This window comes from Oryza sativa, chromosome 1 (genome assembly GCF_034140825.1).
Source record: "Oryza sativa Japonica Group chromosome 1, ASM3414082v1".
Lineage (NCBI taxonomy): Eukaryota > Viridiplantae > Streptophyta > Magnoliopsida > Poales > Poaceae > Oryza > Oryza sativa.
In genome coordinates, this window is record NC_089035.1 from 9,777,538 (window position 1) to 9,848,885 (window position 71,348).

The window sequence follows — 71,348 nt, forward strand, 5'->3', positions numbered from 1 at the left end:
TTAGCGGCTAGACTAGGTCAATGGGCCATGTCAGTGAAAAACCACCCCAAAAACCACCGAGATAGTTATTTTGCACCGTTTAAATAGTTAAGAGTTCAACATATCTCAATGTCATGTTGAACTTAGTTATTTTGCACCGTTTAACTATTTGCCACTTTTAGATTTAGTATTTAACTATTTGCCACCACTATATCAATGACACGTGGGTCTACATGTGTCTATGACATGTGGGTCCAGTGGCAAATAGTTGTCTAAAAGTGGCAAATAGTTAAATATCTCCTCGACATGTGCGAGATCAGATTTGACTTATTTTTTGAGGGAGTGAAAGTGCACTTATTCCATTTTCTAAACTGACTGCCTAACTGGGCCGGGCTTAGAGGGCCCGAGGAAACGCGCGGCGGGAAGAAAGGCCACGCCACGCCACGCAACCGTCGTCGCGCTCCATCGCCTCCTCCTTCCCCTTCTCCCTCGCCGAGAAATTTCGTGATCCACCGGCCGGCGAGATCCTCTCCAAGCTGCCGCGGTCGTCGCCGCCGGTGGCGATGGGCGGCGACCACTACCAGACGCTGGGGCTGCGGCAGGACGCCACCAAGGCCGAGGTGAAGGCCGCCTTCCGCCGCCGCGCGCTCCGCGACCACCCGGACCGCCACGCCCACTCCCCCGACGCGGCCGCGCGCGCCGACGCCGCGCGCCGCTTCCGCCTCGCCTCCGACGCCTACAGGGTCCTCTCCGACGACCGACTCCGCGCCGAGTACGACCTCCGCATCCGCTCGTCCTCCTTCTACAGCCGCGCCTCCTCCTCCGCCTCCGCCTCCGCCTCGGCCTCGGCCTCCTCCTCGTCGGCCTCGTATGACTACGGCTACGGCTACGGCCACAGACGCGGAGGTGGTACCTGGCGCCGGCCGCCTCCGGGCGGAGGGGGCGCCGCCTCGGCCGGATTCGATTGGGACTTGCTGCTGAAGTCGGTCACGCGGCGAGGGTTCCTCATCAATCTGGGTTTCGCCAGGTGAAGCTGCTCATATGCGCTGATGCTTTTCTTGCTTTGGCTGATTTGATATGCCGCCATTGCGTGATTGTTGTGCTGATCCGTTACATTGCTGGCTTTTCTCGAGGGAATCATTGTGGAAAAAGCAATTGCCAAGTTCATAAATAATAGGACAGCATAGGATGTTCATGTATGTCTGACCGAGATCAAAATAGAACCAAACCTGCAAATGTTGCCGAGTACAGATAAAATGAATACCGTTGAAATTGCATGCCCATTTATGACCTACGAAAGAAGAGGATTTAGTCTTTATGACCATTTCTGTTGTGTCAAACATGAATTCACTTGGTGTGGATTCAACGGTTCCATAAAAAAGTATTATCGTTGCTGTTCCATAAGAAAAAGGATCAAATCTTTATGACCATTGATGTTCCAATGGTTCTTCGTAAAAAGGAAGCTCATCAATTCAGTTTGTATTTTAACGACTGCTGAGACAGTTAAACCAGCAAGATAGCAACTACCAAAATAAATTAGAGTAGCTATTGTTGGTACCAGCCAGATCTGGTACTATACATAGATTTTGAGCAAGGTGACGGGAAGAACAAAATGCCATGTATTGGGTCAAAATCTGTCAAATAACGCACCCTGATGTTGGAGACTCATGTCATTCCACACACTACTTTTTTGCAGCAGTTCTGTGTATTCTACTGCTGGAAGTATTTTAGTATTTGAAATGTAACAGCATTTTAGAGTTTGAGATGTTAGCTCATGTTGACAACTCTGTACTGCAGTGTACTGCTGACTGGAGCAGCTTTTCTTGATGGAAGTATTTTAGAAATCTGGAAGATGAATAATTCTGGGGTAAGTATACACCTTGTTAGCTTATCATTTTATTTGGAGCACCCTGCATAACGTTTCTTCAATACTTCTTTTTTTCCTTGCATCTATGTGAATTATTTCGCAGCTCATTCAATTGACCCTCTACACTTTTGAACTTAGTGATGTATTGATCAAACACCCACTGGCTATTGAATTGAGTGGCTACTTTGCACATTGTTGTCCATAAGGATGTGATAGGCTGATAGCAGATTTTTAGGCATGCAATTAGTTTGTTCATTTCATCGGTAATTATGAAATTTGAGCTGAATAAAAGCAAGTAAGGAGGGAGTTAATTGGAAACTTTCACTAGTGTACTCTGAAAGGTCTAGAAAAAAATGGAGATAAATGTGTTTACCAAGTAAAAGCGGCATCACTTCGATGACTTGTTCATATATAAAATTTCAAACAGCAGAAACAGCTTTGCTTTTTCCCCTATTGGTTGTTTACTATTGAACCTTGCAACTTGCAAGGAGCCAAGGACTGAATGATTAGGACACTTAATTAAAATCTATGGCATTTAGATTTGATTTCTAAAACCTTTCATTGTAATTGTGTACCATCGAACACTATGGAAGAGTTTAGGGTGTCAGCATGTGATTTTCATTTGTTTTATAGAAAGAGCAAAAGTTTTCTTTCAGGAAATTAAACCATCCATGTATTTAACTTAACAATGCTGGAGAGAAGATAGTATATGTTTCTTTATTGTCATTGTTTTTGTTTTGTATGTTGAAAAGTATCTAATCTGCATATATAATGTTTGATTTCACATGGATTACAAACTGTATTGTTTTTCTCATATAGCGCCTACTATGAGAGTCAGAGAGTGTGTGTACTTTCTTGTATTGTGTGTTAGTAGAAAGTAAAGGGTGACCCTTGTATAGTAGATTCAGGTTATTCTCACATCCTATGCTCTAGTATATATGCCATTTTTCATACGAAACCATGGCATTGCATTTTTAATATGTCCATGCCTTACTTTTTTAAATTACTACAATGTGCATTTAGTCTAGTTGCACCAATGACTGGAATTCTAGAAGAGTAAAGTGCACAGACAGTTCTTAAACTTGTAATGGTGTGTCATCTAGGTCCTTAAACTATCAAAATGCATATCCAAGTCCCAGAACTTATCATAGTGTGTCATCTAAGTCCCAAATCGCCACAACCCCTTTTGGGATCCTACGTGGCGCTAATGTGGCATGCCACACGGACATGACGAGACAAATGGAACCCATTTAAAATTTTTTTCCTTTTCCTTTTTCCTTCTTTTCTTCTCTTTTTCTTCTCCTTTTTTTTCCTTTCTTCTCCTTTCTCTGTAACCCGAGCAGAAGAAAGGAAAGGAAAAAAGAAGAATTAGAAGAAAACAAAAAGGAAAAAGAAAAAGAAAAGAAGAAAAAAAAGAGAGAGAATGATACGCCACGTCCATGTGGCGTGTCACATCAGCGCCACGTAGGATCCTAGAGGGGCTATGTCGATTTGGGACCTAAATGATACACTTTAACAAGTTCTAGGACCTGAATCTGCATTTTGAGACTTTGGGGACCTAGATGACACAACCCTACAAGTTTAAGGACCGCCTATGCACTTTACTCATTCTAGAATGTCTGAAATGTTCGGTGCAAACATGGGATGCTATATCCTGTCATAGATAACCTGTTTCTATTAAGCATCCCAGGGATGTTTGAGTACCGTTAGCATCCTAGGGATGTTTGAGTACTGTTGGGTTGGGGTGAGCTGTCTGCTTGATATGTTGTTGAACACTTGATTGATTAGAAGCATGGCAGGAGGAGATTACACACGACGTGTGAGAAATCAGTCCAAGCCATTTGAACCATATTCTTCCTGCCAAATGTTTGCTTAATTGTTTTTTACTGATGTAATGTAATGAGCTGTTTGATAAATAATGTGCAGAAATCATTTGAGGATGCGATGGAATCAATTGAGAAGGTCAAAATACAGAAGGGAAATAGGTAGAAGTTATATCGACTTTCCGTATATATATACATATATGTAGAAAACCAATGTGCATATACTGTTGTTCAGGTGGTGATATGTTGTAATGCGTGTGTTCTGAATAATTTATTTCTCGCGAAGTCATGATTGATCCTTGTAATCTCATTGATCAGTATTCTCTGCTAGAGAAAAATGAGTATCTCATGTTGGAGTACTCATTTAAGTTGTAGCCCCGTATATGCTTATGTTCTTCAAATGCAAAAGAGTGCCGGTTACAGGACTTGGCGACTTGCAGTGTGTACGTCAAAGAGGCTCAAACCATGGGTGACTGAAATATGTTGCGGACTTCATAAGTTTTCAAGTCTTTTACTTTTATCTTGTCTTAGTGCCTGTTTAGTTCCCAAACAAAATTTTTCACGTTGTCACATCGAATGTTTGGACATATGCATGGAGTATTAAATGTAGACAAAAAAAAATCAATTACACAGTTCGCTAGGAAATTGCCAAACAAATCTTTTAAGTCTAATTGCGCCATGATTTGATAGTGTGGTGCTACATTAAATATTTGCTAATGATGGATTAATTTGGCTTGATAAATTCGTCTGGTGGAATCTGTAATTTGTTTTGTTATTAGACTACGTTTAATATTTCAAATGTGTGTTCGTATACATGTATTTAGATTATAGCCAAAATAAACCTTATCAAATTTTGGTAATTCCAAAATTTTGGTAAATTGACAATATTGCTAAAATTTTGACAGAATTTCTTATATACTTACCAAAGTTTAGCAAAAAACTAAATATATACACATTTTTGTTAATTTTACCAAAAAATGATATGGTTTGAAATGGCATAACAACCCCTTAACTATGGGTGTGTTTAGTTCACGCTAAAATTGAAAGTTTGGTTGAAATTGGAACGATGTGATGGAAAAGTTGAAAATTTATGTGTAGGAAAGTTTTGATGTAATGGAAAAGTTGGAAATTTGAAGAAAAAGTTTGGAACTAAACTCGGCCTATCACTATCACAAACAACCTTTAATAGCAGTATCTCAAAATGATTATTTGCTAATATTCTCTCCATATATAACCTAGCATCGAATGAGGCACATTATAATACATTAGTACTACGAATCTATCCAACATTAGTACTATGGTGTGTCTAGATTTGTAATACTATCATATGTCTATTCAGTCCATTATGTATCACATTCAACCATAATTTCTTATATTTGGGATAGTAGCACACTATTCATTGTCACGGATTGATTATATGGTAAATTAAATACTTTAAGAAATACATTTAGTTGGAATAAAATGAAGTGGATAAAAGTTCGTTAAAGAATAGTAAGCGTGGATCAAATAATTCTGAACAATAAGTAAGGTGAAAAAGATGGAGCAAATATTCCCACGAGATCATGGCTGATCAAGGTCGTCGGGTCGCAGGTCCAGTGGTGGGGTCAAAGCTGTCCGTACCACGGTACAATAAAGACAAGCACGGCCAAAGCCGGGTTTCACATTACCCTTTGCAGGCTTTTCACATTAACCCTTTCCAGCTAATTTGATTTCATCACGTAGGAGGATAACACTGTCCACGTCACCCCCTGCCTGCGCTTTTATTTGTGGCCACGCACGAGTCGAGCCACTAGCGACGTGAACGAAAGCCATACCACATTAAAGGCGTTCACACTACATCATTACGTGGTGCCATCATCACCACGGTGGGGTTATTACGGCAGCTCAAATTAGCGGATGAATCAAGACACAGTGGTTTAGAACTAATTAAGCATATCATTAAACTCGTTAACTAAATGAAGGCAATGATGAGCAACAAACAGAAAGGAGTAATAATTACACCATGAGAAAAAGAGAGCGAGAGAGAGAGGCTGATTTGGTTTCTAGTGCTACGCTACTTGGCTACGACATCATCATCAGCTTGGCTAAGGGGAGGACAACCCGCAGCCGTCCGATCCTCGCATCGGACGGACCAAAAAAAACCCTGAAATTTTATGGGAGAAAAAAAAAGAGAGGAGAAATCGAGGTCAGAATCAGATCATCCCCCAGCTCTCCAATGTCGGGAAGGCCGACGCGCCGATCAACTCCTCCAGCTCTTGCAGCAGCAGCGACGACGCCGCCGCCTCGTCCGCCGCCGCCGGCGGCTGCGGCGGCGTGGAGGCCATTGTGGTGGTGGGCGTCTTGTCGTTCTTCCGCCCCGGCTGTGGCTGCGGCGGCGGCGGCGGAGGTGAAGCGCGGTCGAGCAGGAACGCGGACGTGTCCAGAGTCGGGAGCACGCACGCGAGCGCTGCGGCGGCGTGCGGGGCCGCCGGGGCCGACGACGCGGAGGCGGAGGGGTAGGCGGTGTGGGCGCCGGGGACGGGGAAGCCGGTGATCTCCTGCACCATGCGGCGGAAGTCGGCAGGGTCGGCGGTGATGTAGGTGGTGTGCGCGCGCCGCGACGGGCGCGGCTTCCGCTTCGACACGCGCCCGCTCGGCCGCGTCGCCGCCGCCGCCGCCCGCGCTCCGCCGCCCGCGAGGATCTCTGCCGACGCGGCGGAGGAGGAGGTGGTGGTGGTGGAGGTCGACGGCGTCGGCGAGGCGGCGGAGCCACAGTACGAGGACGCGGAGGACGGCGCCATGGAGGCCCAGAGCGCGGCGGTGATCGCGTCGTCGGCGGCGGGGGAGAGCCAGGTGTGGTGCGGCGGCGGCGGAGGCGGCGCGGGGAGGTGGGCCCAGGTGGCGTCGAGGCTGACGCAGCGGTTCGCCATGGTGATGGTGTGGTTGCTTGGTGGATGGATTGGGCGGGTGGGTGGGTGTGGTTGGGAAAGGGGGAGGGAGGGCGGTGGGATTTATAGTCGAGGGGAAGGCATTCGAGGCAAAAATGGGTGGGTGTACCCAGCGGAATGTACCCAGAGTTGTCGCTAGATTATAGTTTTTTAAGATAATGGAAGCTTTATTTAGACTCAATTAATTACATTAAGATGATACCTGAGTCAGCCCCCGCCGCCAGATTATGGTAACACGTTCAAAACTAGATACTTGAATTTTCATTATATTTCGATAAGATTTCAGTGGATTTTTAAGACTAAGCCTTTTACCTCAAACCCAATGTGTCCCATTTGTGTGGTGTCTTCGCTACTAGTAAGTAATTTTAGAGTAGTATATTTTAGTTTCAAAAAAGTCGGGGGAAATTTTCTGATAGAAAATATTAGTAGAGGGAATTTAAGGCAAAAAAATGTGCCTGCATTTTAAAAAACTTGTACTTTTCAAAGGCCTAATTTGAGAAACTAATACTTTTCCAAGACCAATTTTGAGAAACTCAATACCACTCCGTACTAGTACTTCTAGTGGTACTAGAACCGTGGGCGCGGCACAGGTAGAGAAAAGCGTGGCCGGCGCGGGGGGGGCGGGGGGGGGGGGGGGGGGGGGGGGTGTGCGTGTGCGCGTGGCGCGGGTTGTCATGCGCGGCGTGTGGAGTGTGAAGGAGAGCTGGAGAGAAACCGCGTGGAGTGCCGCGCGGTGCCACGCACGCATATGCCTCTGGGCGGCTGCTGGCTGCTGGCTGCTGGTGAAGCCGGCCGTTACTACCGTGGGACCCAGCTATCCTCCCTCTTGGCTGCCACATCGCCGCATCCGCATGTGCCCTGTGCTCCTCCTCCTCCTCTCCTTGCACAGGAAGCCACGCCGTTTTATTTATTTTTACCTGAGCACACAACACAAGGTGGGAGTACAACTGTGGCATGTGTCGGTCAACTGGGCAGTCAACTCTTCTTGCGGCCCAAGCCATGCCACGCTGGTTACATTGTTAATCATGTACTACTAGTAGTAATATTCAACAAATAATATATGTTCCATTAGAACTATATAACCGCAAAAAAAAACTCCTCTAAATTTGGTTTAAGTTAATAGAGAAATATTAGTAACATCTATAATAGGAGATTAGTTTTATTAAATGTGACATTGGTTATAGTTTGATAAACATGTTTGTTTTGTGTTAGGGATATTATTATATTTTATTTATAAATTTGATCAAACTTTAAAAGATTGACTTTGAAAAAAAAAGTTAAATTGGATTATAATATAAAACAAAGGGAATAGTAGCCAATATTATATTATATAAGTCCACAACTACTACATGTTTTATTTTAGGACAACTACGTTGTGTTCGTTACGGTAGGTTGGGAACAAATCTCCTCCGCACGGAAAACAGAGCGATACATTAGCACGTGATTAATTAAATATTTACTATTTTTTAAAAAAAGATCAATATGATTTTTTTAAACAACTTTCGTATAGAAATTTTTTGTAAAAAAATACACCGTTTAGCAGTTTGAAACATACGAAAAACAAGAAGGGGGAGTTGGGAACACAGAGTTCCGAACACAGCTTAAGTACATGTTCCTTTTTAATTCTCTCCCTCCGTACTTGTTAGTCAAGGAACATAGTACTAAAGCTCTTTCAATAACACCATAATTTGCATTTTCTCCAAAATAGACCATTATGTTATGCCACAATCCTTTCATTCCATAGAAAAACAACGTAGGGAGTGTGATGTTTCTTATTTCCCTTCTCTTGTTTCCAATTTTTTTGCTCACATGATGCAGAGGGCAGAAGAGAAGAGAAAGGTGGGGAAAAAGAAAAAAAAAGAAAATAGTCAATGCCCGTGTGTCATGTCACGTAGGATTCTGGTGGTGTCACGGCGATTATCAGAGTCATTACCGTAGGATCCTAGTCAGGTATATTATCCTTGGAATGTTAAAAGTTTATTTTAGAAAGAACAATATGTTAGCTAGCAGACCTCATTCTTTTTATCCTATAAAAAAATACATATAAAAGCAACCATGAGAAGAAGGAAAAAAAAAGCAACGTGCACCGCCAGATCATCAAAAGGACTGTACTCTCTCTATGTCCCATAATATAAGAGATTTTGAGTTTTTATTTGTATTGTTTGAACATACATCTTATTGAAAAAATTTGTGTAAATATAAAAAACGAGAAGTTGTGCTTAAATACTTTGAATAATAAAATAAATAAAAAATAATAATTCTAACTTTTTTAATTAAACGAGTGGTCAACCCGTACAAGAAAAACTCAAAATGGGAGTAGTAACGATGGGGGACGCGTCAGGCAGGCAAGTGTGAACACAAATTGATTGTGCAATGGGCGTCGACCCAGACCGAAACGGTTTGATCACCTGGTTGTTGTTGCTTCAAGGGGAAGGGAAGAAAGTCGCGGGCTCGCGGCGGCGGTGGTGGTCGTGGGGTGGGTCAAGCAGCTGTCGCCTGTCAGTCTGTCAGTCAGAGAGGCAGGCGACAAACCGAGAAGCCGCGTTGTCAGAGGCTCGACCCGCTGCGGGCCCCACCGGCCCACCGAGAAATCCCGTGATCGATTGATTGCGATTTTGCGATTGCGACAGTTTGGCTGCGCCTTCGTGCGGATGGCAAGGGGGGCTGGAGGCTGCCAGGTGGGACCCACGCGCCCCAGCCGCGGATTAGCCTGCTGCTGGCCTCCACCTCGCCGCCCGGACACCTCTTCGCCTCCTCGCAACCGTCGGATCTTACGGATGGACGGACTAGATCGACCCGGCCACCGCTCTACCTCGACGGATAGCAATTGACTAGTAGCAGCGGATGACGCTGACGCGGCTGCGGCTGAGCTTCATACTTTTGTTTCTTCAGTTGTAGTACTATAGCAGAAAAGAAAGGGCCAAAGGGGTGCGTGGCGAACTAGACAAACGTGTTTGCGCTTCTATCTGATTCTATCATAATACAGTCTAGTTAGCTTTAGCTGTGTTTAGTTTCTTTCAAAGTTGGAAGTTTGGGTTAAAATTGGTACGATGAGACTGAAAAGTTACGTGTGTATGACAGGTTGATGTGATGAAAAAAGTTGAAAGTTTGGATCTAAACACAGCCTTTCTCCCCCTATTTGAACTTGGATTAAGAATACATCTCCTAATCAATTTCCTCCTAAATCTCAAATTTCAATCGGAACCTCTCAAAAGTTCTTCTATTTGTGGTATAAAATTTTCAACCCAATCGATAAAATCTACAATTCATAACATTTTCAACTCGACGTCGAAAACTTTCAATTCATACTTTAGAAATTTTCAACTATATACTGAAACTTTATATCCGAATTTTTGAAAAGTTTCAAATCATAACCTCAAAAGTTTTAACTTACATAACAAACTTCCAAATTTAGAAAACTCAAATTTTCAACCGAGGGGAGCTCACTTATATCCCATTCCCGTAGCTTTCCCCACAACACTGATATCTCGCTGGGAGGAGAAAGGAGAATCGAGTCTCCCCAAAGAAGAAGAGACATAAGGTCTATGAGAGCGGCGGCTCACATGTTGCGTCGTGTGGAAGTTGGTAGCGAGGTGCCGAGGTCCGTTCGACGCCATCAATGTCTCGCCAAGGATGAGCAGGAAGGGGAACTTAGAATCGCTCAAGAGGAAGAAAAGGGGGGCAGGGTGTGCAAGGTGCTGGGGGAGGAGGAAGAAATGAACCTCGCTTGGTAGTGTCGAGGGGAGCTAGGAGCGGCATCTCATCTATGGTGGAACGAAACATCAAGGTTGGGGGGCGAAACCAAGGGAATCAGATGGAGGGGTAACCGATCGAGTGAACGGATAAGTGGATAAAGTGTTCGCCAGTTCGGTTGCTAGCACATTTGCGCCAAAGTAGGAATTCTAGAAAATAAATTCATTTTACTCCTAACTATTTCGCTGAGCTTTTAACCCGTAAATATTTTTTTGGTTCATTTCACACCCTCAACTATAAAAAGCACTCCATCTTACTTCATATAAAAACGATCAATCTTACTCCCTAACAATATTTTGTCTGTGTCTATATATATGTCATATTATGCTCCGAAATTTGATGGGTTAGTAGATGCATTATAACATATACCTCTTAACATTTTTGAGAATTTCTATTATTGTCGTTTGCATATGTTGAAAGTACATAGGCTGATCTAAATATCAAGGTTTTAAATTTAAAGTAAATAGCAATAGAAATATTTGGGAACTTTGATAGGGTGTCATTTATGTCTTAAAAATTTTAGCTTAAAATAGGACTGATACAAAGAGAAACAAAAGGTGATAAATAATATTCAGTACTAAAGTGAACTATTTTTAGTAGTTTAGGGTAAAATTAGGAAAAAAAATATTGTAGCGGTTAATTCAAATGAAATAGTTTAGGGGATAATTAAATGGACTTTTTTTGTACGTATATATACATGTTTGTACATAATTGAGTACAAATTGGACCATTATTAATACCATCTCTGTCCTCAAATAAATTCATCTTTAGCCATTGGAACACAAATTAATGTGGAGTAAAAAGACCAAAGTATCCTCGATTAATAGAAAATTATAGTATTGATGGGTAGCTAAGGGGTATTGAACGAGTAAAATTGATTTGCGGACTGCACACACGTATAGATAAAGGAATGTACTTATTTTAGGATAAATAGTAGAGGTTAAAGATAAACTAGTTTGGGGACAGAGGGATTTATATACCTTAGCTTTGCTTTTCTCTCTACACATCAGGTGAGTAGACAACATATCCTATATGCACAAGTTCACAGTACACACTCCGTATACACCAACTAACAAATTTCACTAAAAATTCAAAACAAACAACTATGCGTTACTTCTAATAGTATTATACCTACATGCATATCATCTTAAAATTCATTATATTTTATATTTTAAAAATACAAAATCCTTACACATATATACTCTTAAAACTGTAGGTTTTTTGTTGTTTTATAGCTAAAATATAATAAATTTGAAGTTGATACTTTATATATGCACAACTATTATATTTACTTTTTTTTAAAAAAAAATTAGTGACATTTGTTAGCTGGTGTGAATGGAGTGTGTACCATAAGCTTGTATATACGTAGGATTCCAAGATATGTCCCGGTCATTTATATGTAACACAAAATAAATAATTGATGCCTATTTGGCACATGCATGCTTAACACGTGACAACGACCATAGTACCTAACAGTAATATAACAAATGACCACAAACCATATTCACCTTAAAATAAACGTTATCAAACTATAAATATCCATGTGTTCTAGGCATGCAAACCCATCGTCAATTAATATTGCTTTGGTACGAGATAGATACCACCAACGCTCGTGCTACTTATAAATGATCTAAATATAGTTTTCAAGTCATTAATATATGCGTAATTCAAGTATATAATACACTAAATATATAAAAGGACAAATATTAAAGAGTAAAGTATGTTCAACCTCGAGAAAACGTACTAGCTTCAACATCGTTCACGTCATGCATCAAGATCGATTTACTCAAAAAATCGGGACATATGTACAAAGTGATCATTTTTCACAACAGAACACAGCTTAGCGTTCTCTCAGAGTCATCGTCCTCGAGGCCATGCGTACGTGTGGAGCACCATAGCCTCCTCGTCGTCTTCCTCATCCGCGCGGCCGTGGCGCACAAGCACCTCATCTCCAACAAAACTTGGATAAAATTTTGAATACTTGTGGCACAATTTTTAAACTGCTAAATGGTACATTTCGTGCGAAAACTTTCTATATGAAAATTGCTCTAAAATATCAAATTAATCTATTTTTCAAGTTTGTAATAATTAAAACTCAATCAATCATACGTTAATATCACATCGTTTTGCGTAAAACACTTAATATTTATCTTTATCTTCATCTTCAGGAGAAAAACACCACCATAGTCGTTGAGTCCCCATCGACCTCGTTGTCGCTGTTCTCGAGCACACGCCCCATCCTTGCTGAGCACGAGCGTGAGAAGCGGGTAGCTAGATCGGCGTACCCACCGGGTTATCCATTTATTTATACCACAAGTAAATTCGCGGATCTGTTCGCTTGCATTTCTATCTAAGCTTGACAATTAATGAAGAGAAAAAAAAGAAAAAGAAGGGAACATAAGGAAGGAAGGAGGAAAGAAAAGAATACGATGACGATGGAATAGTTTTAATTTTATAAAATTTCAGAAGCATTAGACCTATATCGTAAATAGTAATGATGAACTTTTGAAATAGAAAATGTGAGGGTATGTACAATGTATTTATTAGCGATCTCTCTTTATTGTCATGCAAGCATATTCGGTGACGTGGAAGAGAGAGGAAGAAGGAAAGAGAAAGATGGTTGCTACGCATGACAACGGCGTAGAGTCAACTCTTAGCATTTATTAATGGAAAATTTGTTGCATGAGAGTGGAGAAAAGGAAAGAAGTATAATTAAAAAAATATTTAGTGCATTAATGGTTTAGAAATCTCATTGTCTCTACTATTGTAGGAGGATAGTCTCTAGTGACATAATTAGTATAGAGAGCTCATATTAGACTCACATTTGTACATGCTCTAATAAAAGAAAAATGGCTAGTAAGAAAATATTTTGGTACATTAATGGTTAGAGACTGTACTGTCTTAACTATTGTAACGTGATAGTCTCTAATTAACGTAGTACCTTTGTACTTGCCCTAATGATATAGATTAAATTTATCCTAGTAATTAACCGTATGTGGGACCATGCAGGCATGTGGATGTGTCATCGATCGACCGACGGTCGGCGACACGCTAACGTTGACCGATCGGATATTCGGATTACGAGTAGCCCTATGAAGTCTGAACTTATTATTATATAAACTTCGTTAATTTAATAACTTATTAGTTGCTTAAATGTATTAATAAATTAATCGACGATATATAGGGCCGTACACATATGCATGCAGCACGCGGAGTATGTACAGTGTTCCGTGTGTACCTGACCTACAGTAACAGTGAAGAATATAATAAAAATTCTGGGAGTACTCGTGGCAAGCTGCTACGATATTATATTTTGAAAACATGTAGGAGTAGGGTGTGTTTAGTTCACGTTAAAATTGGAAGTTTGGTTGAAATTGGAATGATGTGACGGAAAAGTTAAAAGTTTGTGTGTGTAGGAAAGTTTTGATGTGATAAAAAAATTGAAAGTTTGAAGAAAATGTTTGGAACTAAACTCGGCCTAGTATAACTAGAACAGCAAAAATTAGGGGGTGTTCATCAGGGGTGTAAAGTTTTAGCGTGTCACATCGGATATTATATAGGGTATCGTATGAGGTGCCCGGGCACTAATATAAAAAACTAATTAAAGAGTCCGTTCTGTCATTATATAGGGTGTAGCACCACATTGTTAAATCATAGAGAAATTAGGTATAAAAGATTAGTATCACAAATTAGTTGCGATCTGTGCAATTAGTTTTTTTAGCCTATATTTAATACTTCATGCATGTATTCAAACGTTCGATGTGAAAGGATGTAAAATTTTTGGTGGGATCTAAACATGCCCTATGGCCGAGTTTAGTTCCAAACTTTTTCTTCAAATTTCTAATTTTTCATCACATCAAAACTTTCCTACACACAAACTTCCAACTTTTCCGTCACATCGTTCCAATTTCAACCAAACTTTTAATTTTAGCGTGAACTAAATACATCCTATGTTAATATGTTGATTTTTTTAGGACGGAGGGAATACACCAATCAAAGTCACCTTTTAACAGTCTGCGAGTAGGAAGTCAAATAGAGGAGCAGCATAGTACCGAACAGTCAACATGTCGTTGGTTGTGTCGATCTGCATGCATGTGCATGGCAATGGCCGGCCGTTGATCGACAGAACGTGATGGGGACGGCTTCGTTGGGTGGCTGATCGGTCCAGGCCGTACGTAGTACTCTCTCTATTTTTTAATAAATGACACAGTTAATTTTTTCTTATATATTTAACCATTCGTCTTATTTAAAAATTTTATACAAATGTATAAGATATAAATCACACTTAAAGTACTATGAGTGATAAAACAACTCATAACAAAATAAGTTATAATTACATAAATTTTTTAAATAAGACGAATGATTAAACACGTGAGAAAAAGTTAACGGCGTCATCTGTTACTCCAGAAAACAGGATGTAGTAACTACTCCGTACGTACCCTTACCGAGGCGACTGATTGATTGACTGTCCACGGCCGACGTCATGCTTGCGTCAGCGTCACGTCACGGGCAACCCCAACGGAACGGAACGGCGGCACTCCCAATTGATGCCGACCGAACACACCGATCCACGTACGGTACGTACGGACGCTATATATGGCCTTTTGGTGTGTGTGGTACGTAACACCTGATCAACTCCAATGTTCGTTCATCAACATCATCTATGGTCGGATTCACCATTTATAAAAGGAGGGAGGAAATGGAGAAGAGGGAGAGGAGGAAGAGTAGGGGAATGTGAGTTTTCTCTCCAATCTTATCCTAGATTCATCCCTGGATACAACATCTCATGTATAAATAATTTATCAGTGAGCATGGAAAGTCTGAACCAAGCTGGATTATTACTTTCGCTATCCCAAAAATATAATATAAGATTGAACATTTTCTCATATCTCATAATACAATGCGTTCACATATGCATATATTAATTAGTGTATCTTCCTCCTCTAAATTTGGTTTATTTAAAATCCTCTACCATCAAGCCCTCTAATCACATTGCGTGCATATATCGAGGTGATACAATCTAGTTAATTAAATTATTTCTTCATTTTTGAGTTTGTGGTGGTTATGCCTTATATTTTAGGATGGAGGATGCCATTGTTCTAGACCGGCAATAAGAAAAGGGTGTAGTGTACAAGGTCTAAAAGTGAATGAGTAAAGAGGTCAATGGTTTAGACAGGTTCATGCCCTCTACTTCTATTTGGGGATTGAATTCGTCGGGTGTTGTATTGATCTAATGATCAATTTGTGGTTATGTCCTTGTAGGGCTTCATGCCCATCTAATATTAGTTGGGAGGCAGAGTTACAAAGAGAAAAACTTAGCCAGACACGCACTACTACAATAACGATTTTTCCGTGCAGTGGAAACTCATTTTCGCGTGCGGTGGTTTCACCCGTCTGGAACCCAACGTCTGCGAAAATCACAATTTTTTCGTGCAGGTGAGGCACCCGCACGGGAAAATAAAAAATTGAAACAAAAAAAAAGAAAAAAAACCAAAACCCTAACCGTAATCCAGCCGCCGCCGTCGCCCCCGCGGTCGCTGGCAACGGATCCAGACGCTGGGAGACCGCTGCCACCACTGCCGTCGTCGTCGCCTGCTCCTGACGCCGGATCCGCCGCCCGCTCCCGTCACCGGCTGAAGACGCCCCTCCCCTCCACCGGATCTGCAAGGCAAGGGAAGGGAGGGGAGGGAGGGGCCGCGCACTGTCGTTGTCGCACGATCCGGGGGGGGGGGGGTGAACATGCATAGATGTAACCTAGAGGAGGGGTTGAATAGGCTTGCCAGAAAACTCAAAAACAAATCGCAGCGGTAAAATTCTACAGGCCCAGAACCTCCAGGTGTAGAACACCAGAACTTCCTATCTGCTCAAAAAGTTCGGAACTTCCGGTGTTCTTATACCGGAACTTCCGGGCAACAGACAAATTCAGGAATCACTAACAGGAACTTAGCCAAAATTCACGAGATGAATCACAGGTAAACAGAGAGGTAGCAATATCACAGACACATGCACAGATTCATCACAGAAGGGACAAAGAGGATTTTTTTTCCCGAAGTTCGGATCTCACGATCCTACTCTTCGTTGAGGTGCTCCAAAGAGCCGGGTCTCGATTAACCCCTTGCCTCATTTGTGCAAAAATCTCAGAGGAAATCCACAGCCTTCAACCCCAACACCTTTAGGTCATTTTCTAGAATTTGAGTGACCACTAAGATCCAACCCAACCTTCTTCTAGAAAACACCACACTAGGAAAACCTCTAGGACTTCAGCACAAGATTCTTTACTCACTTACCTCGTTTCCTTGCGGAGGTGAGGAATACCTTCACAAACTTTCCCGGGACATGCACAATTGAAAGGAAGCTCGCGAACAACACCTAACCGTCTAGGAGATTATCTCCAAGAGTAATAAGCACCGAGATGTCAGCCCACAAGATACCCCAAGTGCTCACACCAATCCTAACCTTCAAACCTTCTCCAAATCTTCTCCTTCACCCTCAAAATCTCACTCTCTCTCAAGAATGGCTCAAGATCAGGTGGAGGAAGCAAATAAACTCTTGGGAGAGGCTAGCAACGGCTATGGAATGGAAAAGCAAAAGTGAAATGGCCAAAGAGTGAACTGGGGACGGCTAGGTGATGCCATCCAGCTGTTACTCACATTTTTGAACTGGAAACAGGTTCGGAACTTCCTGTCCTCCAGAAGTTCCGGACAACACTTAGGAAATTTTCACCCTTCAATGGTCCGGAACTTCCGGGTCCATAGGACCGGAACTTTCGGCCGTCCTGATCTGTCCTGGATAGGGCTATTCTCAAAAATAGCTCTAAAAAATTTTTGACACTTGGATCTCACTAAGAGCACTTGATGTATCCCAGAACCACACCTGGAACCCCTCTTAATAGTACGGTTTTTCCTAAAACTCGATTACAAGAAATAAACTATCATATGCACACCTCGAGTTCCAATTCTGCTCGAATATATGTTGTGGGGGTCTCCCAAGCATCTCTTGACCACACAATGCCATCTTGGGACTAAAACACCTAAGTATTACTCAATAAAACTCATTAGTCCCTTAACCCTATTATTATTAATCACCAAAACCCGCTAGGGGGATAAATGCAACTTCATGGGGCAGCTGCCAGATCCGGGCTAGGGGCGGTCGCCCGCCGCCGCGCGCACATCAAGCAGCGAGCACATCCCCTCCTCGTCAAGGGGGCAGCAAGCAGACAGATCAAGCAGCAACACATCCAAATCCAAACAAGCAAGAAAGATCGAGCAGCAAGAAACACGAGCACTCAACTCATCAAGAAAGTGCGCCATCGCATTGATCCGGTCTTCCCCTTGCGCACCGTCACCAATGGATGCTTAAGCCTCGCTGCCCCTGGATCCACGCCCCGCAAGCCGCCGGATCTGGGCGGGGGGGGGGGGGGGAGGGTGTCGCCCGCCACCGCCACCACGAGCTCACCACCGTGTGCACGCCGCTCACGGTTGCCGAGCCCGCCGCTCCCCCCCACCAGATCCGGGCGGCTTGGGAGGAGGGGGAGGAGATGGGAGATGGAGATGGAGATGGGCGAGGGAGATGGGAGAGGGAGGAGTGGGCGTGCGGCCGGATTAAATGGTGGGCACCTATTTTCGCGTGCGGGCCACTTAACATGTCCGCACGCGAAAATAAGGCTATTTTCGCGTGCGGACGTGTTAAGTGGCCTGCACACGAAAATTGATTTTTGTGTGCAGGTAACTGCTCGGCGCCGGTCCCCTGATTATCATGTGTGGTTTCTCTTACGGGGCCCGCCTGAAAACAAAAGTGTCCCATGTCCAGGAAAATGTTTTGTGTAGTAGTGACGGCATCAATTTTCTAATCTATTATATGTTAGTATTCAGCCGAAGCTCTATACCCTACTTTAGGATACAAGGCAATACGGCAACGAAGTCTTACTCTATTACATAATACATGGATTCGGTCCACCTCCTACCGCTAGTCGGATAGGCAGGCCAAGTGGGTATGCGGTACCCATGATGTCCACAAAGGGAGTAGCAATAACTAAGGATGTAAGTAACTAATCCGTGAATCCACTTATATCAAAATAAACGGATTATTCTGATCTATAAGGGAATTTGCAGGTTAGCCAGTAATAACACTGGTAATGTCAAACCAAGACAACCCAATGTTAATTGTTTTCCTTTTGACACTGAACAGAGTTAATTGTTGACTGGACATGTGAGAGCGAGAAAAAAAGTGCCGAGAGCCCAAGGCTCACTACAAAACCCCCTGTTTGATTCAAATTACCAAATAATCTATACTCGTTTCACTAAAATATCAATAAAACTCATTAGTCAAGTGTTAGATTTAATTAGGTAATTGATCCATTTAAATCAATTAAATTCTAAGTTTTATTATGCTAGGAGATATGTGTATTCATCTTCTCATGAGTTATCAATGGTTAAGATGAAGAATTTTTTGAGAATTAATCCAATGATTAATTAATCGAATGGTTGTTTCATGGTGGTGTAGTGAAGGATGATTGATGGCTTGGTGATGACAATCAGTTTCTATCTTTCTCTTTACATTACATGAGTCCTTTCCCCTTCATCTTCCTTTTTCTCCTATAAAAGAAGATGGATTTGATCTCCCGCGTGTGAGAATACACACATTTTCATCCATTTGCACTTCTGTTGCTGCTACAATGATCACATCCCGACGAGTGTGTGCACACGCGCTGGGAGAGCAGGCCTCCGGAACCCCCACCTTCCAGATCTTGCACCGAGAAGAGGAAGCGAATCAAGTTTTTGGGAGAGCATTGTGCAACTGCTCGCTTGTGCTTGAGTACGACTACGTCGACTACTTCTTCTTCATCATGGCTGATGACAAGAACAGGAACAACGACGGGAACAACAACAGTTCTCTTTCCGCTACCGTTGCAACCACTGCTCCATCACCATGTGTTATTATCCTCTTCTTTCCTTTTTCTTTATTCTGTTTATTACGCAAATGAATTAGACATGCTTGTTTATATGATTTACACCTATAGCATATCTATTTTGCATATTCCTATGGTTGAGAATAATATTTCTATGGTTTTTGCTTACATTGTCATGATTTGCAATCTTTATTTTTGGATTAAATATTATGGTGAATTGCTTATATTTCCAACATCAAGTACATGTAGATAGAGAGATAACTAGATGATACCCCTGGCGTAATTTATAGTAGTCAACTTAAATAAACTGGAAGTGGTTAACTGTTTTTAAGTAGGAAAAAAAAGCAGAGAAATGCTAAAAGCACACAGCATAATCCAAATGGAATTAGTTGAATGAATCTAAGTAATAGTCAAACTGTACATTCTACTTTAAATAAAAAGTAAAGCACTAACTTTAATCGGTTTCTGATGTGGACGTTATTGCAAATGAGCTTCATGGAGCCAAATAGCAAATGCACTCACTAGTTGCAGCACACTGAAAATCAAGTAAACAAAAACTAATTTTTATCAAATCTGATTCTTGTTTATCAGATAGGGCATGTTTGATGAAACCTCCATCACAATCACAAAAGAATATCAACGTTTGAAGCTTGATGCTTTAGTAAGAAAAAGCACAGCAAACAGAACATATGGGTTAGATGAAAGCAAATATCCAAATTCACACTATACAATATATGTAGGTATAATGCACCTTAATGATATAATAAACCTATTTGATCATGAAAGGAATATTATTTCAAAATTCATTCGACCTCATATTTCCACTTATTCTTATACTTCTAAGATTAAGTTCGAATTTTAAAACTTTTGATTTTTGCGGTTTCTTTCCACCAAGGTTTATTTTATAGTTTTGCATTTGAATCGCTAAGGCCACATATATAAAAGTATGTCAAAAAATATTTTTTTAATTACAAATAAGCATATACATAGGCGAGATGAAACAAATTCTAGTACACTTTGAAAAGTTTGACCGGAATTTGATCAAAGCATGATATATGAAAGCATAGTGCGGAATCTATACAAACCGCCGTCATAATAGATATAAATCGCTATACATCCTAATCCAATAAGGGACTGGGCCTCGTATATATTTGCATTCGCATACACGATTTTAGAATGATTAGTTAAATGCCCACTCTTTGCTATATATAAAAACTATTACAATATGCCATAAATAAAATATGTTTTTCATTAAATATGTTATCAGTTGTTTAAACCAAATATTAGAATGCTCTTAACATCAAAGGTCAATTCGGAAAAAAAAATGTTGTAAAGGCATATAATCTGTAAATAACCAACTTGGTGACAGATTCAGTGCCATCCACTGTAACCTTTCTAAAATACTAGTATATAATAGATTGCATTCATGGCAGTGGCAATCCAAACAAACACTGCTTGGGCTAAGCATGATGTAACACATAAGTCTAAAGCATACTAAATACTCCCTCCGTTTCAGGTTATAAGATGTTTTGACTTTGATCAAAGTCAAACTGCTTCAAGTTTAACTAAGTTTCTAGACAAATATTGTAATATTTACATTACCAAATTAGTTTTATTAAATTAATAATTAAATATTTTTTAAAAATAAATTTATCTTAGGTCGAAAATATTACTATTTTTTTTCTATAAACTTGGTCAAACTTGGAGCAGTTTGACTTTGACCAAAATCAAAACATCTTATAATCTGAAACAGAGGGAGCATGAAATTATTGAACAAGTACTTATGCGATAAAAAATATGTCATTAGGGTTCTTCAGCGAGTGGGTGACAACCCAGATAAACCGATAATCACACACAACAATTAAACAAAATAAATATGACAGTATATATCTAAATCTAGACATCGAAAAGAACTTTCATTTGATGGATTTATGTCACCTAGATAGAAAATACATATGCAAAAAAAGAAAGAAAATAAGATAAAAAAGTATATCAAGTTTGATATAAAAAGAAATGAAAATTAGGCCAGACAATACGAACGAGATAATCGTGCATTATATTTCCTTAACTAACATCATTTTTATATATGGGCATCCTATACCTCATCCTATACCTCTACCCATTCATCCACACACTATGTGTATGCTTTTAACATCACAACACTATGTGTATGCTTCTAAAAACACAACGAGAGAGCTTAGATAAATAATGTCTATGCTTTTAACATCACAACACTATGTGTATGCTTCTAAAAACACAACGAGAGAGCTTAGATAAATAATGTCTTTCTCAATTCACAAGTTAAGAAAATATAGAATTCCTCTACCCATGCATCCACACACTATGTGTATGCTTTACCCATTCATCCACACACTATGTGTATGCTTTTAACATCACAACACTATGTGTATGCTTCTAAAAACACAACGAGAGAGCTTAGATAAATAATGTCTTTCTCAATTCACAAGTTAAGAAAATATAGAATTCCTAACATTTCTCATATATATACATGATTATGTAAATATAATCAAAACAAATGTCAATGTCTAAGCTGATTCTTTATAGAATATGTATGAAAAAAATATTTCTAACAAAAAATACGTGTCAAACACTATACATAACACAAACCTAAATTCAGGACTCAACATCTAAGACAACAATGGTCATCTTCAGCATATTTTAATTTATGCTTAACGAACAGGAAAAGCAGCGATTTAAATCAATAACCGTCGTAGTCATTGTTTGTTTTTTTAAACACTTTTACAAAAAAAGAAAATAAAAAAATTAAACACCTAATAATCAGTGTACTTACATAAATAAAATTATTTTAAAATGTATAACATAAAGAGTAAAGTTGGCATCTCTAAATTATATCATATAGTAAAGTTGGCATCTTCAAATTCAGAAGTTTCCTAAAAATATAATTATATCCTTGTTATATATTTTTTTACCATGGCCAAAAGAATACTCATGATAGAAATGGACACCTTTATAATATTATTATATCCTCTGTACATGTATGTTTTTACCATATATCCTCGTGAACATATATGTTTGATATGTATGTTTTACCATGACTAAAAGATTACTTATGGTAGAAACATGGCTAAAAGAGTACTTATAAAATATAATTATATCCTTATGAGCATATATATTTTTATCATAATCACAATATATACAGAATAGTTTTTATATATATATATATATATATATATATATATATATATATATATATAGAAAAACTATTCTGTACCCCCTAACCGCGCCATCCCCTCAATCCCACCACCTGGCGCCAGCCCCACCACCCGGCGCCCAAAACCGAAAAGAAAACCGATGAAAAGAAAAGAAAAACGCTCTCCCACCCGGATCCAGAACCCTCGCCTCTCCCTCACGCGCCGCTCTCCCTCTTCCTCACGCGCTGCTCTCCGCCGCCTCCCCCTCACGCGCTGCTCTCCCTCAGCGGCGACGGAGCCTCCCCGTCTGGACTACCTCTCCCCTCTCCTCTCCGCGCCCCCACCCCCCTCCCCGGGCTCCCTCCCTTCCTTCCTCCCCTAGCGCGGCCGCAGATAGGCGGCAGCGGTGGCTGGGGCCGACCCTCCCTTCCCCAGCCACCTTCCTCCCCCTCTCCACTAGGCGCGACGGCAGTGGGAGCGGAGCCTCTTCTCTTAATATGCAGCCTATATTGTGCATGACTCTGATTTTAATTTCCATGGACATTTCTAGTAACAAATATCTTAATTTGCAGTGACAACCTTCTTGCTCTGTAGTAACACATCTTTTTTTCTACCTTTTCCATGCAGATAAGAAGAGTGGCAAGATTTTGACAATAACAAAGGTTGTGGTTAGAGACGGTGATGAAAATCTGGAGATTTCCCTTAATCGTACTCAAACCCAAGTAACTGAACCAAATCTTCTGTTGTTTTTTTATGGAGGAGGATGGAACACACTTTCGGCAGGAATTCCTCTACCATCGGTTGAACAACAACAAACCGTTATTGCCTGCGATTCTTGAGAAATTTAGGCCGTAGATTGACACCAAGTAGTATTGTAGTTTTCTTTTTGCCTTCCCACTTTGTATGGAAAATACATGTACTCAGTGGCTCTTAGACAGTAACAAACATTTATTTTGGCAGTAACATATGATCAAGTGTTGGCAGTAACACTAGTAGTACTTGTACTTGGCTCTCAGATTATATTTTTGCTAGATCGGTAGTAACATGCTGTTCTTTTTTTTCCTTTTTTTTGGTTTCTCTGATGCAACAGATATGTGTTTTTTAGCGGTAACAGCTATGTAATTTCGGTAGTAACAAGTATGTACTTTCGTAGTAACATAGTACTGTTGGCAGAAACAGCCGTTCTAGCAAGCTTATCTAGCAGTTCTGGTTTTCTGAATGCAAAACAAATGTTATCAGAATATATGTGTCACATTTTTCTCAGTCATATCGGCAGATTTTTTCTCAGTCATATCGGTAGTAATATTGTTCTTTTGTTCTTTTTTTCGATTTCTCCGATGCAAAAGATACGTGTTTTTTTTTTTGCAGTAACAGCTATGTATTTTTCGGCTGTAACAAGTGTGTATTTAGCTGTAACAGCTACGTAATTTCGGCAGCAACAAGTATGTATTTTTGATAGCCCACAAAAGTAGCTTTCCGTAGAGTCCAACGTGGGCTGAAAGAATCTAGCAGTAATGCTGCTAATTATTTGTAGTAACTTCTATGTATGTCTGACAGTAACATACCTGATTTTGTATTTATTTTGGTACCACAAATGTAACAGTACGCCCGTGTTTATAATTACCAAGGTTGACGAGAGGACATAATGACATTGCAGCAATCGGCATTACGTCGTGTATCTATTGTTCACAACAGCAATACAATTTTATATTGTTCTTACTTTCCTGCAGTAACAGATTAGTATTTTTGCAGTAACATATATGTATCATGGCAGTAAACATACTGGTAACATGTCATTTCAACTGGAATCATGATAAAACATTACAATATAGCAGTACTAGAAGCATGTTATATAGCAGTGATGTGCTGCCCTAACTGGGCATCGTGATGAAGGAAAACATTTTAGCAACCAATATGCTTAAAGACAGTCACAGTTATATACTATGGCAGTAACATATTACAAATGTCCTACAAGTCAGAAGCAATGTATCTATCACTTGTACACTTATTCTTCTTCCTCTTTTTCTTCGTCATAATCATCTATTGCTTGGCGGTTGATTGTTTTTTTGTCTTTTGCTTCTACTAGGACATGTTCTAGCATTGTGTCCTTGAATTTTGTGACAGACGCTGCACCTTTTGCTATGGTCTTTCGGCTGCTTGCTCTCAGCTTGTTTCGACACCGGTTGTTCTTTGTCTTTCTTCCTCCCCTTTGTTATTGTAACCGCTCCCCTTTGTTATTGAAACCGCTAATTATTTGTAGTAACTCATATGCAATATCTTAGACAGCCGACAGTTATTTCATACGCGATACATACACCAATGAGCAGTAAAAAAATACTTGCAGTAACCAGTCAGCAGTAACATGGAGATTCCTAGGGAAAAAGCTCTCTTGAACAAGTTCACATGTAATAAATCAGACAGTAAAATAGTACAGGAAATGTAGTAACAAAACAGTTAAAATGTAGTAACAAAATGGTGATTCCTAAGGCAAATGCTCTCTTGAACTAGCTCACATGTTGTAAATCGGACAGTAAAATAGTACAGGAAAGGCAGTAACAAAACAATTGAAATGCAGTAACAAGAGCTAGCAGTAACATGGTGATTGCTAGGGCAAATGCTCTCTCGAACAAGCTCACATGCAGTAAATCAGACGGTAAAATAATACAGGAAATGCAGTAACGGAACAGTTGAAATGCAGTAACAAAATCTTTCTCTTAAGACAAAGCTCACATGCAGTAAACCAGACAGTAACAGGGAGGTATATAGACAGTAACGACACAGTAACCACAGATTTCTCCTGACAAAGCTAGCATGCAGTAAACCAGACAGTAATATAGTGATCTATAGACAGTAACAACGAGATTTTTTTTAGGGAAAAACTCATATGTAGTAAACCAGACAGTAACAAGTAGATCTATAAACAGTAACAACGCAGTAACCAAAAATTTCTCTTGACAAAACTTGCATGCAGTAAACCGGACAGTAACATGGTGATCTATAGACAGTAACAACAAGATTTTTTAGGGCAAAACTCACCTCAAGAAAAAAAGAAGGGAGTCATGAGCGGCGCCGAAAGGACGAGCTGAGAGGGGTGCGTCGTTAGGGTTCCCCATGACGGCACGACGCTGTGGAAGGTATGAGAGTTGTTGCGAGAGATGGAGGAAAGGAGGGAGGAGAAAGACGGAGGAAAGGAGAGGGAGGGGGACGGAGGGAGGAGAGGGATGGGGAAGGAGGCCGGCCGGAGGGAGCCTCCGTGCGGCGGCGCCCGAGGTTGGCGTAGCTGAGGGCAGCGCGCGACTCCCTCCTCTCGGCGGCGGATGCGGGAGTTTTTTTTCTCTCTTTTTTCGCGTTCCTTTTTTTTCTCTTTTCGCTATTTTGGGGTGGGCCGGTGGGGTGCGGGGGCGGATCACGGGATGGTGGGGGCGGCCAGTCGGGATGGCGCCTTGGCCGGGTGTAGAATATATATATATATATACATATACATACATATATATATATATATATATATATACACACACATATATATATATATATATATATACATACATATATATAGAGGAGCTGGATAATATGAACCTAGGTGCATATGCACCAGCAATCTGGACCATCCATATGCTTGTGTGGATCTCAAAGCATGCAAAGCATGCACATTTAGATATTGTTGAATTGTACCTACCCTGCTCAATTGCTTGTGTGGATCTCACAGCATGCACATTTAGATATTGTTGAATTGTACCTACCCTGCTCAATCCCTTTACAGTGAGAGTAAGAGATGGTACACTATCTAATTCTCATGACCGAAATACCCTTCAAGTAGTACTCTATTTCAATCAATAATTATAAATGGATTATAGTCAAATACTTAAAAATATGATAGTTTTTTTATCTTTATTAGAAGTTGAAAAGATATTGCGATTAAATCATATATTAAATAATTGAAGGAAAATAACCAAATATTTTTTTCCCGATACATCGTACGGGAACTCAACTAATAAATTAAATAAAATATAATTACTCACATATTGTATTTAGATATAAGCTATATAAGATAACATAAAAATATATATATTTATATTAATTATTTTAAAAGCACAGTCTCTTCACATTTCCAAAAAAAAATTATCTTTTTACTCTTAACAATTTCTTTCATCCTCCTTCCCCTAAAAAAACTTTAAAAAAATTATAATGCTCTTTCGTCCTCCTACCTAAAAAGTTGATTCCTCACCGTTATAAAAACTATCCTCTAAAAATATATCTAAATAAATGTTAAAAATCCACAACACATCATAAAAAATATATAGAAATGAACCAAATTATATTTTTATCTATAGATCTAATTATAATGCATGGGCATGTAACTAGTAAATAGCGAAAGTCACGACTCACTAAATAATATATATAGTGCAGTGTAATCGTTGGATTCATAACAAGTGTTAGTTCTAGTCCGGATTTGTACTATGATCATTGGATTCGTACATATGAAACTTATGTTGGCTACCTATCCAGATTTATAGTATTATGATGGTTCACAAATGAAGGGCTTAGATTGGTTGACACCGGCATGTAAATCAATGCGTTCGAACCAACACAAAGTGAAGATATCAATGTGTTTGAGTACCTCGGCTTGCCCACGCAGAGGACTTGGAATGAGGCAGATTTTGGAAGCCGAATAAGGGCATGGCATGTTCTGATTCCTGCTTAATAGATTAATTAAGTTGTAGTGGAAATGGAGGTACACTGACCATAGGGATGCGATCCTTATTGCTTTAGTTGTCAAAATTTCATCCAAACTGACAAAGGGAATGTAACATGTAACATGGGACTTCAACATTAAGAAAAATCAACTTAATTGGGGGACTGCATAGAGTTTGTTAGCAAATGATCTTGCAGTTTGTTCAACATACGCTCCTAAAGAAGTATTCATTTCCAAACTGAGTTTTGTTCTGTACTTTTGTTAATCATACAAAAGTTTAGCAAAAGTATATCGACTTGTTTGGGATGAACACAAGCATTATTCCTCTCGCACTTGTTTGTTTGCGTTTGCTTAATACATTTTGATGTGACAATATATTTAATGTATGCATATTTTTGTTCGCATTGCTAATAATTCAATATGATAAGTCATGTCTTTCTCAATTATGTTATAAAGATTGAATGAAAATATTGAGGTCGTGCTCTTTTTTGTTTTGTTTTTGGAACTCTATTTTATATGCGCAACTAATGAAGAAGGACTCGCAAGAGGTCTTTTGCTGGGATATTGGATAGGCTGGAAAAATGCTACAGCGACAACGAGCAAGCGGGTTGGCAAATCTGAGCCCTTGTTTAGTTTCCAACTTTTTCTTCAAACTTCAAACTTTTCCATCACATCAAAACTTTCCTACACACACAAACTTCCAAATTTTCCATTACATCGTTCTAATTTCAACCAAACTTTCAATTTTGGTATGAATTAAATACACCCTGAGGCGATGTTGGCAGTCGGTTTTCTTGTCGGACTTACTGTTGGATCCACTTTAACTCTATGAAGGAGATGTGAAGCAGCATCCTTCCATATCCAAAGTAACCTACCTATTATCGGTCAGGATCGATATGTTGTCCTCGTTGTCAGATGAGCATCTGCTTGTTAAATGTTCAAGTGCATTGTTGTTTGTCGTTGCATCCTGACTAGTGACCAATGGTAGCTACTCTCAAGCACTAATGGGGACATTCCGCATTTTGTCTATTTTTGCCATGTTTTTTCTGCCTCCTAAGGTCAGATTGTGCAGTTTGCCACATTTTGGCGTGTTTGGTTGCCTCCATCAGGCTTGGCAGATCGTGTTTTGTGCCACTTCTATCCTTCGACCTCTGCATCGGGTTTAACTGTTGCAGATGCAGTTTCTTCTCTCTTTTTTTTTTGTTACTGTCTGCTTATATTCTCTTTCCCATTAGAATTTAGATGTAACACGACAACAATGTACATGTATATATCTTGTGTTATATGTTATCCCCTTTATTTAAGGCCCGGTTTACTTCCCCAAAATTTTTTTTTCTCAAAAACGTCACATCAAATCTTTGGACACATGTAATGGAGCATTAAATATAAATAAAAATAAAAACTAATTGTACAGTTGGGGGGAAATCGCGAGACGAATCTTCTGAGCCTAATTAGTCCATGATTAGCCACATAAGTGCTACAGTAATCCACATGTGCTAATGACAGATTTTAGGCTCAAAAGATTTATCTCGCGGTTTCCAGGCAAGTTATGAAATTAGTTTTTTCTTTCGTGTCCGAAAACCCCTTTCGATATTCGGTCAAACGTCCGATGTGATACCCAAAAATTTTAATTTCGCGAACTATACAAAGCCAAATTTTCCGTGTCACAGGGCTTGAATGCCCCAAGGATGGAGGACTCAGCGCCGGCACTGTAGGCCCATTGCACAACTACCGTATGCTGAAGTCTACGAGGGTGTTTAGATCAGGGGTGTAAAGTTTTGGCACGTCATATCGGGTATTATATAATATATCGTATGGGGTGTTCGGGAACTAATAAAAATAATTACATAATCCGTTGGTAAACCACGAGATGAATTTATTAAGCCTAATTAATTTATCATTAGCAAATGTCATTAGCAAATGTTTACTGTAGCACCACATTGTCAAATCATGGAGCAATTAGGCTTAAAAGTTTCATCTCGCAAATTAGTCGCAATCTATGCAAATTAGTTATTTTTTAGCCTATATTTAATACTTTATACGGGTATTCAAACGTTCGATGTGGTTCGATGTGACAGAGTATAAAATTTTTGTGTGGGAACTAAATAGGGCCTGTAGTGAGAGCGTAAACTGGGGAGTGATGTGCCAATACAGTGACACTCACAAAGACGTTAAAATCCCCAATTTATCCATTGTTCAGATGTTTACTTGTTTTAGATTTTTACTGGTTCTTCCTGTACAAGTGCAGTATTGAGAAGGTATTTTCTTAAATGGAATTATATGTAAAGAGTGAGCTAAGCAATAGTGCTGGAAAAATTCTGTGCTTTTATTTTAATTAATTATTAAGACGTACTTTATATGAATAGTTTGTACTTTCATACTTGTTGTAAGGTACCGAATTTTACAGGAAATATGGGAAGTTTGAAACCAATCAAGAATAGTAACCTGAATAGTGTCAAACCAAGGAAACCAGAACAGAAACCCAACTAGCTATATTAACCTATAATACATCTTAAGAGCAAGTGGAAAATCAGACAATCTAAACAATCTGAACTCTGAAGAAGACTAAAGAACAAGATTAATCAACAAATACCGTGGGCAAGACTGAAGAACTGCCTTCCATAGGTCCATAGGCAAAAGGCGCCGTCGAGCTCCAAAACTCTGGACAGCACCTCCAAAAGAAAAATGCTGTACACAACATTAGTCCGGGGCTATAATGAACCGAAATATGGAGAGCCGCAAAAAAAGACGTTAGCTGAATAAAAACCTGTATTGAAGCTCAAGGAGCAAATTTACCGTCTCCTCACTTCCAATTTGAGCATTGACAGCAACAGGAAGCACAACCATTTACAACTTTTTTTCTATTCTTCTAACCTGTTAACAAATGAATTATATTTTGAGCGATGGCTGCTTTCGCCCTAACAACTTAGGGAAACAGCGATCACAGGCTTTCACATGAATATTGCTGTACAAGCAAAAAGAGATGGAATTAACACTAAGGTATAAAAAGAGAAGAAGAAGAAGAAGAAGAAGAAGAAGAAGAAGAAGAAGAAGAAGAAGAAGAAGAAGAAGAAGAAGAAGAAGAAGAAGAAGAAGAAGAAGAATCTCCTGCACTCGCCAGTCTAGTACACGACAAGGTAAGAGATCAACAACTGCATTTTGCCACCACGTGCAGCAGGAGAACCCTTCATCTTTCAGCCAATCCAAACCAAACTGAGTTAAACCATAACTTTCCCCCCACGGGAATGGTGGTTCCTAAAACGAAGCTAAGCTAAAGTATTTACAGCACATGAGTGCACCACCTTAAAGCTGGTAGCTGGTCCTGAACAGCTGTCATGCCTGAATGTTCTTCACACGGAAATCATGCCTGAATGTTGTAAGATTTTTAGTGAATTTATCTCTGTTCTTTGGTTCCAAGTTCCTAGCAACATCAGACATCAGCTTCTCGAAGCATTGCGAAAGGCGTTGTTGCTGGTCTACAGGCTGCAAACAAGACGTACATTAGTTCTTCAATAATGATTACTAATGCTGTTATTGGCAGACATATGTTAACAAAACTTAGGTACATCACAAGCTGGACATACAGTTCTAATCAAAAGATGTACTAGTAGAATTTAATATTTTTACTGAAAAGAAACTTGTCTCCTAACACCTGCACGCTGATGACTGGAAACATTGTTGATAACTTGACACTAGAAAGCTTCAAGCAGAGGAAAAAAAAGGGTTAATTGGATCCATGCCACTGCAAATATGCCAATTCGAAAAAATGCCACTACTATTGAGCATATCGGCTACGTGCCACTAGAATTTGGGGAAATTGGAACCATGCCACTTCCATCCAGTTTTCTGTCAACCTCCGTCATCTCTCTCCCTCTTCCTTTCTTCACTTCTCCACCATGGACACCGGCGAGCACTCCACCTCGAACTCGCTGGTCCTTGCCACTGCAGCTAGCCAGTGATCCCCCCCCCCCTCCATCTCTCGCTGCTCCACCAGCAGCCGCCGCGACCCGTCCGTTCCTCGTCGTCCTTGCCGGCGGACGCAGCACCCTCACCGCCGTCGTCGAGGGAATTAGCAGCCGGGGAGCTTCTCCGCCATGGACGCCGGCGAGCCCAGGAGGGCGACGGCTGAGGGGAATCGGCAGCCGGGGAGCCGATGGTGAAGTGCGGAGGGACGAGCGGCACGGGGGAAGGAGATGAAAGCGAGCGCTCCGGGAGGAGGTCGGTGGCGGTGGCAGCGAGGGTTGGCCACAGCGATGCGGCGGTGGGCGGGGTGACGACCGGCACGGGGGCGGTGGCCGGGGACCTTGCCGGGGGAGCAGACGACGACGATGCAGGCGCAGTCTGGCTCGCCGGCTCCGAGACGAGGCGCTCGACAACGACGACGACGACGCAGGCGCATCCCAGCAGGCCGGCTCCGAGACAAGGTGCTTGACGAATGGTGCCATGACGGTCTCCTCGTCGAGCCCCTTGGCTTGGTGCTGCGGATCGCCTTGGGCGGGCGCAACGGGCTCGTCGGCCTCGCCGCCCGCGCCGCCGCAGCTGGTGCGGCCACATCACCCATCGTCGCGAGATCGGTGAGGGTGAATCGCAAATCTTCCGGCTCCGAGACGATGGCGACAACACCTACCGCATCTACGGTGGTGGAGAGAGAAGGGGAAAGAGAAGAGAGGGGAGGGAGATGGGGCCCACGTGCAGTTGGGGGCTAACAGGGATTTTTGACGGAAAATGTGAACGGTTCCAGTTTCTCCAATTTTCAGTGGCACATAGCCGAATGCTGAATAGTAGTGACATTTTTTCAAATTGGCATATTTGCAGTGGCATGGATCCAATTAACCCAAAAATAAAACTAGAAAGACAGGACTGCATAGTGGAATATCAGACCAGAGAGTTCACTGACCTGTGATGCTAATATCTGTGCTCTCAAATTACTAAACATCTGCACAAAGAAAAACAACTGATTAGAAAAGATCTAAAGACCCTCGCAAAAAAAAAAAGAAAAAAAACAAAGACAATACAAACTGGAAAAAAGAGTGCAAAAGAAATGCTAAGGAACATGATTTAAAAGTTTTAAAAAGACAAGCACCTGTTCACTGATCATTATCAGACTCAGTATTGGCCTACTAAGACTCCATTGATTACCCGCATCCTCAAAGATGATGATCTCAAAAAGCGTCTTCAGTATCTGTCACAGAAAAAAAACAAAATGTAATTACATCCAGACCTTTCTGCATATGGTAGAGAAGATTATTAACACAAACCTGAGGAAATAAAGTGGGGAACTCTCCAATATGCCGAGCAAGATTTAGTGCAGCTGGTGAAGGAGGGCCATCAGCAGCTGTGATATTGTTGAAATAAAAGGCCGCCAAGCTATCAATGGCAGAGGCACACTGCCAAAAGGAAGCAACAATTTACAGATTAGTCCAAACAGAAAGCACTAAAGAACAATGATGGATTCCAATGTGATGAACATAGTTAAGGGCCCTTAGGCTTAATGAACCAAGCAGTGCTGAGGTAGCTGCATAAGGGAAGGAGATAAAAAAGAGACTAAAAGCTTGTGTGTATTGCTTCCTTAATAAACCTCTACAACCCAAACCTTTACGATATACCCCGTATCGAAGAACATGGAAATGATTAAACAGTAACCATAGGCAGATGTTGTTCCCATTACTATTCATGTGCACAGTACTGCAGGCCTAGAGAGGTTGACTGCTGCTTCTATGTGGGCCCTAACCAGGTTGCACATGACATCCAGATCCAAGAGAAGAAACTAAAAGGGAAACCACATAAAAGAGAATAGAGTATTATGATGGCATCAATTATTATCTACCAGCAACCACAGATTGGAAGTATGTCTTCCCCGATAGGACACAGTTTAAGCAGTGATTCACCGATGCTGTTGTAACAAGAAGCGGGGAACATTTTACAAGCAGTAAAAAGCATCATGTCGTATACCTGTGTTGATATCCCTGTATCTAGACCTTTTAAGCCAGATTCAAGAGTGCTGACAATATGCACGAAGGTGTTTGTATCCAAATTGAGAACAAAAGTGATATGGCTGCTGAACAGAACTTCAATATATCCATAGAATGCTTTTGACAGCTGAAATAAAGAAAGAGCCTAGTATGAATGCTTCCACGGATGAAACAAGAATATCTCAATCATCTGGTTAACCATAAATCAATGTGGGACAATGCAAGACCTGGAATGGTGTCTAGGCTGTTTATTTGTCTATGATCAAGCCAGTAAAAGCACAATTGTTGGAAAACATAGCACTAAACCTGTACGCATGTTACCAGTGGGCAAAAATTGCCAGGAGATCACCTAAATAAATAAACTAAGCTCGCATGCAGGGTACCTGCTGGTAAAATGCCAAGGAGACTACAAACAAAATGTTGAAAAAAAATATGCAAAGTTCAAACACAACTGGAGTACAGTTCTAGGGGTTGGAGAATGCTCTTAAAAAAATGTTTGAAAATGTCTGGCATAAAAATAAAAAATAACAGCAGCATCCCATGTTCCAAAGAAAAAGTTTCCTGATAGAACTCTGGAGCCCACTGTTGGCGGTACTCATTTCATGTTTTCTCCTGGTAATTTTACTGTGTATATTTTCAAATAAAAAAATGACAGCGCTGTTATGACAGAATATACAAATCTTTCTAGACAGGCTAAGATACTAGGATCTGATCAATTTGTATATTCTGTCATAACAGCGTTGTCTAACTGGACCAAGTGCGTAAATGCAGGGTTCTCAGTTAGATTAGAAGATTGGCACTAAAATCACTCAGTCCAGTTCCTGAGGCACAAGTAATTACCTCTGCTTAATTGATATACATAACATTCAATTCACTTTCATTGCGATATAATGAGAACTTTACATCTTCAATGCTATAAAACTTAGAATGAATATATTTGAGATCTTAATAACCATATTAATAAAAGCAATAGCACTACACAGCAAAACAATAGTAAATCACTAAAGTTGCAAGGAATACCTTTTTGAATGCCAATATGTCAGACAATGGAACTGAGAGGCTCATCTTTAAAGATATATCAAGGGCATCAGCAAGTGCTCTGTCACCATACAGCTCAAATACACCAAAATTGACATAGTTTCCACATAAAGCTGCAATGGTTCCAGTCAGAATAACAGCAAAAGAAAAAAAATACAAATCTTTAGTCTGCAATGGGAGATAAGGTTCCCAGAAGATACAGTTTAAGAACAAATAATTGGGCTCGGAGTTGAGTGGAACTCAGCCAATTTTATTCTTATAACATTAAAAGCACAACAAAAAGTTTGAATCAGAGATGGTGGAACTCAGCTGTCACCCTAACCGAAAACTCCAAGTAACATCTCATACCAAATTCAAGTAAATCAGTATCCTCTTGAATAAGGAGATCCATAGATCATACCACACATGAAACTGAAAAGGTATAGAAAGTCTGCCATATTTGCAACAGAATTTAACCATAGTTGCAGTTAAATTTCAGTTTAGCCAAAATCATCATAAACCCATTCTCAACTACTGCAAATCTTATGCAATTGAAATATTTATCATCTGCCAGGGCCTATGAGGCTACAATTCAACTCAAATATCACAAATCAGTAAGGAGTTAAATGATTAACAGAAATGAACAAGCTTTCACAGTCCAGGTAATATGGCCCATGGGGATAAGTTAATATTGTCTGTTGGAAAACAATGATCTCAATGGGGTGCAAAAACAAGGTTTTGGTCTTGAAATTTCGTAGAGACATGTTGGAATTCAAATAACATTTCACAGCAAAAGTGTAACCTAAAGCACACTTTTTCAAACAAAAAAATTGTGCAATGAGAGTCGCACATAAAATTGGAAAGGATGAAATCCACTAAAAAAATCAAGCATTAGAAAACAGTGAATAACAGCAGGTAGACTTTACTGAAACTGTAATAAAATTGCAGAGCATACAGGTGTTTTCAAAACATATTTTCTGAACTCACCTCTTGAAAGAACAGCAAGTGATATCCATATGCCTTTGTATTTACTTCCATAAATATCAGTGCCGTTTGGAAGCAACAGAATACGTGATCCATAAGCCACAATCAGCTTGCTAACCTCCTGGAATAAAAGGATCCCATTTGGTGATGATGAATCAAATGTCAATCTCTGAGCTTTGTTCAAAACAAACTCGCACATAAACTTGAGTAGGGGTGTGGTGACCTGCATGAACACAAAGTGGTGATTTTGCAGTAGCTGAGCAAAAGATTTAGAAGCATAAGGCTCTAGATATTTTCTAAAAACAGTTCAAACTTTTTCAAAAAGAACAGCTACGCAAGGAAAGCATTGCGATTTGGTAGTTACCTCCGGCTCATCAGCACAGAGTGAGATGGCTTTCAGTAAAAGTGGCATGCGAGATGGATATAGCCAGTCAAATAGGAGGCCATAGGTCCTGCGGCTGGATCAGATCAACAAAGTAGTTAGTGAGTTGATGCACATATATACCACATATAATCAAATTGTGCACCTGTTTGTGGCCATAGCAATGCCTCGTAAGTCTCTCATCAAACCAATAAATGCGTACTTCACAACATCAGTCCAGAAAGCAGCATCAGCGGTTGCCTCCAAATTAACTGCAACCTATGGAGAATACGAAGAAGAAAACCATATAAGAATGGAGAAAAAACTTAACTAGTACTTCCTACACCCCAAAATGTAGCTATTTCTACCTACGATCTGTACAGGTCCAGATATAGCTACATTCTGGGGCGGAGAGATTATGAATATAAGTAGCAATGCACTTGTAGGAGAGGCTCCATGAAACTCCTGAATTTTACTGGGGTGTCTTCCATGAAAACCAAGCAGCCAAGGATGTAGTAGAATGTTGTTCTACTGCGGGCACATCTGTATTCTTCAAGAAATGGAAAAGAATCCCTCTGAAAAGATTAATAATGAAAATAGAATCACTTCTAAGACCAGGAATGGCACAGGGATAACATGAAACAGAAGCTAGTGAGAAGACTGTACAGAATGATTTGCAATTATAAATTTTGTACTCTCCAGCTTGAGAAGCAGTTTTCCAGTCATATAGCTGCTACGAAAATACATATGAAGAATTGTTACCATAATAAGCATGAGACATGTAAAGTGAATACATATAGCTACAACTTTACCCAGATGCAAGTTCAAGGAAGAGGGACAGAGTATGATCAATAACATCCTCGCACTGTAACCACACAAAGGATCAGCCACAGCATATAGATCAAAGTATGCCTAAAATCAGTAAATGTCTAAACAATAGGTACCTCAGCATAGCACTTTAGATTAGTAGCTATTTTCCCAACAATGGCATTGAGTAAAACTAAATGGTCATTCAATCCAAGAAGCTCAGATAATCTTGCATACAACTGCTGCAGCAAAGAAGTAAAACTTGATGGGGATTTACATAAAAAGGTACATCAAGATAAAAAGAAAAATTATAATAGTTATGTCCTATTATTCGGTTTCTTCTAACCTTTGAAGAATGCATGGCTTGATCTCCTACATATGACCTTCTGAAATTTTGCACAAAGATAAGAATAGCACGACCAAGTCTTTGCTTACTTAATACTCGATATCTCTGCAAAGAATGCACCCAAGTCATCATTCACAAATTTGTGAAGCTGTGAATGGTTATAAGAGCAGCTAAAACAGGTTAATGAAAGTAAAGAACAAATTGGAGAGCATCCTGTGATACGTAGTGTCGCAATACAGAAACAGATTTGGTTTATGGGGACAGTATGTGGTTTACATGCTGCACATAATACAATATGAAATATAACTCTCTTAAAGTGGGCTGGTTACCAAAGGTTAAGTTCATAGGGGGACATTGTTTAGATATTTTCGTTAAATAAATTCAATTTCAGCCTATTTTTAAGTGCAAATTCACAGCTTCTATTGGTAGCATTCTCATGATAACTGTAAGAAACACCAAAACACCATCAACAACCACATGCGTTGCTGTGACTCCAAGCTTCACGACAAATAGAGAAACGAGTAATTGGTTATATATGTTACAGTATTGGCGATAAAAATAAAGTTGTAAGTTATTTGCATTACAGTACTAGAAAATATCTATGTTTGTCAAAAAACAAAATCAGTCCTACCTACATATGCAATTATATTCTATAATTTGCAGACAATACTAGAAAGGAAAATTGTTGTTGCTACAAGTACACTAGCTCAGCACTCAGCATTGATGTTAGATGACCAAATCATTTTCATCTAACCTGTGCGTGCACCCCCGTGTCAGTAACGTTTATCAACTGTAACACACGGGCTGCAAGTTCTGCATCAATTAACTCCTGTGATTCTTGGCTGCATGAAAAAATGAGCATTGTAGGTGAAAAAAAAAGGAAATCAAACAGAATATAAGGAAGCAAGGAATGTTAATTTCTCACCTACAACCAATGGTCTGCCTAATCTTGAGAATGGCTTCAATTATGTGGACTAGCCATGTGAGCTGTCCTTCAATGACAGAGAGCTCATTCGCATCTCCAGGAGCTGGTAATCTTGACCTTTCCTGTAAAAAGTATTTGGCTTTGAAAAGGCATTCTTTCTGCCCAAAAAAGAGGACTGTGAAATAACACTAACATACCGTATAAGCTTGTAGAAGAGGCTCCATAATATTTATGATGTAAATGCTACTGTTTTGGTACTGCAAATCAGCAAAAGAAAATCATGTTATGGCCATGTCATATAATGCAACTCCCTATCAAAAAAAAAAAGGCCTAAGAACAATAAGGGCATTTCATCTAGCTTCTTCGTACTATTGGTAACTGGCAAGGAGGTTAGTAGTGACTCAAAATAATTATATAAAAATTCCATCCGGACAAAAATAACAGATATATATAATGAAGTGGCGTAATAAATTAGCTGAAAACAGCAGAAATGGTAATAAGAGATCTTCATCTGTTTGAGAGGCACAATGTAGATAGCTAAACTCACATGTTGGCAAGCTAACATACATAATAAACATAGGATGTGTACACAACACTTGCGAAGGCTCAAAACTGCTAAGTTGCATGTCTATCCACAGTTGCCTTTATTCTTGACCATGTCAATCGGGAAGGGCTGACGACCACATGAAGTGCTTAGAAAATTTCAATCAGCCAGTTTGCCATAACAAAACAAATAGCTACTGTTATACTGGAACATGAGCATCTGATCACAGCCATTGACCCCCCCCCCCCCAACCGCCCAAAAAAGAAAAATGCAGAGAGAAACTGGTATCTTTCCTTTTGATCCATCCAATAGCATTTCTAAATTTGTCAAATTTTTTATCTTATTTACTATATTTTCTGCACCCGTCCAGAATATGAAGTTGAACAACTCAACAAAGCACTTAAGTTGGCCAAAAAATTACTCTGGTTATTCTTGTTTTAGAATCGTATAATTAAATACGATAAAAAATGAATAGCATAATGCAACTTAAATTTGATGCATCTACTGTTGTTGTATCATTCTATTAGTTCTCCATAACTTAAAGAAAGAAATTCTAGTGCCATATACAAGAAATTACTAAGTGCATGCAGTAAACTGCAAGTAGATAAAAGTAAAACCAATGTATATGTTCAATAAAAAAATCAATTACATAAAACTATGAATCCTGTTATGTGAAAAGCTGGAACAGGGTTAATCTCCATAAAAGAAAACATTCAATTGATTAAGCAAGGTATCTTATCTACAGGTGGACATGATTACAAAGATGGATCCAATCAAAAGTTTAACAGAAAATTGTCTCTTAAATTGGAAACCAGAACTTGACAGGAAATGGCGACCTGGAATCTACAAAGGTAAGGAAGAGACTCCAACTGCTCCTGAAGAACATCCACATTATCCAAAGTATCATCGGATGAGTCGTTTGCAAAGCTGGCCTGAGATGGATAGAAACAACAGAATATAACAAACGTTACTCTTCAACTGAGAATCTGAGATAGAAAGCAGTTCCATCATCTCATTAGAAATCAGTACCTGAACAGAATTAATTCTAGAGGTGATAAAACCCTCCGTGATTTTGGGAACAGTCTCATCAAGCATACTTGGTGTGTCACTTTTCAAGTAAGGAACAGATGTCACCAGCCTTGACCAAAGGCTCAAAAGATAGTAGACACTATTGCTGGCCCACTACAAATATTCAATAGTTAGAACTATTGGAAATTAATTATTGAATAATCCAGTGCTAAGAGAATTAGTCAAAAAAAAAAAAGGGAAACAGACCTGCCATGACAACAAGGATTTAGTTGTGAATTCTGCTACTAAACCAATCCATTCACCATAAAACTCAATACTCAGAAGCTCTGACAACTGCAAAGTACAACAATGCAAGAATCCACACTTGATCACAAAGAGGTCCATTCATAGCTTGAATATTACTATGATAATAACAGAGAACTTGATAAAGGATCATAAATGAGTGCAGCCAACACTATCTAATACACAGGTAACAATCAACCAACCAAATCATTTGGTAGTCAAAATGCCGGGAGTATTCCGAATGTCACAATGAAGATATGCCAACAGAAAACAAACATAATACAGTTCAATTTTATTTTCATGATCAACATAGACTAATTTACATAACTACGTTATTATCAAAGTTCTAAATAAGAAGGAATGGTCATTATGGCAAATTTTGAATGTGGTAAGAAAATATTGAACCATGCTTTTTATTTAGAACTTAACAAACAGTAAGTTAGTAATAGGCAATTGGGACAAGGAATGCATATAGAAAAATGGTAAAAGAAAGTTTGGAACAATGGCCATCTTCAGTTGACAACACTATTACACAGGTATTAAATGCTCCGTTGTTTATTGAAACTTTGAAAGCTAATAAATTGGTACCAAATGTCTGTAAGGCAAAAAATTAAAAGAAGATGCCAACAAAAATAGCACTTGCAAGTTGCAAACATTACCAAAAATACATAAAAACATCATAAACACAATAGTTCACTTCGTAGAATTATAATTATGATACAAATTAACTATTCCATCAACTGTTCACTACAACATGCACTGCATCATTACGATATGCTCTACATCAAAACCAATGCACTATAAAAATGCAATCCACTATTTAAAACCTTGAACTGCATATCAGTATGACTAGTTAGTGCTGCTAGTAAAGCCAAAAGACTAGAAGCTACAAACCATTGGATTTACTTATTACTGTTCCTTCAAAGCAATAGTACAAAAGTACAAATCAGGGTAAAATAACATCAGTAAGGCGTGTTTGGAATCCCACAAAATCCCCACCATCGCAATTCATTTCAGTCAGGATACCAACCAGAATTAATGCATCACTACTGTTGCCAACTAATTCATCAGTTGTTACGTACCAAAAACTAGCAAGTCAATAATTCTGTAAAAGAATGCAAAGAGAGAGAACGAAGAGCAAATCCTTGACACAAAACAAACAAGAAAAGTTAGCTTCATCCTTCATTTTAAGTAACAGGATTCCAACCTGGAAATTCACTTTGAACCGTCCAAGAAGACGGCAGAACTCGTGGTAATTTCCATGATCAGCAAGACCTGCAGATGAGCAGATCACACATCAGAATAAATTACGTAAAGATATGGAGCATTTATTTTTGTTCCTGCATGGAGCTAATTTGACAGACAAGTACCTAAGTTTAAAGATTACTATTGCATTTATAATGAACCAATGTGTGCTTTTACTTATAAAAAGCAAGTCTGGTTTCTACAGTGCACCACATAGCGTGACTAGGCATGAGTCAATCAACTCATGTTTTAAATGCTTCTTCACTTTACATAAAAGAGGCTTTTCACTCCATGTAAGAGGATTGCAATTGAAACCGCTGGTCCAAGTAACTGAAATTTGTAACAGGAGTACTACAATAGAACAGAACTTGGCAAAAAAAGGACAAAGCGTTATACCTTGGCCAGTTTGGAGTATCTCCTTTGTGCCTGACATCAGATGAGAAAGAAACTGGGTCCTTGAAGGGTCCTCAACAAAAATACTGCGCCTGACAGAAGCAAGTCTCACAAGACATTCCAAAGCCTGCAGAAATGACATAAAGAAGTGCATAGGAGAGGGAGGCGGGGAAGAGTCAAGGAAAGAGCAAATCCACTGAACATGGCACATTACTCATATAGAAAGAAAAACGAAACAGCTGTTTGTAAGATAAATTCACAAGGAAAATATTTCTTCTTAGAGATTCTTGAAAGGAATAAAGCATGCCTCTTAGAGATCCATACATTAGGAGAATATTGCTGCTTCACAGAGGTGAGGAAGTCATGCTTTTAAAAGACAACATTGGAAAAATATTGCTGCTGAATGGAAGTCAATCAAAATATTGCAGAACTGTAGTGATAGCTAACTAGCAATAAGTTTGTAAAATGTATTAATGAAAAATCATGCGATCAAAGTGTACATTCTAAACATGAGGAACTATGAAGCAAAATATACCTCTTTTGTGTTTATGGAGTAATGGACAAAGCACTCGGTAAAAATAATCAGAGATTATATCATCTATATTATTCAAATCACCCAATCAATGTATACCTCTTTTGAAACACATGTATCGTTGACTTTATAGTAATCGAAGAAGATCTGAACAGTAGAAGGATCTTGAAGGAGAGGCCTCCAAGATGCAGGAAGCTGCATCAATAAAAATTACACAAATTATAAGAAATAGACCAACTGGGATAGGTCAATGGTTTTACAGAGAAGATAACAATTGTGCAAACTAACATACCTGCACTGTACCAAATTCCTCAGAGCTTTCATCCACAGGACAACCAACAAAGTCAAATGACAAGCACCTTAATGCAAGCGAGAGGGGATCACGCCTAAAGTCATCAGGTACTGCAGTTTAATTACAGATTGTATCAGAAGATGGAAGTGAGAAAGTGTGGGCATTCCGATACACTCTACTTTTTACAAAATGTGGTCCTTGAACTTTACCTTCACTCTTCAGTTGGTGTAATGAGGTTAAAGAAATTTGGAAGATCTGTAGAAGAAACTGGTCCTTGAACGAACAAGCAATTTTTCTGTGAAGTGTCAAAGGCATAGCGTTTGCCTGCATGCATACACAGACACAAAAAGTCAGCTAAACACATTACAGTCCACCTGACAAAGGAAATTGAACAAGAGTGGATAAAAATGGGCACAGCAGTATAAACTATATTGAAAAGATATAAGCAACAACATAAGTACATAACCCAATCAGAATTGAAGATATTAACGAACACTATATAATTCATAAGCAGAAGACAGCATGCAAAAAGTATGAAGCCAAGTACATACTGAGAAAGCTTAATGGTCCAAATCAACTATTCATTGAAAGAATTGTTACCGGAAAAAAAGAGAAACAGTTCATAGAAGATATTTGTAGAACTAGAACCCTTTCTTGTACTAAGCAAGCAATCTGTGTTATTTCATGTTAAATAAAATGAAACTCAACATTACAAGAAATACAGTGACACACAATCATATTCAAGAAACTATACCAGAAAAAGTTAAGACAAAGAAGGAAGGCATAAAAAGAAGTGACAGGCTAACAGAAAGGTGGGACAGTAAAAAGGCTGAAATGTGCATCACAGCTCCAAGCAGGTAAAAAGGAATGCTACCAACACTACCCCAACACAATTTAGTAAGGTGCCACATACTCCCTCCATCTCAAAATATTTGACGCCGTTGACTTTTTTAAAAATGTTTGACCGTTCGTCTTATTCAAAAAATTTAAGTAACTATTAATTCTTTTCCTATCATTTGATTTATTGTTAAATATACTTTTATGTATACATATAGTTTTACACATTTCACAAAAGTTTTTAAATAAGACGAACGGTCAAACATGTCTAAAAAAGTCAACGGCGTCAAACATTTAGGGAAGGAAGGAGTATCATATTGCCGCCAATACTCTTTAAAATAAATGGAAATTAATACAGTAACCATCAGTGTCAATGTTTAACTTTGTCTTGTTAACATTGGTTGGATTAACCATTAATATTTTTTCAATAATACTATGCCTATATATGTCTATCTGCATGTTTATAACTCTTTGTTAAGTGTCGCAAAGGAAAATAAAGAACAACTTTTACTTATGATATTAATTGATTCATGCACAAGTTAGTGCATATGTAGTGTTTCATGTACGTTTGACCTTCTGTGTTTCATCCGATGTTTTATAAGTGCCAACAACACCATGCACGTTGTGCAGTTCTAAACACAAAAAAAATACTGTTGAAATATTTTTTTTTCAACTTTTAAATTAATCTACGTATTGCCAAATTGCATTATCTTATGGGTACCCTTATCTTATTGATTAGAATCAATAGTTATTGAACAATTATAATAATAGAGAAGTTTCTAGGTGGCACCTGGTTCATTTCTCCTACAAGATGATATAGTATCTTCAATCCTATGAAATAATGATCCTGGGATGCCTGAAATGAAAAGCATAAGCAGCAACTTTAGTATGCATCAATTAACTCGCAATAGAGCATGGAATAAAACCTATAACTGTTCCTCATATGGATTCTTTAATAGAAATCAGGTTCTTATGTAGATTTATCTGGTAGGCCGGTTATCCTTTTTCATATTACTTAGTTCTAAAGAACGGGCATTGGTCATAGAAATTGCCAAGGATTTATGTACCAAGGTGTATAGCTCCACTCAAATCGAAGGTACATAGTCCTTAAATATGTTATCAACGGTTAAAAAGCTCTCAACTAAATGCCAACAAAACAGACAACAAACTTACAAGAGATAAGAAATCAGCTGCCTCCTTGACAATATCTCTGAATTTATCATCATCGAACCATCCAAATTTTGTAATTCGACAGACAAGCTGAATTAGGGATTTAATCACAAACGTCTGCAGTTTAGGTCCCCTCATAGCAAGATAGTTTATGACATAATTCACTTCAAACAGATCACAATATATTGGTTTAAAATTAGCAGTAGACAAGGGCACAAAAGTACACAAAATAGATTTAAGCATTGTTTATAGACATGTATTTTTGCAATTTATCTACATTACCGATGCATAAAACAACAGTGGGTAAATGGAAATAAATATTTGGCCATTCTAACATGCTGCAGAGGCATAAATGAATTCAAGGATAGAATGCAAAGAATAAATATTTGTTTGTTCAACTCGAGCCATATTAAATAAGCATAAGACATCAAAGGCAACAGAAATAAGTTGAGTCAAGGAAGGAACAACAAAGATTTAAATATGGCCACTTATACTAAATAGCAGTACAAACGAGTGCTTACTGCTTTCTGTGGTAACTTGCAATGCAGAAATAATCATAACTGAATAAATTGGTAGAGACGTAAATGAAAACATGCCATGCAGATGCAATAGAAAAGCAAAAACAGGTGAACAACTGATTTCATGATAAATTTTTGGTAAGGAACATTACAGATATCAAGACGCAATTGCAATGAAAGACTGCGGTCGTTGACTTGGTTCAACAAGCTTGAACTGGCCAGCATCAGGGCATATGGTGTTGAGGCATTGTCCAATATATATTGGCACTGTGAAATGTAGTCACTGTTCTCCGAGAAGCACTTGAGGGTGCTTTCTGCATGTGCTCGCTCAGCGGAGTCTCTAGAATTGTAAAGCTTTTCACATAACAGCTCTAACTGTGCTAGGCTCTCCATTGATGACATGAATAAGGAGCTCCAATTTTCCAGTAGACCAAGTATCCAATGTTAATATCCACGAATTTGCATGAATGTTTGTCACAAGCTTAGAGTTAATGCACTAGGTATTCGGTTCAACAGGAAACTTGAAAAGTACCACAAGAGCTTTGAAGCTGAAATATATGATTCTAGCACAGGAGAAGGATAGTCACAAACTCAATACATTCATATTACAAGAGAAATGTTTCAACAAAAGAGTTTTCTCATGTACAGTCTTTTCAATGACGCGTAATCAAAGATGAAGACCAAAGACACAAGAGAAAACAGCTAACAAGCTTATATCGCCAATACCAGCCACAACTCAGCCTGGGTAGAGTTATCTGCAAGAGTGGAAATGCCAAACTCAGTGACAGCTAAAGCAGCACAATGGCAGAATAATCATCTAAGAAGAACTTTTTGTTGGAATTGACTAAGCATTTCTAGTTCATAACACGCTTAAATGAGCACTAACACAAACATATGCAACAGTTACAGCACAGGTAACGGAAGCATTCGAGAGTAACAAAAAGCTTCGTGCTACATTTGGTAAGCTGTTTCATACTAAAGCGCGCGCAAACATGCACCTATATTACATCTGGGCCGGAAGTGTAGCACGCGAAGACAAGATGAAAAAGGACAATCATGTAAGAAGAAAATACATGCCACATTTGTCACGCAATCCTACCGCAAAAACAACATAAACATGCTATCCGCATGCATGCACATCAGCAGAAGCATCACACGGAGTTCCAAACCCCTAATCACCAATCCGATTGCGCAGCAAAAGCATCCGTACAGCGAAATCGCCCTATCGCAACCACCCCTCCAAGGATGTAGGCACGCAAACGCACATCAGGCAGCAAGCACAAGATCCAACAACAACCCGCGAACCAAACCAAGCTACCGTCTACCCACCACCAAAGCGCCCCACAAACCAAACCCAACACCGTCGAGAGATCCGACGAGCAGAGCGCCACCGCAAGATCCCCCTAACCCCCCCCCCCCCACCCCACACACACACACACACACCATCCACGAGCAACCAATCCACGACAATTCCACGGTATTCCGATCCTAAAACCCCCACAGCGAAGGCGCCCGGAGCCCCCGCCCGGGGCCCGATCAACGCCGCCCGCCGGCGAATCGCCAGCGGCAACCAACGCCCGGAACGGATGACGGCGTCGGCCTCCCCCACCCCAAACCTTCCCGAAGGGAGCGATCGGGAGGGGGGGAGGAGGCCAGCCCAAGTATACCTTGGTTGTCTCCCCCGCGCGCGCCCACCGGAATCGGGAGGGGGTGTGTGTGCGCGACGGGGGGAGGGCTCACTTTCCGGCGGAGGCGGCGGCGGCGGCGGCGGCTAGGTCTAAGGCGAGAGGATCGGAGGCGTGCGCTTGGGAGGTCGGGGTGGGTCTGCATCGTCTGCCTAACTGCCTTTGAGGCTAAAGGCAAATTTTACCGTTGGCTTCATCTGGTCTATCCGTTGCATCTATACGTCATCAACTTTTGTTTATCTGTTTTCATCCGCATTGTCTTTATTTTTTTACATTTTCTGTAATTACCCTTCCTATAGCTAACCATTATCTATCCTGAAAACATGGATTGATCTGCAAAATAGATAATGTCCCAACACTTGTCTAATCAAATATTAAAAAAATTTAGAATCCCTAGATTATTGATAGATGTAAAATATATATATATATATATATATATATATATATATATATAATTTGAACTGTGAAGTGAAGATGATGTTGGTAGATATATCGTCAAAACATTGTCTTATGGTTTTAAATTTTCGTAACAGTTAGTTAGAAAGGGTAATTATAAAAAATGAGACATTCAAAATTATGTCACCGGTGTTCAAGAGATCGATTAGCTTACAAAATATAGGTAGTAATAATTAGCAGTACATTTTATTGTACAAGAAGAGCTATTTGTTTATGTCAATAATTAAAGAACAAACTGGCACATTTAGTTCACTACGTGATTCTCCGCGCTTTGTTGTAGAAATTACTATGTGACTTTTAAAAAAATTAATAATCGAGCTAAAAGTAAAAAATTATATTAGTTCTTAATAACAAATAAAACTAATTTGTCAAACTATATTAATATTAAGAGAGATAAATTTAGTAGGCTCAGTATAAGATTATAGATGAAATATGATATCACGCACTTTGATTATATGGATAAATATATGTTAAATATTACAAAAATGATGGATATATATGTGTGTGTGTTAAATATTGTGAAAAATAATGTGAAGGAAGATGATTGGATGTTGATTTGTAGAATTCAATGAATTATAAATGATGTTGTATACTTGCATAAGTTTTGTATTTAATTATTGCTAATGGATGATGAGGTGGCATGTCTGCATATTGAGTTTTAGAATTAGTGGGCTATAGCTTTATAACTTTATAGTAAGATAGGACTAGCTATACTCCCTCTTTTAAGGAAAATTAAACTCGGTAACTTTAAGGAAAATTAAACTCGGTAACTTTTGACTGATAATTATTACTATATCTAGACAAAACATTATGCATGTTATATCACTGTATTCATATTTTTAATATACTTTTATGTGATGCTAATTTCATATTTATTGGGATCAGAATAAAATAAAATACCGATCAAAATATATTATTGAAGACCGTGTAAAAAAATATATAGGAGATAATTTGGGAGAGAGGGAGTACTATCAATCAATCGGTCGTTAAGCGATTTAGCAGAGCTAATTATGATGAGTTAATTAGTTGTTAATTAGTTCTTGAAGTGGACCAAGCCATGCAGCGCTTTGATGAACAACGGACAGACCCGATGAAACCAACGGCTTTGGTTCCTTTTTTTCTCCAACAAGAATTGGATGAAGATTAAAATTTTTGTGGCACGCTTTTTAAACTGCTAAGCGGTACGTTTCGTGCGAAAACTTTGTATACGAAAGTTGCTCTAAAATATCATATTAATCTATTTTTCAAGTTTGTAATAATTAAAACTCAATCAATCATACGTTAATACCACCTCGTTTTGCGTAAAAAACTTAATCTTCATTTTCATCTTCATCTTTAAAAGAAAAAGAACACCACCAAAGTTTGCCTTTGAGGAGGAGGAAGGCATGACGGCGGATGGGGAAGGGGCGATGCGGGAGGGGAGCTCCTCGGCAAGGGCATCGGCGAGTAGGGCGCGTATCCGCTCCGCACGAGCACGAGTGGGGCGATAGCCATGGAGCCCGAGCCCGAGCTGCACCGCGTCGACGGTCGTCTCATTCCCCCCGCTGTCATGGTTACAGATAAGGCATATATCTGTTGATGCGAAAAACACACACTGGCATATATCTGTTTAGCTCCAGTGCAGGTCCAAAGGTTGGTGGGATGCGAGTGTGCCAGTCAGTTTCATCCTGCAACTGACAAAATATGTAAACAACAGATCAAACAGCCGATCGGCTGACAAGCCGATGGAGTAATCCCAGCCGATGCCGATATCAGCCGATGTCGATAGGGTTTTGAGCTATCGGCTATATGTTCAATGTAGATGATGATATGAAGGCAATCGGCTGATATAATAAAATATAACAATATAATCCAGTAGAAACCAATTGGCTAATAATGATATGATAGATAAGCATCGATCCGAAGATTAAAGCATACATCGGTTGGAGGTCTGATGTCATAAAATCCACAAGATTAGATAGATCAATGAAACCTTTGTTGCGATCGGCTAAATCCAACTTATATGTATATGCAATCCTTATAAGCCGATGCAATGTCCAGATAACTTATCGGCTAGCAACCTGATAAAACATTAGCATGAACCTATCGGCTTAACAAGATTTATATTATCAACAATAATCTAGTAGGTCGGACCTAACCGATGCAGCACGACATTATATGTGGTAATCTAATACTTGATGAGCCGATAGATCTGTCTAATGTGATGGATATAACAAATCTATTTATAACAGCATTGTGATTGTAGAAATATATCAGCTAAGATAGAAGATCAGACCTAACCAAGACAGTTCCAACTAAACCGATGCGTCTCTAAACACAATGCAATTAGAGATAGCACTAAGATATCAGGTAGGCAAATATATCAACCAAACTAGAGTGATCCAAAAGATCGAAGCGATGCAGCCTTGAACAACACCAATACAGCCGACAGATTCACCAGGGTCGGCGGAACGTAGGACTTACCCCTTCGCCGGAGAACGAACTGAACCGATGCAGCCCCGCATCAGGTGCCAAATTCCACCGGATGGTAAGTAAAAACCACGGTAAAGAGGGTGGCGATGCGCCGAGTAGTTGTATTGATCGAGAGATTCTTACAATGACCCTGGGTGTACATATTTATACCCATGGGTAGATACTAGTCCTTAACAAGAAAGAAACTTTCCTAAAGATAAAAGGAAAACATAAAGTTCTTATTGGACACTAAACACACTTTCCCAAAGATAAAAGGAAACTAACAAACTATTCCTAATTAATAGATAACTTGTCATGCTGTATCCTCCTTGAACTCGGTCACTTCTAGATAAGTTTCCTTTAATAGATTAATTTTCTTAACCGAATATAGTAAGAATTCGACAACTGGCGACTTGATAACTCTCATCGGCCGATCCTAGGACTCTGAAGCTGACACTGACTCCAGGTCTATGGTGACTTCGGGCTTTACAAAATTTTGGTGTTAACAACCTCCTATCCTACGACTTATGAAATATACGGATATGGCATACCTTCACGTACACAGATTGTTCCCGTGTACGCCGTAGGAATCTGTTACAAATTATGGAAAATATCTCTACGAATCAAGCGATTTCCAAAGTCCTGCTCGGAGGGGATAGAGTTTTTGTTATATTATACAAGATCCGATGTCTCCGAGTCTTACTTGGAGATCAAGATGATCCACGGTATAACAAGGACCCCTAGGGAGGGGTGGAAGGCATCGAATCTCATCGCCAACACACCCACCATAGCTTATGAAGCTGGAGTACACGAAGTCAAGTCGCCGGGAGATCTCGTCGAATACCACGACTACGATCTTATCGGTATCATTGATTTCGTCTACTTCTATTGTAATATGTGGTTTTCCATCATCAATCCTATATAAACTGGAGTAGGGCTATTACCTGATAAGGAGCCTGAACCAGTATAATCTCTGTCTTCTATTTGCTTGATATCGTATTACATAGATCCTCGTTCCAACGTACCCCAATACCCTAATCATCCGCTTTACGAGTATCACTCCAAAGCCTAGCCGCCACCAACTACTACTCCAGCCGAGCAAGTCAACGTCCTTCAAGCGCTCCTTTGCTCGCCCGCCTGTCCACCGAGGAGGACGCGGACGAGCAAACGCCCGCCCATCGGAGTAGGTCGCTACGCCAGAGTTCCTTCGTGGGCTGCCGAAGTAGCTATTCCCGAGCCTTCCCGCATGGATCTGTCGAGGCCATCCCTCTAGAGTTCCGTCACCTGCTCAAGCTCCATCGTCGGCCAGATTCGAGACCTAACAACGTCACCCTCATGTCGTCCAGTGTTCGCTGGTCCTTCTCGCGTCGTTGGCGTCGTCCGGTCGTCCTCCATGCGTCGCCGCCACTGCCGTCCACTCTCCATCCTCAAGCCGCTGGTGGGAGCCCATCCGTCCTGCTCGCGTCATCGCCGTAGTCCACTTGCCATCCTCGCGCCGCCGTTGCTTGCTTGTCCTCCTCGCATCACATCCTCTGCTCGTCCTCAGCGAGTGGGCGGGCGCAGGAGCGCCTGAAGGGAGGCTAGAGGTCGGAGGAGGAGGAGGAGCTCCAGTGGAGGCCTGGGCTTCACTAGGCATGAGAGGGGAGAAAGTGAAAGGAAGAAAAGGAAAGAGGAAGAAGCAAATGGGAACAAAAAAGAAGAGATGGATGGAAAACGTGACGGCAGTGGCACGGTTTCAATTTTGTAAAATTTTAGTGACACGACTACGAATAGACGAAATGTAGTGGTATTTTTCTAAATTGACATATTTGTAATGGCATGGATCTAATTAACCCTAACTTTTATTACCACTTTATTCTTTCACTCATCACTTTTTGTCCAATCACATAATATCCTTTTATTATATAGTAAAATCCCTTATATTCACGGATAGAGGGAGCATAGATTAACGTAGAAGCAGTTTCACCCGAATAGTAATAATATTGTTGTGAATTGTACGGATTCAACTAGAAAAAAGAAACTGGTGGTCAGATTAAATTGAAGATAATCTTGCTCCTCTGGAACTGGTGGGATAACCGAAATAAGATAAATGTGGGTGAACAAGCTAGAACCCCCAGGGGTGGAGCTACATTGAGAATGGGGTTCCTAGGCACTCGGTTCCAAAGATCATTTTATCTATAGTAATCCTATGTTTATCAATCCCCTCAGTTCAGTTAAGTGTACCCTCAACACAGCAGGCAAAGCAGGCTGTGTACATTCTTTGAGTGTAGAAGCTGGTTTAATCCATTATCTAAAAAAACACAGCGGGCAAAGCAAGAAGACAATAGAGACTGCATACTTGCAGCCTTGTGCTGTAGAATGATACTAATACTTGCTAATGCATGCACACCATAAATCAATAATAGCCAATGCATGTAGCCCAGCGCTTGCCTCTTTCAACTTTTCTTAATTAATCACTTCAAAATCAAATCAAATAAACAGAATGCCCTTGTTATTTTCTATGGCCAGAGAAGAGCAACACTGGCAGTCATGCTGTCAAAAGCTGGTCACCAGCTCTGGAGGGAAATCTGAAGCTCAACTTTGATGGTTCCTACCTGGAAGCAACCAAAGATGGAGGATGGGGTTTTGTGGTACGTGATCATAGTGGATGCTGTATACTTGCTAGGGTTTACAAAACCGCGTGGTAACCATGCGGTTATCACGGTTACCATAGACGGTAACTATTTCAGTTTTTGAAATTATGGTTTGTCTCGTGGTTACCACGCGGTTTTCGCGGTAACCGCGGGGGTGCGGTAACCACGCCAAAAACGGTAAGGTGAACCTTGATACTTGCTGGAGCTGGACGAATGCTGCACTGCGAGCCCTTGTAGTGCAGTGAATAGTTGATATTGGAATCGAATCTGATTCGGCAATGCTAGTAGCGGCGCTAAAAACGCAGGACTATGAGCCAGCTGCGAGCAATCCTATTTTCCGAGTAATAAAGCTCCTCATCCAATTAGGACATGTTCAGATTGTAGCTAAAATGAACCTTACCAAATTTTGGCAATACCAAAATTTTGTCAATTTGGCAATATTGCTAAGTTTTGGCAGAATTTTTTATGTATTTACCAGAGTTTGTTTAAAAACTAAATAGATGCACATATTTGACAATTTTACTAAAATTTGATAAAATTTATTTTGCCTATAATATAAACAGGCCCTTAGAGTTTGTCAAGGCTGATATTTCTTTTATTCCAAGATCTTGTAATGTGTGTGGTCATAATTTAGCTCAATCTGCTGTTTGGTTCATTGGTTGGACCCCTCCCAGAGTTTGTAAGCGACTGGGTGGCTCGTGATATCGCTGAGCACACGGTTTAAAGGTCAAAAAAAAAAGAAAAAGAAAAAAAAAAGAAACGCCTACGACTAGCCCAAACGCACCGACCTGTCCTCCGACCAGAATTCCGATCGCCACCCCGCGGTTCTGCTCTCGCCGGCCGAACAACGCGTGCTCACGCTCGCCGCCGCCGGTCGCCGCCTCCAAATCGTCGCCAGAGAATCCGCGTCCTCCCCAGATGACGCTGCGCACGGGAGAAGCAACGCCGCCTCCCCAGGCGCATGCCGAGGAGGAGCCGGGGCGGGGGAAGCGCCGGCGCGTCGTCGCCCGTGAGACGAGGCTGCAGCAGGAGGAGGAGGAGGAGGAGGGCGCCTCATCCGAGCCGGAGACCAGACCGCGCCCTCCCCCCGCCACCCCCGCCACTGCAGAGGAGCCCGCCGCCACCGCCGCTGGGGCGGAGGCCAGGGCTCAGCTGGCCATAAACATTCGCCGTATGCTTGCTGTCGAGGCAGAGAGAAGGGGCCGAATCGCTGAACGAAGTATGTATGACATCTCTGCCTATCCTGCTCTACTTTTAAATGTTATTAGGATTTGTCGTCGAACTCCAGATATATAGTCATCACTAAAAACTGTGATAAAATGCCCAAGAAATTTGGATTTTGATGAACAAAGCCTATAGGGAAATCATTGCTTGCACAAATACCGGGGCATATGAATGTGCCTTGTCAAATTAATTTACTCTTCATATAATGGAGTATCGGCTAGACAGATTAACCAGCTTGCTCCTCTTATTGTTCTATATGTTCTCTAATTCAGGATTTTCAGCTTATCGATGAATATATTGCTAGGATTTTCTTGCTTATATGCTAGACATGGAAGATCATTTCTGTATGTATTACTTGCAGTGCCTTTGAAGCTTTTCATGATTTCAAGTACCATGGAAGCATATGCATATTTTTATGTATAGAGGGAGGCACAATTGAACTCATGTTTCTACTGGAATGCAATTTGTGCATGAAAATTATATGCAAGTAAAGCTATTGATATTCTAATTCTGTCTGAGTAACTAACGGTAATAATGTTTTATTCTAGTTGGAGTTCAGGCTGAGGGTCCAATTCTCACTCTGGAGGATACATTTTGTGATATTGATGATGGTAGTGCTAAAAGCCAAGTTGCTCGAAAGGTTGCTTTGGGTGTTTCACAGTCAATTGTCAGTTTATCTTCCTTTGCAGGTATTTTTGTTTCTAGAAACAAACCTCTTCATAACATACATCTTAGACCTCCACTAACTTTGTTATGTAATTCAGGTCGAAAAAGGATACGGGTTTGCTCAGGATTTGTGATACGGTGGAACGATAGTACCAGCATTGGTACAATATTAACCTCAGCAGCACTTGTTAGACCTCCATGCGGAGATGATGTCAGGGTAAGTAATAAGTTTCTTTTTTTCTATTTTTTTTGTGGGGAGGGGGTGTAAATTTCACAAAATACCAGGTTTGGGGGCACTGGTAACATATAACCACCACATATTTTGAGGCAGTCTTTCACAAAATCACAGAACCCAGCTCAATCGTTGCAACCTCCTGCCATGAACCATGCATATCCTTACCGTGTAATCAAGCAGTAGCAAAAGCAATTGAACCATCTCAAACTGGACTACCATTTTCCTTTGGAATAACAGATGTTAAAACCAATTGAATTATGCAGTCCTCCGGCCTGGCAGAGGCATTGTTCTTAACATCCCCGAGTCCACACTCCCAAGAGTCTTGAAAAGCATTAACCATCATCGGACAGGAAAGATCATCAACAAAGCAAACAAGCAGAGCTTGAGCTTGTGCTGGTGGTTTAGGGGAAGAAGTTGTCAACCAACAGGCAGTACAACACTGCGGCGGCAAGGCTGAGCCACAGCAATCGTCGTTGATAGCAAATGGCACTGCGGTGGGAGGTGTGGAGTGGTGGCCAGCCAGGTGGTTCCTTTCCAGAGATTGCCAGGCTGGCTATTGAGGTGGCACCTGCAGGTGGGCCTAATATGTTGCAACAGCTGACTAGGATGGACCCTGGGTTTTGTGAAACAACCGCCACAAAACATGTGGTTTAGTGATAAAAATCACAAAATTGCACTATTTTCTTGTTACCAATGGGCCCCAGACATGGCGTTTATGAAATTTACTCTTCCTTTTTTGTTGAAATATGTTACCACCCACAATTTATTTTTGTCCTGATTTTTTATTACTTACTTAGGTGGAGGTCTTTCTACCTAGTGGGGATATATCTATTTGCCAGATTTCCATGGTAGATTTCCATCATAACATAGCCTTAGTTGAAGTCACATCCAATTTCAAGCTTCAAGAGGCTGTTATCCTTAAATATATTATCGACAAGGGAGATGTTTTAGCCCTTGGCCGTTCTTATGAAGGTGGTCTTCTGATGTGCTCAAGGGGAGAAATAAGCAACAGAGCCAGCATATTTGAGTGTTCAGAACTGTTAGTATCAAGTTGCGAGATAACAATGGTAAATAATATCTGAACACAATTTGCTCTTTGTTGCCGATATGATACATGCCTTTTTTTCCTTGCTTAATTCATTAGTTGGTTATGCAAACTACTGATTCAAATTAACTGAGACTCTTTTAATTCCTTCTCTGTTCAGATTTTACTACTAAAGCACACACAATCTTCACACAACTCATGTATGCAAACTTGAATGAACATCAGAATATGCATAGGGCATCCAAAAACTACCTGAACTAATTTAATCACATATAGAAGAGCCAAACAGAAATTGTCAGCTGTTTCTGTGGTTTTATTCTGTGAAATAGTTTTTGTTCTCAATTTATAGATTCTGTCAATACTGAGATGATGTTATATGCTTCTCTGTGTCTTTCAGTACTGAACAATTCAGGTTTCATTTTTGCTGATGTGTCCATCATAGAGCAGGTTGGTCTATGTGAATGTTTAATTATCGTCTTCTTTTAAGTAGTTGAAACACTTGGAACTTGAAGCATCGTCCATCACATCAATCTGTGTGAATAGTTTCTAAGCATGATTGACCTGTGTCTCTTAAGATCATTTTACCAGCAGTTACTAGTGTGATGTTTGTTTTGAGGAATCAAATCATTTCTGTGCTGGTGGATGAGATTGCTTGATCATAGGATGATCCCATGATTTTGGTGGGACAACCCACCAATTCATTGTTTTTCACATCTGGTTTTGAGGCATGTTTGGTGATTGACCCATGGCATTTCCAAGACCAAACAACTCGTTAAGTAGAGAGTAGGATTGAGTGGATCCTTTGACATCTTTTTTTTAAAAAACCAAACATCCTATAGCTAGATTGTTCCATAGATGAATATCATTTTGTCAAAGGTTTCTGTATGCAATGTTTTTCTTTTTTCAAAGGTAGCTAGAATTCACTATTCTCTAGTTAACTTGCTAGAGAATCTCACTCTTGCCGGATGCACCAGTGTTTTTCCATGTGAGCATCATCCAACAGTGTGATCTAGTTTCTGTACTGTTCTTTTCCTCTTGTTCAAATTGAATACCTATTCTCCATTCAGACAGGATAATTTTGTTGTTGCTTTGTCAAAGCTTGTTTTGTTTTTCTTTGGACACTAAGAATTAATACTGAATTGATCTACTGAAGCAAACTCAGCTACTGAGATTAGTTGATAATTAGGGCCAGGGTAACACAACTTTATTAACTGAGCAAATTGTGTGAACACTTAATATTTCGTGGAGGTGCAATCCATATTTTTGTTTAAAATGTTTCTTTTGTTGACCTCCTCTACTCTGCGTGTTTTTGCATGTTCTTTGATGCATTTTACATGGACTTTTCCCTTTTTTACCTCTTGCTATTCGTGTACATATCTTGACAATTTATTGTGATTCCTTTTTTCTAGGCTGGCACCGGGGGACCCCTTGTAAATTATAATGGCCATGTTGTAGGTATTAACTTCTTTGAAGAGAACCAAACGCCATTTCTTTCGATGGCAATTGTTTTCAAATGCTTGGAACATCACCAGATATTTGGGTAGGTCCAGTCCTTATGGTGATTGGTGATGAATATTTTATCCTGATATTATTTTTACTTTATTACCTGTGAAGGTCAAAAACTTGATTGTTAATTTCTATACATTATTATACAATTGCCTAGTTTATGTTTACTGCTGCATTATAGTAATATTCTTCTTTACTTTTTACAGAAGAATAATTCGACCTTGGATTGGATTCTGGTTCACCTCTATTCAAATGGTTCCGCTTAGTCATCTAGAGCACATATACAGAAAATTCTCGGATGTTGATAATGGCCTATATATTTCAAATGTGTGAACCTCCTCTATCCTATGTTTATTTTTGCGATACTTTGCCCTAGATTTGTGGACTTCCAGAATAGGTATTTAAAATTTATATATTGTCATTCCTTGTAAATTATGTTTAGAGGCTCATTAACATTTGGATGAGAACTCTATAACATTTGTTTATACTTTGGGTACCAAAAACTTAGATTTTTAACAAGCTTCTTAACATGTTGTGTCTGCTATTTTTTTCAATGTAGTAACTGTATACAACTTTACATATCCATTCTAGCTTATATTCAAGTGCATTTTTTAATACATGCTGCTAATTCGTCAACTTTTTCTCCTAATTATTACTTTTAACATTATCTAAATTTTATGGTCTTCAGAATGTTTATAGCAGTGTTATTCTTTTAGCTATAGTTGCCATCTTAATGTTTCTCTGCTCAATGTATATACGAGATGAACTGAATAAAAAAATGACAATTAGGTGGCTGAGGGATCACCCGCTGATATTGCTGGAATATGTCAGGGTGATATTCTCATGAAATGTGGTGGGAAATTCCTCTCTACTGCCCCTGAGGTGACAATTTGTTTTAATAATTTCCAGAGTCAGCTACTGCTTTTTTTGTTTATATATGTTGTGAACTTTTGATTAGAATCATGCTTTTGTTTATAACCATATTTGTAATGGCACCAGTTCGGTGCAATGTTGATGGATAAATGCAAGGAAACTATGGAAGAGTATGACCAAGAAACCAATGGTGATTTTTCAGCGAAAAGGATAACAGTTGAGGTAGCTCATGATGTCATATTGTTCTACATGTTAGAATTATCTGTCATATGTTGTGCTTGTTAATAATCAGTAAACTTGTTTTCACAATTATGGAAATTTCTACTAGATTGTTATAAAGCGAGAAAATGATGGAAGCACTATAGAGAAAACTATATCTGCTGGTTTGATAGAAGAGTTTAACTATAACAGGTGACTTCCTTTTTCTTTACTCCTGTAGACGTAGGAGTATTTTGTTTGTTGTTGATAAAATTTTGTTCTCCTTTACATTCAACCCATTTCTTTGGCTATACAGGTGGCCTACACCGATCCCTAGCTATAAGGTCAGACGAGATACTATTGGAAGGTGTTAAGAGCCTTAGAGGTGCAGTTCATCTACGTGCATGCATGTTATAATTAGGTCTGACCCACACAATTTGTCCGGCCCGGTGACCTGTGTTACATCCCTCTGCATTTTGCACATCCCGTTCCAAAAAAAAAAAAACACGACATCATACAACAGCGGGTCGCCCAAATTATTGATGACCGACGTCATCGCTGAAACAAGGAAGTTCCATGGCGCCACCGCTAATTATTGACCTCTCCATTACTTGAACTGCTGTTGATCTTTATAGGTGACTTGAACCGCTGCTGGTGTTGTTTATCTGATCTTGCTCAGTTCTGTTTCAGGATGTGGCCAGGTTGTGGTCTTGTGTGATGTCTGTGTGGCTCGTGATCTGTATTGCAAAAGTTTGTGGCTGCTAAATCCTGGGTGATGCAGCCAAGTTTTGGCGGCATGATACTTGTGTTGTGCTTGTGCGTCTGTGATCGATCATTTCCCAAATTTCATAGATTACTTTCAAATACATGTCTGTGCTCTGCTCTCTTCGCAGAGAAAAAGGGATGATTCCCAAGTTTGTAGAGTACTAAGGCTGTGTTTAGATATAAAGTTTGGATCCAAACTTCAGTTCTTTTCCATCACATTAACCTGTCATACACACACAACTTTTCAGTCACATCATCTCCAATTTTAACCAAAATCTAAACTTTGCGCTGAACTAAACACAGCCTAAATGTTGCCTATTCAAATCAGGGACGGAATGGGACATAGTGTGTCAGCCCGCGGATGAGCTCCTCGGTCTGAGAAAATTGCAATTATAGGACTCCAAACAATAAGCTTCGTAGTTACAGGACCCCAATTGACGACTTCGCTAAAACGACCCTTAAAATGTTGGCACTTTGTTTTACATGACATTTGGTCCTTTTAATCACTTTTCCCTACTAAAATACATGTATTTCACCTTGATGTGACCGTATTTCCCTCAGCTTCAATTGGCGTGCTCCCACGCTGCTAGCCGGTCGTCTGGCTGGCTAGCCGCAGCCTGGGACTGGGATGGCTGGCCGGCCGCCGCCTGTCCATGGCTAGAGCACTGGCTCGCCTGGGATGGCTGGTAAGCTGCTAGCCGCTCTTGAACTTGCTGCAGCTGCCAGCTGCATATGCCCCAAAATTGTACTGTACATGGTCAATCATGCACAAAAATTGCAACACTAACCCAATGAATAAATGAAAGATGATCAAAGATGATCCATACGCAATTACAACGAGATCTCAATTACAAGTAATAGATAAAACCATGAATTTTGCACAAACAAGCTTGTCTCATAAAACCGAGATTCTAGCATAAACAAGTTCATCTCAGAAGACCATAATTTAGTTCCAAACGAAATCTAAGTCATATGAAATAAAGTATGAGTTTACATCTCATCACAACTAAAATTATTCAACCAATGTATAGCTTTCTCTTTGGAGTCATCTTTTTTGGTGCCGCCGCGGTAGGTATCCTCACGGGACTAGTGGTGTTGGTTTGTGACGATATACCTTCTCCTAGTAACATCGCAAGCTTGCTACACATAAATAGGATATGACAATTAGATGTTTGGAAAAAATTAATATACAGTAAATATGTTAATATTTCTGACTATCCCGTAGGATTTCTTCTCTAGTCGGCTTCCGTGGAGTGTTAGGTTCTGCTGCCACAGCTTTTGTAACATTCTTCCTAGGTTGCCTACGCTTCCTACAAGTAATCAAATAAATTAATATTGGCATTTTCATTTAAGTTTTTTGATAAATAAAATCAGTCCTTACCTCTTTTTTGCTGTCCTATTGAGTGGGCACTTGGCACTAGCTTGCCTGTGGCCTTTTTCTCCGCATTTTTGGCAAGTCATAGGTCCTCTGATCATCTTCTTTCCCTTTCCATTTGTTGGAGCAGTATCATTGTCACCTCCCTTCTCACCTTCACTCTCATTGGTAAATGGACCATCTTTGGAACCATTTTTCTTGTGGCCACCTTCCATCCATCCCTTCCTTCTTAGTTTCCTTCGTCTTCCAACAGGTAATTTAGCAAGAGGCGCACCAACTAAAAATGGTAGGTCAACTTGTGGCCATTGAGTTTTGACTGTCATCGGCTCAATCTCTCTTCCATAAGCAGCCCTGAATCTATTCACCGAGTAGTAGTTATGCACAAACTGTTCAAGGTTAACTCCCCGTTGGCGGGTTACATAGGCCAATACATGTTGACATGGCTTACCAGTGTGCTGCCATTCAAGACATGTACAGGTCCTTTGGTGTAACTTGACAATATGCCTCTCAACGTTGCTGCTCTTGTCCCACACCTCTGCACTCCAATTAGAACATGGTACAATTTTCAAATGCCCCAAGCCTCTAGTATTTGCCTTTAGCTGATGCATTATAGCTGGAAGTATCCTGCCTTCAGGTAGCCTGTATGCAATATTTCTTATGGAAGCCAGTTGTCTGTTGTTTCAGAAGCTATGAAGCCATAAGCGAGTGGATACATCCAATTGTGACCATCAACTGCTACAGCTGCGGCCAAGTGACCATTCCACCCTCCATTAAGTGTTGTAGCATCTATGCTCAAATGAGGCCTACAACCTTCTAAGAAACCATCAATGCATGGTTTAAGAGCACAGAAAAAACGGTGGAAATATACTTGACCATCCACCTAAACGACACTCTCGGGGCACCGCTTCATTACCTCGGCCTTCCACCTAAACAACAACTCAACACTCTCTTCCCATTTGCCATAAACCTCTTCAAGAGCTCTTTCTTTACCCCGCCATACAGTGTCATATGAAATTTCACACTTGTGATCTGTCTGCAACCTGTTTTGCAATCTCTTAGCACCAATATTTGGATCATCTCTAAGGATACTCACAGCCTTGCTAGCTACCCACTTCAGAGTTGGAGTTGTAGCTATCTGCCTCATGCTAGACACACATGTATGCTCATCGACTACGACAGTTACATGCAAAACAAAAAATCAAAGAGATTCATGTTAATTTACATAAAAAGTAGAATTAATGAAAGAAAAAATAAATTTATTTACCTCCACAGTGCTTTGGCCTTTTTGTTTGGTGCCATTTATCCTCCAAGTGCAAGGGCAATCTTCATCACCGGACTTGCAATAAGCCCTATATCTCATCTTACATGACTTCTCTACTCCTAAATCAAACTCCTCCTTAATGGCAAATTGCCGCACTGCCAACTTGAACTCCTCCATTGTTGGGTACATTGTTCCTAAAGCCATGGATGGGTTGTTCTTATCATATGAAATGAGCATCTCACCCGGTACCTCATCACTAGTAGGAATGGCAGCACCATCATTATTTTGCCCAAGCTCACTATCATGCCCATGTTCATACATTCGACAATCAAAGCCCTGTGCAGGTATATTTGTTGTGTCCTCCTCTATCACACCTAAAAGCTCACAAATCTGTGACTCATAAGTGCAATACGACCTTCATCATCATGTGTCTCGACCATGTGTATGTTATCCAATCAACTCTTTCCATATTTTCCACATGATCTACTTGGGACCTAAACAAGTGAAATCAAGTTTTACTACTGCCTACTACTATCGTGGTAAAAAAAACAGAAATCTAGTGCAACCAATACATTTGCACTTGAAGAACAGGAAGGTTGAACTCCATTGCTGGAAGAGGAGCATTGGGCAGCAATGTTCTAGCAGCGGCTACAGCACTAGCGTTGGCGTTCTACTATACATGGCCATTGGCTGCCACAGCCAAGGCATCAGCCGGCGCGCCCAGGCCACCAGGCGCCGTGACCAGACCCCGAGCGGCTAGGGCAGAGGCCGCCAGGTCTTCGACTGCTTGGCCTTCCATGGCGATCGGGCGTCCATCTCCATCTTCGGGCGGCGACACTCTATCCATGGGAGCCGAGGATGGGAAGGGAACGGCGGCGTGGTGAGGAAAGGAGGAACGGCGGCGTGGGGAGGGAAGGAGGAACAACGGCGGAGTCGGATGAGATGAAAAGATACCATCGATCAAGTATACAGAAGGCAGAAGGGCAATACGGTCACTTTAGGGCAAAATACATGTATCTTAGTTGAGAAAAGTGATTAAAAGGACCAAATGTCATGTAAAATAAAGTGCCAACGTTTCAAGGGTCGTTTTAGCGAAGTCGACGATTGGGGTCCTATAACTGCGAAGCGCATTGTTTGGAGTCCTATAATTGCAATTTTCTCCCTCGGTCTAGGGTGTTGAACAGTATGGTCTCGTCGCCTCCGGAACCATCGGAACAGTATCCAACTCCAACGATCAAGGAGCCCAGCGACCCGGTGGAAAGAGTAGCGGCGGCGTGGTCGTCGTCGTTGTCGAGGGATGGGGGGATCCACCTTGTACAGTATAGGGTGAAGGGGGATGCTGTCGGAGTAGTGGTGCACGGGGAAGTAGAAGCACAGGTTCGAGCTGTCCTCCTCGTCGCCGCCGTCGGAAGCATCGTCACCCAGATGGAAGATCCTCTTGTTTCGCCTTGGCTCGCCGCATCTCTCTTCCTCACTTCCACGTGGTCGCCGGTGGGATGCACTGAGAGTTGGGGCGGCAGCGTAGAGAGCACTAAAGTAGTCATTGGATCGTGGTCGTGGGCTACACTTCGGATCACTGGTGTCCTTTGTAGTGCGGATACTGGGCCGTGCGACCGATCTAGGAACTGTACGCGCCCTTTCCGACCACGAATATTTAACGTTCAGCGTAACCGAATTCCATCTTGAATAAATGATCGAAAATTTTAGAATTTTAATCGTTAATTTTATACTACTATTTGAATGAGCTTATAAAATCTACTTCCTCCGTTTCACAATGTAAGTCATACTAGTATTTCTCTCGTGCTGATAACGTATTACGCAACCCTCCTGCTACATGAAGTAGTCCAAGAGGGTCCCGTAATTCTACGCAAGTGGAGACACAAGATATGAGGGTGTGGCATCCTTTCTCATTTATCCATTGCATTCTCAAGTGTACAAAACCTCTCCTCCAACCCTCTATTTATAGAGCAATGCCTTGCCCACTTTCCATATTAGTGATGGGCCCAATTAGTGGGTAACCGGGCCGGGCCTTCATGGGCCGGCGGTTTCCTAACACTCCCCCTTGGGCTCTCGCTGCGTGATGCCTATGCCTCATCAAAACTCCACAAAAACCCAGTGGGAAAAATTTGGAGAAAGAGTACATAGCATACACTTGCAATGTCGCACGAATTGCCTCGTTAAAAACCTTAATAAGAAACTGCTGGGAAAACTTATTCAAGGGAAAAAGAGTACAATCCACCCAATTCTTTGTTCAATCTTTCTAGATTGATTTTGGGTACTTGATTTTCTATATCAAGATTCTGAAATGAGTCGGCGAAATTCTCCCCCTAAATTTTGCATTTCTCTAAGTCTCATTATTCCGATTTCTCGGACACACCTATTCAATGAAGATGTCAATAATGAGTTAGCGGATGAATCTGCAAGACTTTCACATGACTTAGTTCATCGCTTCTATGCAATTCATGTACATAGAAGAGCTTGGGGGTTCATATGCTTAGTGAGTTTGCTACTCACATAACTCATTTGCATATGTGTGATATATGCTGCTTTAATTTCATAAATGGTGGGGGTTGAGATAGTTTTCAAATCGCGATTGCTGTTGCGGGTAACCATCTCTCAAAACCATATCGAGGCTTTGAACAGTTCAACGATGCTTAGTTCGGTTTAGTTCAATTAGCCAAATATTCATGTGCTGCTATGACACACTTGTGTTTGGGAATTCCATCCCATTTTGACGATAATTGACTATTCAAAAGCCATGCACCATGAACATTTCTAAGTGCAGTTGGACTGATGTACTAGACTTCCATCTGTCGCATGCCTTTACCTGCAAGCGTAAGCATGATTTGGATTCGGCCAAATATTTCAAATCAAACTCAAATTCAAAACGATTAAGTTTCTTTTCTTCAATTCTTTTATGATTTATTCTATTCTTTTGATGTTGGTTCGGAACCTAGTACTTCTTCATGTACTATTATGCAAGTGTCCGATCCAAGCTCCTGAAATGCATCCATTGATTCTATCTTCAATGCTTATCAATATTCAGGTTGAGTTCTTTTCAACTTCTAGTTCATTAATTCCATTCAACTCCTGGTTGACTGCCAATGAGTTTTGTTGTCTAAAAGAGACATTGCCGATGATAGGTCTCATTGCCAATTTCTTTATGCGAGTATCCATGGATATACAAGGAGATGCATTTTTCATATGCTTCTTCTTCTTCTTCTTCTTCTTCTTCTTCTTCTTCTTCTTCTTGCTTAATGCTTCTTGATATGGGCATGTACCAGCGTTAGTGTGCACTCCAACAGCTAGCTCCCCTCTATTCGGTGGGGTACTTTCCGTGACTTTGAGTATGATAGTCCCTCTTGCCCTGTTTTCACTAGACATCTCCGGTTACTTTAGGGGTGTGAGGAGCCGAAGTTTCTTGTCCAATTGTTTTTGTTCGAGGCCTCTGGACAAGATGAGGGATACCTTTACTTTCTTCGGTATTTCACCCTCCTCCGGTGCATTCATGCAACTTAGTCAAACTCTTCAAAGTCACAAAAGTATTTACAAAGTGATTTGGCAGTTTTAATTCTTTGTGCAAACTGCATTCACTAGTGCGGTGTAACATGCATTAGTCCCTTTCTACTATCATATTTCCTGACATTTCCTATCTAGGGGTTCATTCTCTCCCCCTAAATGACTGGAAATAATTCTTATTTGTCAAGGAATTTAGGCTTCATAACTATCTCCGTAAAAGGTTTCCGACTTTCGGAGAGAGCATTTTGCAATGCATTATGATAGTGAGATATGCACATAAACCAAACAGATGCAATAGCACTAGTCGCAGGATGGATGTTCATGCCGATGATCTGAGTTTTCTTTCAGAGTCCGCTGCTTTCAAGACTACATGTCCTTTTCTACTGCGGCTATTACAACAATGATATAGTAAATATTGCAATTCATAGCTTATACTTAGTCGGCTTATGCGGATATTTGGTACTTCGTGCTACCAATTCACCAATCATCAAATGCAATGCTAGCATTGTCCTCGCGGACTTCTGAAGATGATTTAGTGAGTTCTATTGGAGTTCACGTGATCTTGTTGAATCAGTCTTGGCAAAGACACGGTGTCTAAGAGACACTGGATGTTTGCTGCTTCGGAAGCGCATTTATCCATACAGTACCAAATGGGAGCCACATATATTCTTCGCAATCCAGTTCAGGGATGCTAGAACTATACGCTGTTTATGCATTAATCTCCTATCGGTGCATACTAGCACACAAATCTTCATGATTTAGGAAAATTATGCATATATGTGCTATGACCATATGAGTTGTAATATTTATTCTTATAATTCTAAGACCGGAATGGTTGAAAATCCGTTGCTAAAAGGTGTAGCCCAAATCATCACACTTTTAGAAAGTTCAACGGGGTTGACGAACAATAGATGCTTCTATAAAGTGCATCATTTGTTCCATAGGTAATATGACCATGGCACTTTCTAGGTCGACAAATTCAGTTGTTGCTGTTAGCAACGGTCATAATATTTCCAGTTCTATGGGTCTGGAAATACCTCTTTCTCTTAAAGTGTTATTTGTGGTTATGCGGACCACAATTCATTTTTCTTTTATGTTTGGACGCTACACAAAATTGAAAGCATTATAACTATGTGCCAGAAAGGAGTGATAAAATAGTAAATGCCTTAAATATGCTATTTTATACTAAAAATAATTCTTTATTGCAGAGAAAATGTGTGCTCTACTTGGGCAAGGACCATTTCTTTGATGCAATGTTCAATTCAAAAAATTGCAACACGTGATGACGAAGTATATTGATTCAACGAAGTATTCCGGTACATCGGATTCAATTTACTTCATAGCGAATTTCTTGCTCAACACCTATGGCAATGCTTTACTATTCTGGCATAAATCTTACGGCCGATCCTATCTAGCATAGGAGATTCTACGGTCATAGCCATGCAAATAGGCTAGGAGTTCTCCCCCTCAATTCATGATGAGTGTGCTATTAGGATTGTCCTTTTCATGTTCCTAGATTGTTCACCTTGACATGTGTTCTACTCCCCCTTGTCCTCTTCTTTCATTGAGGTAAGTGCACCGGGCTAGATGCTCGTGTTAAATTTATTATCAACTGTGCTAGGTGATTTGGGAAGACAATGTTCTTCTGACGAACACTATGCCGAATGATACGCAATTCTATTATCAACTAGTTAGGCATACTTCTCGTATGGGCACCAGTGATGCATGCGTGTGACTTTTGTCGCGTTCGGGTAGAACATCAAGAGTTTCCGCAGTATTCGGTGCAAATTCGGTGCACCGTATTACCGTACTCTCTGGGTCATCTACTCAGTGAACCATAGTCGAAATATACCCACTCTTGTTCATAGTCCTTGCTCTACGAGAGATAGGGTTTGCGCCATAATCTTGTAAGTTGCTTCTTCCGTGCAGTCAAAAGAGTACCAACACGCTTATCCATTTAGCATACTCATTCCTAGAGTAGCTTGGAGGCACCAACGAGAGATTGAAGTGCTTGATCAATCTCGTCGAATCAGTAAATAAAGCGCTAGGTTTAATTATGTAATGGAGCTGCAAGGTCCACTATAATTTCGACATTGAGTGCATATGTCAGAGATATTCTAGATTTAGCGAATTTTTAATTCGCGATGCCAGTCATCTTCCATTATTCAATATGCGCAAATTAAACGCTGGTAAAATGCACAAGTGTTGCAATATAATGGTACACAAAATTCCCGCAAATAGTTCCAATATATTCTATGCTATTCTATACAATTTTACCGCAACGATATTAATTATAAGTAATAAAAACATCATAAATAATCAATAATCGTAAATGCGATAAATAAATTTCATAATCACATAAGTCAGTAATAAAGGTACCTGGAATGCAAAGTTGAGGGTCGAAGTCCAGAGTCCTGTGGTCCCTTTTGTGCGAAAATATGATTTTTGGAGATATTTGCAAATTATGAAGGCCATTCAAACAAATAGCCCAATGCTGAGGGTTAATTGTGTATTTTCTGGAAAATACAGTGTTTAAAATGCAAACCTTCCAATGCAGAGGAGTATGTGCATGATTTTCAGAAAACACGGGGACATTTGTGCAAAATCACCAATTCTTTCCATTTTTCCTTCTTCTTTCCTTTTCCTCCTTCTCTTTCCTTTTCTTCTCTCTTTCCTTCTATTCCCCTTCCTGCCTGGCTGCGTGGCCGTGCTGCGGTCGGCGCACGGCGGCGGCTCGAAAAACCCAGCACGGCACGTCGTCTCCATCGATGGCCTCTTCTTCGTTTTTCATTTTCTTGTTCTTCTTCATTTTTCTTGTTTTTCTTCCTCTCCTGCCAACGCCTCCCTGGCACAGTGGCGTAGTATGCCGTACTACAACGCCTTGCAGGGTGCCGTCGGTGCACGGCGGTTCGTGCGTCGGTGGCTCAGGCTTCGCGTGCGATCGCCGGCTTGCCGTTTCAGCGCGATGCGACGTCCGTGGCCGGTGTGGCGCAGTGAAAAATGAGCACGGCTTGGCCAACAATTCCGAAAAATCCCAAAACGGTTTTCACCGGCGACTTCAAGTCGGCGTTGCGGATTTCTCCGGGAAAAGCAAAAATGGATGAGAAGTGGGAGAGGACTTCGTTTTCGCGATTAGATCTTACCCTCCTTCCTTCTCGGTCTCCGGTAGAACGTCGTGCTGATAACGTATTACGCAACTCTCCTGCTACACGAAGTAGTCCAAGAGGATCTCGTAATTCTACACAAGTAGAGACACAAGATATAAGGGTGTGACATCCTTTCTCATTCATCCATTGCATTCTCAAGTGTACGAGACCTCTCCTCCAACCCTCTCCTCCAACCCTCTATTTATAGGGCAATGCCATGCTCTCTTTCCATATTAGTGATGGGCCCAATTAGTGGGTAACCGGGCCGGGCCTTCGTGGGCCGGAGGTTTCCTAACAGTGTGGATACTGGGCCGCGTGACCGATCTCGGATTTGTACGCGCCCTTTTCGACCACGAATATTTAACGTTCAGCGTAACCGAATTCCATCTTGAATAAATGATCGAAAATTTTAGAATTTTAATCGTTAATTTTATACTATTATTTGAATGAGCTCATTGTGAAACGTTTCACAATATAAGACTTTTAGCATTGCCCACATTCATATAGATCTTAATGAATCTAGACATTATATATATATATATATATATATATATATATATATATATTAATTAATTTATTTATTTATTTATTTATTTATTTATTTATTAGCATCTATATGAATGTGGACAATACTAGAAAGTCTTACATTGTGAAACGGAAATAGTATTATGGTAGCACCTTCCAAGATAAATGTACGCATACCATATCTTTAACTAAGCATTTGAGATATTATATCGTAAATAAATGTCATATAGTTGATCAGATGGTTTTTTTTATAACGGGAAGCATTTCATGAGGAAATGAAATTACATCCATTATCCCTTTCTGATATCAGGATGTAGGATGGGCACATCAATCAAAGAAAAAAAAAGAATTAACGATAGCGAACTGTGTTTCTTTTTTGTGTGTGTATAGCATTGCAAGAGGGATGTAAAACTCTGCTCCTGCGCTTTGGTCAATCTGAAAAAGTAGAAACAACGTTTGCTTTGGATGTGTAGGATCGAGATGTCGACTAGAGGGGGTGAATAGGCAATTTAAAACTAAATGGCACTTAAACAAAACTAACCTAAATTGCTAGGCAATGTGAGATATAAGGTTAACTAAGCAATTAAGTTAAGTTTTACAGACCTACGGTGATATAAGCTCAAATATATCTCTATGAATGTAAATTGCACAAATGTAAATGCAACAAATAAATGAGACAAGAGAAAAGGAATTTTTCACCGAGATTCAGAAACTCGCCGGTTTCCTAATCCCCGTTGAGGCGATGTAGGATCGAGATATCGACTAGGGGGGTGAATAGGCGATTTAAAACTAAATTACACCTAATCAAAACCAACCTAAGTTGCTAGGCTCGGTGATGGTCAACTCTAACGAAGCAACTAAGTTATGTTTTGCAAACCTAGGGTGATAGTGGCTCAATTATATCTCTAGAAAAGTAAATCACACTCCTATGTCAATGTTTAGCAATCCTAGGGTGATATGATCTCAAGTATGTCTTTAGAAATGTAAATTGCACAAATGTAAATGCGACAATCAAATGATACAAGGAGACAAGAGATTTTTCACCGAGGTTCAGAAACTCGCCGGTTTCCTACTCCCCGTTGAGGTGAGCTCAATTCCACCGCTCAACCACGAAGCCACCGCACGCCCTCTTCGTCAAGGGGTGGGCAAGGCAGGAGCCGGCCCATGGAGAGGACTACCCAAGCCTCGATCACTCGGGGTGGTTCTTCCTTCACTCCGAAGGTGCTGAACTCCAACCCACTCACAACCGGCGCCGGGCCTCCTCCATAATCTTCTCGGAGAGGTCACTGGGCAACTTCTCCACAAGCCGTCTAGGAGGCGGCAACCTACAAGAGTAACAAGCGATGACCCGGTGTGGAGATGATCAAGTGCCACACTAGCTCTACAATGAAGCAATGCACTTGACTCTTGGCTAATCAACCCTCAACACTACAATGGATGAACACTAAGCTCAAAGGTGTGTGAGAGAGGTGCAATGGGTGTATGCAATTGAATTGGGTGCCAAGAGAGCCCCCTTGCTGCTGGAGGGGGAGTATTTATACTCCCACCAACCAAAACTAGCCGTTGGGGGCGAAATCCCCCAACTCTATGCTCTGCCGGTCTGACCGGAGGTATGTTGTCGGTCAGACCGTGCTACTCTGCAACGGCTAGAAAACTAGCCGTTGTAGCCCTGTCAGAGGGCCCCATCGGCCTGGCCGGTCAGACCAACGTTGAGTGGCCGGTCAAACCGGCCATGGCTCGGTCAGACCGCCATCAGCTCGGTCTGACCGAATACGACTCCGTCGGCTCTATATCAGCCACCCCGAGCAACACCATCCCGGCCTCCAAGGGGCTGGTCAGACCGCCCATAAGCCGCCGGTCAGACCGACCTTGTGCGCTGGTCAGACCGTCCGCTTGGGGCCGGTTAGACCGGCCAGGGCACGCCGGTCAGACCGCCACTATGTGGTCGGTCTGACCGCCCCCTGGTCAGGCCGAACTCAGTGAATGCAAGGTGTTGTGTATGTTGTGAAAAAGTGAGCACAAGTGAAAATGCAATGACCTAATGTGGCAATTAAAATCATCTCTTTGCTAGGTCATTACTCCTCTTAATAGTACAACAAAGCTATAAATAAACTAGCACAATTTTGATCGCCCAACGCCCCGATCAATTTAAAATGAAAACACTAGTTTACCGTCTTCTCTTCCTTTTGCTTTGCGCCGTCAATTTTAATCCATCAGTAGACATCCATGCGCATACATAATGTGAACCTAACTTAATATATATCTCAATAGCAACGGTTAGTCCACAATTAGCGCTTGTCATTAATTACCAAAATTAACAACGGGGGCCTAGATGCTTCAGGCGAGCCCAACTCCACCGCTCAACCACGAAGCCACCGCACGCCCCCTTCGTCAAGGGGTGGGCAAGGTGGGAGTTGGCCCACGGAGAGGACTACCCAAGCCTCAATCACTAGGGTAATTCTTCCTTCGTTCCGAAGGTGGTGAACTCCAAACCACTCACACCGGTGCCGGGCCTCCTCCACAATCTCCTCGGAGAGGTCACCAAGCAACACCTCCACAAGCCGTCTAGGAGGTGGCAACCTCCAAAAGTAATAAGTCTAGGATGCTTGCCGAGGATGATCAAGTGCCATGCTAGCTCTAACAATGAAGCAATGCACTTGGATTGGCTTAACTCACTCTCTAACACCTAACTAGATAAACTAAGTGCCCAAGGGTTTGAGAGCTCTTGCAAGGGTTCAAGATAATGCAATGGAGTGCCAAAACTTTGCCCTTGCTGCTGGGGAGTGGGTATATATACCCCGAACCACCAAAACTAGCCGTTGGAGTCGAAATCCCCAACTCTGTGCTCCGCTGGTCAGACCGCCATAGTGTGGCCGGTCAGGCCGAACTACTTTGTAATGGCTAGTTAACTAGCCATTACAGGGCAATCATTGAGCCCACTCAACCTGGCCGGTCTGACCGCAGTGTAGTGGCCGGTCAGACCATCCACGGCCCGGTCAGACTGCTAGGGGCTCGGTATGACCGGTTGCGGCTCTGGCGGCTCTGGATCGCCAAGACGAGGCCTCCTTCTAAATCAGGATGAACAGTCAGACCGCCATGGGGGCTGCAGTCAGACCGGACAGCATACCTCGGTCAGGCCGCTATAAGGGCTGCAGTCAGACCGCAGGTCACTTTTCAGCTCAACCGACCGTTAGTAAAACGGCGATATCTCTTGACTCAGGTCTTGGAATTTGACGTTCTTGGACTCTATGGGAAGCTTAGTCAAAGGGTTATCCAACACATGAACAATCCATCCAAGAAACACAACTTTTATAAGGGAGAAAAGGGCTCACACTCCAAAGGATACTCCACCGGACAAAACCACATGAGGCTACCCAAACCTATAAGATGTGCCCACTTCTCTCTTTG

At 40.5% G+C, this 71,348-nt stretch overlaps 5 protein-coding genes and 2 long non-coding RNA genes across 12 annotated transcripts; 3 read left to right on the forward strand and 4 right to left on the reverse strand.

The window, feature by feature from the left end:
• Nucleotides 1-436: 436 nt before the first annotated feature.
• LOC4324270 (chaperone protein dnaJ 72) lies at nt 437-4,102 on the forward strand. Its single transcript, XM_015775459.3, has 3 exons — nt 437-1,006; nt 1,777-1,846; nt 3,773-4,102. Exons 1-3 carry the CDS (start codon nt 543-545, stop codon nt 3,833-3,835), a joined length of 597 nt encoding a protein of 198 aa, XP_015630945.1. The 5' UTR covers nt 437-542; the 3' UTR covers nt 3,836-4,102.
• A 1,759-nt stretch (nt 4,103-5,861) lies between these two features.
• LOC112938650 (calmodulin-binding protein 25) lies at nt 5,862-6,578 on the reverse strand. Its single transcript, XM_026024706.2, has one exon. It carries the CDS (start codon nt 6,576-6,578, stop codon nt 5,862-5,864), a length of 717 nt encoding a protein of 238 aa, XP_025880491.2.
• A 16,048-nt stretch (nt 6,579-22,626) lies between these two features.
• On the forward strand, nt 22,627-23,671 carry LOC136354708 (uncharacterized). The gene is made up of 2 exons (XR_010738307.1): nt 22,627-22,941; nt 23,058-23,671. It is a non-coding gene; the product is annotated as an uncharacterized lncRNA (long non-coding RNA).
• A 5,805-nt stretch (nt 23,672-29,476) lies between these two features.
• Nucleotides 29,477-44,917, reverse strand: LOC4324273 (uncharacterized). 5 transcript variants are annotated; one of them, XM_015765377.3, is made up of 30 exons: nt 44,530-44,917; nt 43,863-44,023; nt 43,480-43,545; nt 42,062-42,176; nt 41,853-41,962; nt 41,660-41,755; nt 41,032-41,155; nt 40,598-40,665; nt 39,355-39,441; nt 39,109-39,261; nt 38,916-39,011; nt 37,733-37,792; nt 37,536-37,657; nt 37,365-37,452; nt 36,611-36,715; nt 36,402-36,506; nt 36,270-36,322; nt 36,124-36,187; nt 35,898-36,032; nt 35,624-35,736; nt 35,461-35,554; nt 35,100-35,319; nt 34,116-34,246; nt 33,076-33,222; nt 32,382-32,510; nt 32,207-32,305; nt 32,021-32,059; nt 30,426-30,606; nt 29,891-29,997; nt 29,477-29,811 (listed from the first exon to the last, which is right to left on the reverse strand). In XM_015765377.3, exons 1-28 carry the CDS (start codon nt 44,777-44,779, stop codon nt 30,457-30,459), a joined length of 3,180 nt encoding a protein of 1,059 aa, XP_015620863.1. In that variant the 5' UTR covers nt 44,780-44,917; the 3' UTR covers nt 29,477-29,811; nt 29,891-29,997; nt 30,426-30,456. The 5 variants fall into 5 exon arrangements, with proteins under 5 accessions (XP_015620863.1, XP_015620864.1, XP_015620865.1 ...); XM_015765378.3 differs by having other exon boundaries at nt 29,891-30,606; nt 36,402-36,503; XM_015765379.3 differs by having other exon boundaries at nt 29,891-30,606; nt 35,461-35,548.
• LOC136357235 (uncharacterized) lies at nt 30,670-31,753 on the reverse strand. The gene has a single exon (XM_066312224.1). It carries the CDS (start codon nt 31,566-31,568, stop codon nt 30,915-30,917), a length of 654 nt encoding a protein of 217 aa, XP_066168321.1. The 5' UTR covers nt 31,569-31,753; the 3' UTR covers nt 30,670-30,914.
• A 40-nt stretch (nt 44,918-44,957) lies between the features above and the next one.
• On the reverse strand, nt 44,958-46,216 carry LOC136357237 (uncharacterized). Its single transcript, XR_010742435.1, has 2 exons — nt 46,045-46,216; nt 44,958-45,132 (listed from the first exon to the last, which is right to left on the reverse strand). It is a non-coding gene; the product is annotated as an uncharacterized lncRNA (long non-coding RNA).
• Nucleotides 46,217-52,399: 6,183 nt separating this feature from the next.
• Nucleotides 52,400-58,330, forward strand: LOC4324274 (putative protease Do-like 14). Of its 2 annotated transcripts, XM_015772516.3 has the most exons (11): nt 52,400-52,821; nt 53,375-53,515; nt 53,591-53,709; nt 54,525-54,794; nt 56,182-56,312; nt 56,485-56,605; nt 57,068-57,160; nt 57,278-57,373; nt 57,480-57,562; nt 57,666-57,734; nt 58,040-58,330. In XM_015772516.3, the coding sequence occupies exons 1-10, from the start codon at nt 52,521-52,523 to the stop codon at nt 57,721-57,723; spliced, it is 1,413 nt and encodes a 470-aa protein (XP_015628002.1). In that variant the 5' UTR covers nt 52,400-52,520; the 3' UTR covers nt 57,724-57,734; nt 58,040-58,330. The 2 variants fall into 2 exon arrangements, with proteins under 2 accessions (XP_015628002.1, XP_015627993.1); XM_015772507.3 differs by having other exon boundaries at nt 57,666-58,330.
• Nucleotides 58,331-71,348: the final 13,018 nt, after the last annotated feature.

Coding starts and splice junctions, on each gene's coding strand:
- LOC112938650 (XM_026024706.2), bottom strand. CDS start 6,578: ATGGCGAACCGCTGCGTCAGCCTCGACGCCACCTGGGCCCACCTCCCC.
- LOC4324273 (XM_015765377.3), bottom strand. CDS start 44,779: ATGTCATCAATGGAGAGCCTAGCACAGTTAGAGCTGTTATGTGAAAAG. Junction 39,442..40,597: donor GGTTCAAAGTGAATTTCCAG/GTTGGAATCCTG, acceptor TGTACTTTGCAG/TTGTCAGAGCTTCTGAGTAT. Junction 33,223..34,115: donor ACATATTGGCATTCAAAAAG/GTATTCCTTGCA, acceptor TCTTTATTTCAG/CTGTCAAAAGCATTCTATGG.
- LOC136357235 (XM_066312224.1), bottom strand. CDS start 31,568: ATGGCACCATTCGTCAAGCACCTTGTCTCGGAGCCGGCCTGCTGGGAT.
- LOC4324270 (XM_015775459.3), top strand. CDS start 543: ATGGGCGGCGACCACTACCAGACGCTGGGGCTGCGGCAGGACGCCACC. Junction 1,007..1,776: donor ATCAATCTGGGTTTCGCCAG/GTGAAGCTGCTC, acceptor TCTGTACTGCAG/TGTACTGCTGACTGGAGCAG. Junction 1,847..3,772: donor GGAAGATGAATAATTCTGGG/GTAAGTATACAC, acceptor AATAATGTGCAG/AAATCATTTGAGGATGCGAT.
- LOC4324274 (XM_015772507.3), top strand. CDS start 52,521: ATGACGCTGCGCACGGGAGAAGCAACGCCGCCTCCCCAGGCGCATGCC. Junction 53,516..53,590: donor CAGTTTATCTTCCTTTGCAG/GTATTTTTGTTT, acceptor TATGTAATTCAG/GTCGAAAAAGGATACGGGTT. Junction 57,563..57,665: donor GAAGAGTTTAACTATAACAG/GTGACTTCCTTT, acceptor TTGGCTATACAG/GTGGCCTACACCGATCCCTA.